We start from the raw sequence: 53,673 nt of genomic DNA, 5'->3' as shown, positions 1-53,673 counted from the left end.
AGTTGTCATATGAACTAGTCAGGGGATGGGCTAGGAGGTCGGGGTGGATTTGGCATTATAAGGGCTCTGCCTGTTTCATTCTCTTTCCGCTCCCATTAGTACAAGAATAAGTGGTCCAGACTGGGTTGTGTTACGCTAAGGGTGCAGGTGAGGCGTGGCGCTTGTGTTGTATTTACAAGATATAACGCGCTGATTACCAATCACTTGCATTTCTGTCAATTTTTTTTTAAAAACATACGCAATCGGCGTGAGGTCTGTCCCCAGGGTGCTTGCTTTGCATTTGTAAACACAACACAAGCGACACATGTGACCGTACCCTCACGGGTGTATGAGGAAGGATGCCAAACCAGTTGGTATTTTAACAAGGTGAACCTGTATCCCACTACTCCCTGTTGTATAGGCAAATCTGCCCCTGTTTCAATAGAACTGCTGAACTTAAAGGTTTGCCCAAAAACCGTTATTCCCACAGGGACGCAAATCGCACTTTCGTCGGACTTTCCATCTTTTTCGGGGATTGTATGGTTTGACAGGTATAATAATAGTTGTCTGAGCTAGGATTTTGGCGCACGTGTTGCTTCCATGCGAAACAAATTGGGGGGCGTGCAGTCGGACGATCCGACTGATTCGGACTGAGTTTAACTTTCAAATTGTGTCGCAATCCAAATCACCAATGTGCATGCATGCACACACGGCACGGGAGCAGAGTAAAGCTACAGACAGATAAGATCTTTATCCAGGGGAGCCACTGTAGATCTGACAGTATGTGTTACAGGTGAGATATAGCAGTGCTGTGTATGTTATGCCTGTAATATCAGAGCTGAGAATGTCATGTGTAATATGCATCTCATCATCTCATCTCCTTTTCCATGTATAAGATACAAGCACAATGTTCATAAGCAAAATGAAAGTGTATATAAATCTGTACCCTGATAATCTAACTGCATTTTCAGCACACAGCACTAGAGGGATCATGAAGTGTCCGCTTAGAGAGTCCCTGCTCACAGCCTATGATCTCACACTGACCATCACTGAGTGACAGCAGCTAAAACAGCAATAAGATTGTACAGTAAGGGGTTAAAAATGATCTTTATTGTGTAAACATCACTAGTGGGGAGAAATTTGAGAATTTTATTTTATGGGCAATCTCTTTTAGGACTGTATTCACATATTGTTTAAATGCCAAACAATGGGCGCTCATTACCGATTGTATGCGTTTCTATGAAAACGAAGAAACGATCAGGCTGAGCACTGCCTCCTGGGGTTTTACTTGTGTTTTTAAATGCAAGGCAAACGCCAGGTGTGAATGCAGCCTAATCCTTCCCACCATATAGGTTCTGGGCTTATTTTACAAATAGTAATCATTATTATAAAAGAGTCACAACTTTTTTTTTTTTTTTTTTTTTTAGTAAACATAAGTTCCAAACATAAGCTCCAGCATTATTTTTCAGCCAAGTGAAGTTGAAAATAAAAGATCCAGTTGCTTCTGAACATGGTCACCTAGAAACCCAGTTCTGGTGTCATTTTAAATCTCCCCTTTAATTTCACACCAGGATTGTGTTTCTAGGTGCCACCAGAAATATCCACTGTCAAATTTACAGTCGGGAGTATAACTGTAACAGGCTAGTATAGATGGCAGACTTGTCGCACATATTCCTGAATGATACCAATGAAACTACAGCTCATCACACAAAAAAAACAAGCCAGTGCCATTGGTGGAAAAATACATAAGTTACAAGCAGGTGAAGTGGAATTGCAACATCCCACAAAATAAAAGTTATACCATATGGAAAATGTCAGAAAATGTAAGATTTTTACATCCTTTCCAGAAAAAGTGAGAGCAGTTGCCCACAAACCATGTGCCAAATCAAACTTTTTTTGTCATGGAACATCATCTGATTTTGATGGAATTTTGGTCCTAGTTCTATCCTACCATCCATTTTCGTGGTCCCAGTTTTAACCGAATTGTGTCGGGACGTGCACTAGGATGTTGTTTATTGTTTTTTTACACACTCATACTTAAATGGGCGAGTATCATGCATGACTCAGAGTAGGCTATGCCACAATTTTCACACATCAGAACAATAGATTTGTTGGCCATTAAGTTTAACCAAACATTAGACGTGTGCATAGCTCAATAAGCGATCAAAGAGTCGAAGTTATGTCCAAATGATGTATAATACAGACTAGGACTGAACTTATGCGAAAAAGACATGCTTTTGATCAAGGGAGCTTGAAGGAAATCTACCATTTGCTTTCATGCAGTATGAAGCAAACATACCTTAAGAATGCTGTAGCTACACTGACACAGAAGTATATCTTGTTTAATCCCTAAATTGAGTGGTTTTGCTGAAAAAAACTAAGAACATTCTGACTTTTAGACAGCTTGATAAATCTGCCCCAAAGTGTTTATGTACGTCAGCCAGCCTGCACCCAGCTTTCCCAAGGCCCGCTATCAGCGTTCATAGGTGTTACTGGTGGGTGAGAATTTTCATATGCTCATCACTTATAGGCACCCAAAATGGACACCACCAAGAAAAAAAGAAAGACCTCAAACAACAACATACAGTGGGTAAGTAAAGTATTCAGACCCTTTCAAATTTTTCACTCTTTGTTCCATCGCAGCCAAATAATAAGATCCAAAATGTTATTTTTTTTGCTCAATACACTCTGCACCCCATCCCAAACGAACAAAAAGATCCAGCTCTCTTGCTTCAAACATTATTGGTCTTTATACATATTGCATAAAGTACATCAAGTGAGTTACAACTAAGCAATGTGTTTCTGACACCTTCAGGTCTTTCTTCACGGCTGACACTCTGCACCCCATCTTGTTTTCATCCAGGATATGTCTGTACTTATCTGCATTCATCTTTTCTTCCATTACAACCAGTGCCCTGTCCCCATTGTTTTGAATGTACACTCACCGGCCACTTTATTAGGTACACCTGTCCAACTGCTCGTTAACACTTAATTTCTAATCAGCCAATCACATGGCGGCAACTGAGTGCATTTAGGCATGTAGACATGGTCAAGACAACCTCCTGCAGTTCAAACCGAGCATCAGTATGGGGAAGAAAGGTGATTTGTGGCCTTTGAACGTGGCATGGTTGTTGGTGCCAGAAGGGCTGGTCTGAGTATTTCAGAAACTGCTGATCTACTGGGATTTTCACGCACAACCATCTCTAGGGTTTACAGAGAATGGTCCGAAAAAGAAAAAACATCCAGTGAGCGGCAGTTCTGTGGGTTGATGCCAGAGGTCAGAGGAGAATGGGCAGACTGGTTCGAGCTGATAGAAAGGCAACAGTGACTCAAATCGCCACCCGTTACAACCAAGGTAGGCAGAAGAGCATCTCTGAACGCAGAGTACGTCGAACTTTGAGGCAGATGGGCTACAGCAGCAGAACACCACACCGGGTGCCACTCTTTTCAGCTAAGTACAGGAAACAGGCTACAATTTGCACAAGCTCATCGAAATTGGACAGTAGAAGATTGGAAAAACGTTGCCTGGTCAGATGAGTCTCGATTTCTGCTGCGACATTCGGATGGTAGAGTCAGAATTTGTCAACAACATGAAAGCATGGATCCATCCTGCCTTGTATCAACGGTTCAGGCTGGTGGTGGTGGTGTCATGGTGTGGGGAATATTTTCTTGGCACTCTTTGGGCCCCTTGGTACAACGCCACAGCCTACCTGAGTATTGTTGCTGACCATGTCCATCCCTTTATGAGCACAATGTACCCTGTAACATCTGATGGCTACTTTCAGCAGGATAATGCGCCATGTCATCTCAGACTGGTTTCTTGAACATGACAATGAGGTCACTGGACTCAAATGGCCTCCACAGTCACCAGATCTCATTCCAATAGAGCATCTTTGGGATGTGGTGGAACGGGAGATTCGCATCATGGATGTGCAGCCAACAAATCTGCGGCAACTGTGTGATGCCATCATGTCAATATGGACCAAAATCTCTGAGGAGCTTCCAGCACCTTGTTGAATCTATGCCACGAAGAATTGAGGCAGTTCTGAAGGCAAAAGGGGGTCCAACCAGTTACTAGCATGGTGTACCTAATAAAGTGGCCGTTGAGTGTATGAACAAAAAATTAAAGGTCAAAAGCTCAACTAGCCCCCCCACATTAACCAAATCAAACAAAACTGGTGTCAAACATTAGTGCTACGTTTGTGCTGGTTTGAGCAGCAAAAATTTACGTTTGTGCCAATATCATTTTTAATATATTTATATTTTTTCCAAAGGTCATCAGAGTTAATTTCTTCCAAAGTACAATGTGTTTGCTAGCTCCCCCTGGTGATCAAACCAGGGAAGTGTCACCAAGGTTTGTGTTTTACCAGTTCATCCTAAAAACCTTAACCTATGTAAACACCTGAACATACCTTAAAAATTATAGCGGCACAAATGGAAATTTTTGCTGCACAAACGTAGCACTAACTTTTGACACCAGTTTGGTTTGATTTGGTTAATGTGGGGGGCTGGTTGAACTTTTGACCTTTAATTTTTTGTTCATATATTCAAAACAAAAGCAGCACAAACAAAAACTTGAGCAGCACAAACCAGCAAAAATGTAGCAGAATTGTTCGGCACCTGTTTTGTTTTCTTTGGGTAATGTGGGGGGGCTGTTTGACCTCTGGAAACTTTCATTAATATCTTAAAAACGAAAGCGGCACAAACAAAAATTTCTGCTGCACAAACCGGCAAACGCTTGCCACCAATTTTGTTTGATTTGAACAAAGTGGGGGGGCAACTTCACTCAGGTCAGGATTGAGGATGTGTGGAACCACTGGACCACTGCGGGAGGTGGTACTAGCTGACACCTGAGACCGGAGTCTAAGTGCCACCTGGTCTTCACCAGAGCCAGTCGCAAAGCCAGATGGACTTGCTGCGACAGGGTACCACCAGGTTGTTCCACAGGTGTGACTAGTCCGCGGTGGCAGCCAAGGTTGAGGTACTTTAGCAGAAGACAGTCTTGTGGTCAAGTCCAACCACAAGGTTAGGGCAGGCAGCAGAGATGCAATGTCAAGTCTAATCTGGGGTCAGCAACGGGAGGTCCAGGCAGATGGGAACAGGAACACAAGCACATGGGACACAGGAACACAGCAATGCAGGTACACAGCAACACGAGGAACTCTGGTAACACAGGAACATGGAGGGACTCTGGTAACACGGGAACACAGCAACACTGGACTCAGGAGCAGGAACACAGGATACACAGGAATGCAGGATGATCGCTCGGGAGCTTTTTCTAAGGCTGTGAGGCACAAAGATCCGGCAAGGCAGGAAGGGAGGTGCCAGATTATGAGGTGTAGTATTCAGCCAGCCCTTTAAATTTGCCACAGCTGGCTCACATGACAGTCGGTTCGCGAGCAGGACCCGGGACAGGCGAGACCGGGGAAGCAGGAACGCACGGAGGGACATGGGCGCGCCCATGATCCGAGACAGGGATCGCAGGAGCACCGGTGACAGTCAAGGAAGAGTTGTGCTCATGCCAAACTACTTCCATTTGAGGATTATGGAGGCCACTGTGTTTTTCGTAACCTTGAGCACTGCAGAAATTCTTTTGTAACCATGGCCAGATGCCTTGCCACAATTCTCTTTCTGAGCTCCTTGGGCAGTTCCTGAGATCTCATGATTCTCATGTGCTCCTACATGCACTGTGAGATCTTATATAGACAGTTTGCTTATCAAGCCACAACAATTTAATTAGACATTGCTGGACTCCAATGAAGGGATAGAACCATCTCAAGAAGGATCAGATGAAAATGGACAGCATGCAAGTTAAATGAGTGTCACAGCAAAGGGGTTGAATATTTATAACCATGTGATATTTACATTTTTTCTTGTTTAATAAATTAGCAAAAATATCTACATTTCAGTTTTTTTCTATCGAGATGGGGACAGAGTGTACATAAATGAGCAAAAAAATTTGTCATTTTTTTTTAATCTTACAAAATGGCTGCAATTAAACAAAAAGGGGAAGAGTTACAATGGTCTGAATACTTTCTGTACTCATTGTACCGGGAAAAATATAGAATTTGCAATTTTTAGAACTAGAAGGGGAAAAAGTGGCCCAATGTACTTGCTGCATATTTTACATTTTTAGTTCAAGTTTGGCTGCAAACATGACATTATATTTCTTTTCCATTGAGCAACTATTTCTGCATGGAAAACAAAAAAAACTAATTGGGGCAGATTTACTTACCCTGTCCTGTCGCGATCCAGCGGCGCATTCTCTGGGGAGGATTCGGGTCTTCCGGCGATTCACTAAAGTAGTGCGTACGATATCCACCAGGTGTCGCTGCTGCGCTGAAGTCCGTCGAAGTTCACGATCCATTGCTCGGTGCAGGTAGTACGTGTCAAGCGCCACTTTTTTTTTTTTTTTTTTAAAATACGGCTACTTTTCCGAATCCATCGCGTTTTCTGACGGCCACACCCCCCAATCTCCGTCGCGTGCATGCCGGCGCCAATGCGCCACAATCCGATCGCGTGCACCAAAAACCCGGGGCAATTCAGGGGAAAAAAAATTTAAAAAAATCGGCGCAAATCGGTAATATTCGGGGAAACCCAACGGAAAAACGCGATTTGGGCCCTTAGTAAATGACCCCCATTGTCTCCATAAAATTTTCCAAGTCCCATTCTCTTTAAAGTTTCTTTACGCTGCAGATTTTCCACAATGTGTGCAGACTCCATAAAAGGGGCACAGCCTATATACAAGGTATAGCGCTATTTTTAATAATGCTTAAAGGGAACCTATCACCAGTATTAACCCAACAAAAATCTGATAATTTGAGGTTCCCATTAAAATGATGGGTCCTTAATGTGGACATATTGTAATTTGAATTTATGAGCCGTTTAAGGTCTCTTACAGATGCCATAATCTCAACACTAAAACTAGACACTTTCATGTGGCGAGTAAGGAAAAAGAATTGGTCAATTTCACTTATCTTAACCCCTTAACCTAACTGCCGTAGGGCTATATATATATCCTATTTGCACATTCCCCATTAGCGTGTATATATACTCACATTTATTCTTAGATGCTTGAATTCTTTGATTGTCTGCTTAGCATAAGATTCTGCTACGTATGATATTCTGACAAATATGCTACTACAGTTATACATTGCAGTTAGACAGGGCAGGAGACAGCTAAGATGGCAGAGGAAAATGAACATTTATGTTTGTAACATTTTTTTCAATTTTCTCTCTGGTTGTTTTACTTGCCTACCATCCTTCTATTCCACCAGTACCAACTATCCACATCCATGCCTCACTTCTCCACTCACCTTTGTGTACCACTCACACTTTACACTCACCGGCCACTTTATTAGGTACACCATGCTAGTAACGGGTTGGACCCCCTTTTGCCTTCAGAACTGCCTCAATTCTTCGTGGCATAGATTCAACAAGGTGCTGGAAGCTCCTCAGAGATTTTGGTCCATATTGACATGATGGCATCACACAGTTGCCGCAGATTTGTCGGCTGCACATCCATGATGCGAATCTCCCGTTCCACCACATCCCAAAGATGCTCTATTGGATTGAGATCTGGTGACTGTGGAGGCCATTTGAGTCCAGTGACCTCATTGTCATGTTCAAGAAACCAGTCTGAGATGATTCCAGCTTTATGACATGGCGCATTATCCTGCTGAAAGTAGCCATCAGATGTTACAGCGCGCCTACATTGGAAATGCCGCAGGCGTTGCGCGCGCACGGTCGCGCGCAGCGCCGAAGCAGTTTCTACTATAAAGTTTAAAAAGTGTTAAACACTAACGAGACTAAGCACCGGCACCAGCTCACCCTGAGCTGGTGCCCGGTGTTTGCATCTCATACCTACCTTCAGAAGTGGTAGGTTTCCTTTAAACAAGGATCCAGCAGGAGGACTCTGCCTCCCTTGCCGCTTGGTTTTATGGTGGCTTACATTTTTCTCACTGCTCCACACCGGAGAATAGGCAGGGAGGAGGAGGGGTAGACATACTAGTCTCTCCAAGTTGCACTTTCCAGGTCATTCCTCCTGTACCCTCTCTTACTTTCCCATCTTTTGAGGTCCACACTCTTAGACTTTTCCACCCATTTCCTGTTCACGTGGCTGTAGTATACCGTCCTCCTGGCTCACCTTATCAGTTCCTTGACCACTTTGCCTCTTGGCTCTCTCACTTTCTATTCTTTGACATTCCAACCATCATCATGGGAGACTTTAACATCCCTCTTAACACTCCTATTTCCCCTCCTGCCTCTCAGCACAAATTACTTCTCTGGGTCTTTCACAAATCTGTGATTCCCCCACTCATAGTGAGGGAAACAAACTCGATTTGATCTTCTCCCAACTTTCTTCAATATCTGATTTTACCAATTCTTCCTTTCCATTTTCAGACCATGACCTTCTTTCTTTTACTTTCAATAAATCTTCTCTTTCTACCCATTGCTCGTACTGGAACCCACGTGCAATTGTTACTCACCAACTCACAGAAACCTTACAGACTGCACTGTCCCCCATCTCCTCTTTCACCTGTCCAAACCCAGCTAACCACTAGAATCACCCTAAGCGCCCTAGATGAGATGGCACCACTCACTATCCAAAATTTCAACACAGACACAAGCAAAACAGAAGCGCACAAAAAAAAAAAAAAAAAAACTTGTTTCCTTCAGTGCTCCAGGATTGACAAACTTCTGTGGAGAAAATCAGGAACTTCTGCTGACTTTATACACTTCAAATTTATGCTAAAAACCTCTGTCCTTTACCTTGCTAAAGAGGTCTATTTTACTAATCTCATATCTCTTTCTAACACCCTCAAAAGGCTGTTTGATACTCTTCACTCCTTACTAACAGCAATGGTAAAGCCACCGGTCACAGACCTTGGGGCTGAAGATCCGGCACCTACTTTAAGGATAAAATTGATTGCATTTGTCAGGAAATAATTGCTAAATCCACTCCCCCGACTAATCCCATTCCATGTGGTACCTTTATCTTGTTCACTCTCTTCCTTTGAACCAGTCACAGAAGAAGAAGTGTCCAGGCTCCTTTCCTCTGCTCGCCCCACTACCTGCATCAGTGACCCCATCCCCTCACATCTGGTACAGTCTCTCTCCCCAGCAGTCACTTCTCACCTCACTATAATCTTCAATCGCTCGCTCTCTTCTGGTGTTGTCCCCTCTTTCAAGCATAATGTTGTTACCCCTTCACTAAAGACCCATCCAATGCTACTAACTACAGACCAGTCTCTAATCTCCCTTTCATCTCCAAACTACTGGAACGCCTGGTCTATTCTCTATAACCCACCATCTCTCAGCTAACTCCCTCCTTGACTTTTTTGCCATTAAAAAAAAAATACTAAATTCTATAAAAAGTGATCAAAAGTTCGTAAAGTCCTAAAAATAATATAATTGAAAACATCATCAAAAGTCGCAAAAAATGACACCACCCACAGCTCCGTACACCAAAGTATGAAAAAGTTATTAGCGCAAGAAGACGTCAAAATTTAAAAAAAACCATTTGTACAGGAGGTTTTAATTTTTGTAAATGTATGAAAACATTATAAAACCTACCTTACTTTTCGGACTATAAGGCGCACTTCTCAGAAATCAAAGGTGCGCCTTATATATGAACCTAGACATTTTAGCAGGCATTTATTGATGGTGCGCCTTATAGGCCGAAAAATACTGTATACAAATTTGTTATCTGCGTAATCATATTGACCCAAAGAATAAAGTAGACCTGTCATTTGGGGCGTGAAAACGGCGAAAATGTCTTTTTCCCCCCATTTTCACTGCATTTGGAATTTTTTCCCCACTTCCCAGTACATGGCAGGGAATATTCAATGCCACCATTATGAAGTCCACTTTGTTACGCAGAAAACAAACCCTCACACAGCTCTTTACGTGTAAAAAAAAAAGTTATATAAAAAAACAGGAAAAGGCCCGGTCCTTAACCGGTTAAGTACAAACTTTTTTTTTTTTTTTACAGGGGCATGTTTAGGAAGGAACACATGTATTAAGATCAGAAGTACCAGTGACAAAATGGTAACAGCCGTTGCATGATTGTTATCAGTGATTTGTATGCAGAGGGTGCACATCGCTTCCTCCCTGCATACCTCTCACTGTATACAGGGACTGCTAATATCGGCCCCCTGTCACAGTACAGGATCTGATGTCTGTGTGCACAATGAGCTTGGAAGGGGCAGATCAGACGTGAGGCTGCAGCCTGTGACGAAAGTAACTGAAGGCTGGGGGGGGGGGGGGGGGGGTAGACATCACTCGAATACTGAGGAGCCCAGCACCGGCAACAGGACCACAGTCCCAGCTGCCAGTCTACACCTCAGAGAATAAATCCTGCCCCAAATCTCCTGTCCCACCCGTCGCACGGTGTACAGAGAACCACCTGAGAGAGAGGGGACAGTCAGCCTGAGATCCATCCCTACTCTGCTTCCAGATCCCGCAAAGGATAATTTCCTCTTTTGCAGGATCACAGCGAGGACCGCTCGACACTGTACACTTACAACAAATTTTTGGAAAGGATTTATACAATTTTACTGTTTATTGAAGGAAAAAAAAAAAAAAAAAAAAAAAAGGGAAAAATTACAATAAAAGTTAATTGTCTATAATTCTATGAAAAAATAGGTTCTCTGTGACAATTGGATTTTAAAAATGTTGGGTTGTCATAAGAACCAGGATAACAATAAAGCTTCATTACAGGCACCTGTGATAACTGTTACAGCTGATTATTGTAGCCTAAGGCAAAAGTACAGTAAATTACCAAATACCAAAGGTCCGTATGTAACTAGGGGTCGTATGTAAGTCGGGTGTTCTTAAGTAGGGGACGGCCTGTAAAATTATTTTATCAAGTCTCACATGTCAGGAGAGTAAAAATGTCTCAGAGTAAAGTGGTTACAATGATATCTTAGTTTAAAGAAGAACAGAACTGCAAAAATTGACCTGGTCATGTAGGCCTCAACGGCCCTCAGCCAGCAAGTGGTTAAAACGCTTATTTCCGATCCACAGGAAAGGTGATAACTAGCGGATCAGTGAGGGTCTAACTTCTGGGCCCCCACTGGTTACAAGAACAGTACCCCCACAATAAGGTGCACAGAGTGGAGTGTAGGTATGAGCATAAAAGTTTCTTTTATTTTGTGTGTTTGAACTCTTGAAGGTCTTTATTGCATTATATTGTGAATATACCATTTAGCTATTACACCCTGCCTTAAGCAGACTGTAGAGGATATGGCTAATTGACAGGGCTGGGAGAGGAAAATATAGGCATCAAAACTTGGCTAACAGCAGCAGGTGTTAATACAGCAGCCCTCTGCCCTGTATGGAGAGGGTGTGAGCTTTCTCCATACAGCCTGAAGCGTACCACCACCACGGGCCAGTTACGCCATGTGGAGTGCTTGTAGATTTTGTGCAAAAAGTTTGGTGAATTTTTGCCCAATGTGCGATTTGTGCACGGGGTGCGTCTACACTTGAATACTCAGACCAAATCCACCATTTAGTGCACATTTAGACAGAATCAGTTGTGTCAACTTTCGGACAGAGAAATGGTGCAGATTTGAATTCATTTTGGAGCAAATACTTGGTGATATGTCTTGCGTTATTGCAAAGAACTGTTATTTGACCAAAATTTTTAAAAACTTAGATTCTTCTACTTTTCCTGAAACCAAAATAACTTGATAACTACCACTTACTGACTGTTTTCTTTATGTTGGAATGGTTAAAAGGCTTCGAACTTTAGGATCATTAAAAAAAAAAAAAAAATAATAAATTGCAAAATCATGGAGGTTTAAAATAACAGTAAAACCCCATAATTACCCAATTTTAGAAACTACACCTCAAACTTTTAAAAAGTTTTTTTTTTTAACCCTCTGTTTCACAGGGGTTAAAACAAAATCAAGTGCAATTTTTACATTTTTATTTTTTGCCTTACATTTTTATTTTTTGCCTTACAATTTTATTTTTTGTGGGTTGAAACAAGCCACAAAGGGATCCTGTAACATGCTGATAGTAGTTCTGGCTCGTTAGCAGAATTAAAATAGTAGATTTTAGAAGGGAGGCGGATAACAAACATATGAGAAGAATACCACAGTCACGTGTCCCTGGTTTATTAGGATGGATTTTGATGGTGGATTTCCTTTAAGTGTATTTGTCCATTTTATAAGCAGTACAACCCTCATCATAGTTGTTTGGAATAGATTTAGAGGTTTAAAAGCAACACAAACCAAATGCAGTTTCCCCTCTAATCTGGTTGGTCTGTGAGCCCTTAGCAAAGCTGTAACCAGTTTCACGAGCTGACCACAGGACTCCCTGCATCAGATAGATCTATGATGCAAGGAGTCCCAGCTAAACAGTGCCAGGTGTCAAAACACAGTGAAAAATTGTAAGACAAACTGCTCACCCGACGTAGCCTCTGGCTCACGCACGTCATGGATTCCACATGGACCAGGTGCACTTATACTGTATAGTAGGAAGAAATTAATCCCGCGTACAAATCCAGAGATCATTAGAACTGACTGGGCTATACCTACTGCCCTGTAGCAAGCTATTGACATGACAAAAGAGGTTTTTTATGGAATGGACTATGTACACAAAGACAAAGCTTTAATCATCTCTGGATTTGGACGCTGGATTCATTTCCTTCTACTGTCAAAAAAACCCACACCTCCGATCAAGTGATCAGGTCCTAACTGGTTAACTATTTAAGGGTAGTTTAAGGGTTTCTACCACCAGGAGCTTCTAGCTCCATTAACTTCTATTTAACCTGGAGCCCCTAAGGCTCATTAGCATACAGTCCATCCTGGTGGTAGATGCCCTTTAAGGAGGTTTTCCAGGACTCAACTATTTAGGATAGATCATCAATATCAGATACCTACTACCATCACCAATAGACTAATATGCTGTTGAAACCATCAGTGTAATGATCCAGGAGAAATTAGCTCCATACACCGTGTAGTGGCCAAGAACTGCCCTCGAAATTAAAGATTGAAACTCTGTAGTCTAATAGGTAAACAATAAAATATATATTACAATATACATATACACACACACACGTGAAGGCTCATATAGGAACTATGAGAAAAGCAGCAAAAACAATGAAATTGGTTTTGTCTTTTGTGTTTAATCATCTTTGCATAAAAGACAAGATGTTACTCTCAGCAATGCAAATAAGGTGTCGCTTTACAAAACAAAAGGAAAAAAAAAAAAATACAAGCCTTACCTTCGTTACAGTTTGAAAGTTAGTATTACTGTGAAGACACAAGCGATGGATGGCATCTGTGGTTAATAAAACCTGTATACACCTTCCAAGTTTCCTGGGATCATGAGAGACTACAGTGTCAACTTGTAAAGTGTAAACTAAATGGGAGCTCCCCCTGGTGGCTGCTGCAGGCAGCGAGAATTTATATCATTTTAACTCTATGGCTGTGTAAAAGGGAGGAATAGGATTTAGAAGCTGGATTTCCTACCTGTGTGCAGGACTGTAAAAAGAAACAAAAATAGACCATAACTCTTGATTATCACACCATGCTGCCCTATGCTATTTGGTTTAGGTTTAGGGTCCAGAATCCACAGCAATAAATGATATGCTGCAGGTTTAAAGCCCACAAATACAAGTCAATTTCTGCTGTGAATTTTTCATTGTGTTAATCCCATTACCTGCGCTGCTAATCGGTGGCTTTGGTTCAGAGAACGACAGATGGTCCCGACCCATATGTCAAAATTACAGCGGAAAATCTGGTTCTGGCCATGACCCTGAACTAATTGCATGCAGTCAGTTCAGGTCATTAGACCAATGGACTGCATGAGATTTGTGGCTGCAGCCCAAGTTACATAGTCCCATAGCCATGCCCAAGCTACACAGCCACATAGCAATGCCAGGTCATACAACGGGTACAGTGCATGGGTGCCAAGATACAATAATAGAACCACCCCATGGAAGTAGCTACATAAAACAAGGCATCATCCATTCAAAAGAACTCTACAGCATTTTTGTTTTCAGAAAACGTTGACCTTCACCCATTGAACCGATGTCATATAATCTTTCAGGTACTAGCGGAGTCTCACACAGAAGGGAACCTGTCTGCAGCAGAATTAGAAGGAAACTGTATATTTCGGGAATCCAGAAGTCGCGGTTGTAAATCGGCTTGTGTCATAGTCCAATGGCGGGGATAGCGGAACGCACCACAGCAGTGTAAGGAAAATCTAATATTGTCCACAGTCCAGAGGTTCCCACCGCTTCTTTTTTGGAAGTACAACCTTGGTAAAACTAATTGTGACATAAAAAACCCAAATGATGCTCAGTCTGCAGTTTCCAAAACTGATTGACTCAGTGCCAGGTCCCAGTACTGCTCGGTGCCGTGCTTCTTAAAATGTTCCCGAGCCATGTTTTCTGTGGGGCACTGTTTGAATTTGATGTCCCCGAAACTGCGTTCTTTGGCCGTTCCCTGGAAATGACCGAGTGGTATTAATCAGCGTAAGACGTTACAAGAGAAGCAGATCACATCTAGCCTTGCTGAATACTACATGATCAATCCTAATCTACCCATCAATATACACTGAATGATGCCTAAAAAGCATCCTTTAATGTATTGTAAGAGGCGCCTATTCATTAAAAATGCACAAGACCGGAGCTCCTGCTCAAAGGCTGTCGTCAGGGAACCTTTCAGAGGAATTTTTATTTTAAAAGTATTACCAAAGCGCATAAAGTCAACGATCAGAGACTCACCTCCCACACTAAAGAGCACTTGTTGGACTTTTTTACAGTTTCCTCATCCGATTCGTCATCATCTGTAAGAGAAGACAGGTCATTGTACATCACAGCATTGACAAAGCTCAGCCATATACAGTACACATCCCAGATTATTTCACATTGTTACATAGAAAGGCCCTTTTACTTCATCTTTCTGTCATCTATATACACCAAAACGCACTCCCCATGTACACTTACCATCTGCTTTGTGATTTGACGTCTGCTCGTCCCATTTTATCCGGCTCAGCATCAGACGCTTAAATTTCTTCTGTGCTTTAGGTCCTTCAAAGAAGCAATGACAAATTGTTCAGACAAAACGTCAAGAGTTTAGTGCACAACCTCCCCGTACACAGTAATGGATGAAGTCATACATGTTGTAAAATGTGCATTCACGTGCTGCAGCGACCCCTGTATATCCACTAACACGTGAGCACGTCCATTCAAATTAAGCAGCGACATAATTTGCTAATTTTAAACTAATACCATTGCTTGGTATGGGCCACAAGATCGTGATGAGTGGCCTCAACAAAGATAAGTGACCTAAACAATATCGTCTGGTGGGACCTCGGGCTGTGGATCACTATTCCACAAATGAGGGTCATTAGATTGTGGCCCACCCCTTGTAACTATACAAAGCTCAGCACAGGATTTGAGGTGTTTAGGGCAGCTCTTACCTCCTTCTACTACGACCACATTAACATCTCTGTGTAATACAACTACTCCTGTCAGGTACAACTGGTTGGCATTGGCTTCAATCTTGAACTTTTTAGAAGGATTGGTTAAATTGCGAATACTGAAACATGAACATAGCAAAAGGAGACAAATTCAAACAATGTTTTATCAGCAGTTTCCTAATCCAATCCACGGTGATAACCAGACATCTTGGTGAAGACCCCTCCTATGCAACAATGTAAAACAAAGCTACTGCGAGGCCAGGAGCCCAGTGATGACTATGCAGACACTTTCACTTTAGATTCTTAAGGGGGACTTCTCCTATATTTTACTACAATATAGATATATTATCCCTTCTAGAACACCAAATACACTTCTAATATCTTCAAAACGACCTCAGGAGTCTAGAAACAAACATAACATTACCTGTATACGGCTACATGAACACCTTGTGTGATATCTTCCTTTAACTTTTTTACTTTCTTCTCCTTCCTCTGCTCTGCTGTAAGTTTCCTAGCGGCATTGGCCTCCTCGTGAGCCCTGTAGAAGATACAATACATCCATATGAGATACACAACATCCATCAACCGGTGTAATGTAGTCACGCAGTATATCTGCTCTTTCCAAACCCACGTGACTAATGCAAACAGCTCCAGGCTATCAAACTAAAGGATCCAATGTGTGTATAATTTAGCAACTTTGGCCAATCCCACTTTTTTTTCGGGAGGACTGGTCAAGCAAATAATGTGTATGTCTGTGTCGTGGAAAATGGCGATGGGAAAGCACAATGAGGCATGTAGGATTGTAAAGGGGTTGTGTGATTAGCCCCCATCTTGTGGATAGTAGATGACCATCAGATCGCAGGAGATCTTGCCTATTGGATCCCCACAATTGGAAGAGTGGGGCTCCCCTTACCTTCTCAGGAGCACACGAACTACCGGCATTCAGCTGCGCTGTATGCTGCTCCGGAAGTCCCATAGACTTTAACATAGATCAGGATAGAGCTACGTCCTGTGCGCCTTTGAGTTTTATTGCGCTACTTATAACTAGCTGAAATTGCAAGTCAAATGAGGAGAATTTTTGATCTCTGTTCTACTAATGGTGAGGGGAGGGTCCAACACCTGATACCAGCCACCAATCTGATATTTAACCCCTATCCCATGCGCAAGAGATAAATATCATTAATAACACAACCCCTTTAACATGGGAGATCACATACCACTTAGTGTGTCTGGCAAAGTGTACCATCTGGGAACAAATGAAATCTCAGCCAGGGTTGGGGGAGTGGGGGGTATTGTGAGCTTTGGGCTAAATTAGTCTACACTGCTGGAAAATGGACAAGCTTAGTTTTTCACTGCTTGTTTGCCTGTTAATTGCAAACTATAATCCACTCCGAGTAAATATATACCAGAGCGTCCACCTATCTGCCAACTTTCTCTCCTGACTCCCTCATGCATATATGATGGGCTCATCTGAAAGTATATGTGTAGTGAATGGAGAAAGATTCTGGGGAATTCTAGGAAGAGTCAGGAGGAGATTTCAAAGGTTCCCTCAATATTGGATGGTCTGCTGAATTTTCCATCTAAGATGCATGGTATTGCTAGTGGCTTCCTGTACTATAATTCAGCTGTGTACTTACTTCTGGCGTTTAGCCATCTGCGCCCGGACATGGGCCTCTACTTTTGTGGGGTCCTGTATTGCCTCCGTCCCCAAAACACGCATCAAGTTGGATATTCGCACTAAGTAAAGGTAAACAGGAAGACAACAATTAGAGACAATATGGAAGTGAACAATGAAGCACAGACCACACTACCTGTACAGCCACACCCGGAGAGAAGCTGCAGGATCACTACAGCGTTCACACATAGACCTACCTTTGGGTTCTGGTGGAGGCATTAGTCCTAATCGTACCTTCTCCTGCAATTCCTTCTGGCCCTCCCTTCTTGTCTGGCGCCGGAGTTTCTTCTGTTCTTTTTTAGTGAGATAGATCCCCAGCGTCACTGGTGCATCTCTGTCAACTGAATGAACAAAACATTATGATGGAGAAGTGGTGCGCTTACCATAGAAGAAGGGCGTAGGATCTGTATGTCCGTCCTCACTCCTTTACAGAAGCTGAGACGATAGAGGGGTGAGCATTCCTAATGTCAGTGCAAGGGATCAGCTGCATCTTCACTTATCCAGAACACACAGAGATGCATCAATAGAGGTCTGGTGAACACTCATGAGTGACATAAAGCCTCATGGGAAGGGAACTATCAGTGTAACGCTGTCAGAGCTTCCATGCCACCAAAGTCACAAGAGGAGTTCAAAGAGCTGCACAGGTTATTCTTAATTTAAAAATGGGAAATTACATCAATTCTGAAAGGGGTTGTGCAAGATACACATAACCAAACTGTTATAACCCCTTAAAGAGAGCACTGCACTTCATCTAGCACCTTATACCATGTAGTGCTTAGCAAGCACAGCTCCATACATTTAGTACTTTCTGTGCCTAGTTTCACAACTTTGTCTTATTTCACGCCAGCTAAACAAACCACTAAAAATATGGTGCCATACCCAATACAAGCTGAAGCTTGGCAGTTCCTCATATCTATGATATCCATACAGGCAGGAGGGGGGAATCTCCTTATGGATTAACCCTTTAAAAGCCACTAATAAGCCAGTCATTTTGCATGGAAATGTCAGGTCTATAGACAGTAGAAAACTGGATATCTACCTCGGCCAAGAAGCTTGTTTCTTATAGCACACAATCACAATTCGGTTTTCATTTTCCTTATTGAGCAGGAAAACATGTGATATAGGCATCATAAAATTCTCGTCAGTTGTACAATACACATACCTGGAGGGCTGAGCTGCGCTGGATGCTCTACAAGATTAGTGATTCCATGAAAGTCTTTCCGTACTGCTAAAGCTTCAGGTCTCCTGGAGGCAGAAGGATAATAAGTTGTTCTGATCATGGCTGTGAAGGTCACGTCGCAGTAATTTTACATATTATTAATATAAAAATATGATATGTAATATGTGTATGTAAGTATCGTTGTTTCTGTTTTGTATATTATTTTTTTTTTAAAAAAAGGTCACGTTAGAGGACACAGTGTGTCTGATTGAAGCACTCACAGGTCGGCTCCATGGGGGAGAATGAAGGAGTCCCACCACTCATTATCTGGTATTTCTCCTTCCTTGATCTCTTTCTTGGGGGCGATCAGTGCCAGTCTGGTGGTTGTCTGGATTCCAGTTTTCTTGGCTGCCTGAGATATTTCAGCTTGCAGTTTCTCTAGCTGAGCCTGTTTGTGGACAAAAGTAACTAAATTAGTAAAAGAAATCACCACCAGATCCCGACTGACCCCTCCACAGAGAAAGAAATTGAAGCAAGAACCTTCGTCCTTAATCTCTGGGCAATTTTCTCAAATTTTCCTCTCTCATGGAATTTGAAGGAACGTTTTGTCCTTTGTGAGGGGGTGATGGTGACGCGAGGGTCAAAGAAAGTGTTAGACTCCAAGTCATCAGAAGGCTTCTCCTTAAGCTGTTGCTTGAACTGCTCCCTCTTCACAGCTCTGATGTTGGCTTTCAGCGTGGGCATGCGATGGGTCAGCTCGATCTCTTTTCCTGTGGCATCCACAGTGCGGCCCTGGTCATCCAGAATCAGTGGAGTGGGCTTTGTCTGGTCCTTCAGCTCCACTTTCCTAAAAGATCATCACAAGCAAAAACCCCTTTCAATACATCAATTTCAGCAAAATGGCATCATCCACTCGCATAACAGTTAGTGCTCACTAATAGACCAAGGGCCTAAACAAGCTAATTTCAGAAGGGTTCACTATGTCTCCCAGAGAAGGAGGTCATATTTGCATACTCACGGAGGGGCGATTCCCATGGCGTGAAGGTTGGCCAAGCCAACCATATTTGTATTTCCAATGAGACCAGGCTTGAGAGAAAGTTGTGCTTGGATCCTTGCTTGAAGTTCAGCCGCTTTTCTGGCTTTTTCTATGGCATCGTTCATGAAAGTGGCAGCTTGGGAAGGCTGGATAGTGTTTCCAAAGTTAGAATGGTCGTCTTGTGTGGAAGAAACCTTAGACTGGGTGAAGAGGGATACATGGTGAGAAACTTGTAAGGACTTGCAGACTGGGCTGGCGCCAGCACTGGGCATACCTAGGCAAATGTCGGGCCCAGAGCTGCTGGAGGGGAAGAGGGGGCCCCATTTAAGGCTGAACATAAGGAATCCATGGGGTGAGGTGGCTGTATCTAATTAATATAATGAGTGGAGTTGTGTATAAAATAATCATGAGGGGGGCTGTTTGGTTTGATAAATTAGGGAATATTTTAGGGAACAGGAGACTGTTTTAGTATCTGAATTTTTAATGCTGCCACATGAGTTCACTGCAAAGGAGCCTACTGAAACCTGGAGCCGTCCCTGCTTGCAGAATATGTATAAGCCTGCATGTCAATATATATGTATTAATTACAGTACACTTCTACTACAATGTACCTTAAACATATCCATTTACATCAGCTGGGCATGCATGCAATGTGTTTATGTTTAGACTGTATGAGGGAATGGGTTGTCACTGCTGGAGTCAAACGCCATCTGGAGGGGACCAGAAAGGGACTGACTGCAGTGTCCAAAGAGGCCCTAAAAATTTCACTTTTTTATGTAGTAGAACATCACATATTCCAAAAGTTACCGCAAACCTATTTTTCATAGCATAGTCTTAATTTTTTGCAGCCAAAGAAACCAATTTCATCAACATGAAGAGCTGATGAAGGAGTAGTATGAACACAAACTACAAACACAATAATACTGAGCAGATGGACAATATATAAGGTCAGTGATATGGCAAGACTAGACAATGCTCCCACAGCTAAAGTAAGGAATAGATGCTGCATGTACTGTACCATCGCAGGAGGACTGACGAAGCTCAGCTGCTTTTTCCTCTCCTCTATCTGCCGGGTGGCTGCTTCCATCATCTGCTTAATCTACAACACAGACGTAACATATTATTTATGTTCTACAAACCATTCGTAAATACTCGTAAGTCACATCCTTTGTATGCAAGACCAAAATTATCATCCTAAAGATTATACAGATCGCCCAAAAAGTTTCGGATTAGCTGTTACTACATGCTACAAGATAAGTTGAGATGGTGACCATTAGATCACATAATGAGTCCAGACTACCTACCTGCAGCTTGGTCAGCATGCCTGGGCTCTCAGAGGGTGGACCAGGGATTACTTCCGGTTCTTCCACTTCTTCAAAGCGGGGGACTCGTTTTTTCTTTGAATTTGAAGAATCTTTTGCAAGATCTGGGTCGTCCCCAAAGACTTCCTAACGAAGAGAAAAAGCACATGCATCAAGTACAGAAGACACAGAATTTATGCAAAAAGATTGTTCTCTGGAAACACATGACTGGACATATCTCGCCAGGAAAAAAAAATATATATTTGCTGATCATTGTGGTTCTGTTCAGCCTTTGAAAGCAGAATATGAAGTTACAGTACAGTAAATTAAATGGATGACAATTTATCCAACACATGGACAGCTCACGTCCACCAGTAGAGAGGTGCCTCATTCAGCATATCCATAGATTCTGGTTCAAAAAGGGAAATCTAAAACGGTACTTTCCCCTCCATTAAATCCATATATGCTCCAAGGTCATATGGACAGGTCTCAAAGACAATTCCATTGCATATAGACATTACAAAAGGCCACAATTCTGCTGAGGGGACACAGGCTCCTGCAGCAAAACATGAAATAATGTAGCGGTCAGTGGTAAAATTGTTTATGTACTTCCAAAAGAATGGAACAAATTACCTTTATTTCCCGCTTCCTGCTTTTGTCGCTGCTGGACCTGGAGTGCCGGGAACCCCGACTTTCCCTGACAGCATCGTAGAGCTTATCAACAAACCTCGGCGTGGAGTCATCTAGAAACGGCTTCAGATGATCTAAGGGAGAACAGTCATTATTATCTGACCCCATAATAACATCAACAGATATTTGATTATCAGAAAAAAAATGATCCCTTCAAGATATAATTTCTTATTCGTTACCATTTTCAACGTCTCTGCCATGTCCACTTCCAGCCTGTTACCCACTATGCAGGGAATAAAACACTTAAAGAAGTCCTGTCACCAGAATTTTAGCACCCTGACTAACAATGCCTGCTGGTAAAGGGTTACAAGTCCTCCCCATATCACCTAAAATTAGCTGCCAGTGAGGCCCTGTACCTTAAAGGATATTACCACCAGGATGAAGGATTGTAAACCAAGTACACTGACATACTGGTGTGTGTCCCCTCTGGCAGGATCCACTCTTCTTAAAGCTTCCTATACCCTTGATTTTAAGATAATAAGCTTCAAAAATTATGCAAATTGACCTTGCTTACAACACCTGATCGTGGTGTTAGATGTCCTTTAACTCCTTAGTGACGCGGCCTGAAAAGGCTCTAGTGACCAGCATTTTAGTGAATTTTCGTTTGCGCCAGTTTAAGGGCATAACTTTTTTTTTACCGTATTTTTTTTGTGGTGTTCTTTTCAGAACACAGAGCTAGTTAAAAAGGTAATACAAGTTTAGACTTTTTTTTAATTTTTATTTCGGGTTAAAAGTGGGGAAAAAAAGGCTTTTTTGTGATTTTCAAATTAACTGAAAATTTGTTATTAACCCCTTAGCGCTCCGCGCCGTAGCTGTACTGCGCAGCTTCCCACTATTGGCGCTCAGCGCAGTACAGCTACTGCGCGAGCGCATACTATTTTAGAATTGTCACCACGTCGCGAGACGTGGTGACATCGGGCTGAAATTTGGGTGACAGAGGCAGGAGGAGTTCCTGTCTCCGTCACCCGACCAATCAAATTGGTCCCGCCCGCCGATCGCCGTGATTGGCCAGTCAAACCTGACTGGCCAATTACAGCGATTTTAGGCAAAAAAACGTGCTTTTAGCACTTTCCTCTTCCTCCAGCGGCACCATTTTGGTTTGGTATCGCTGGAGAGAGGAAAGAGCGTTACTGTGTGCACCAAAATACACTTTTACACTATAAATAGTGTTCTGATCCTTATCTGATCCCTATTGTTCCCTACAAATTCCCATCCTATCTGTTTTTTCCTGTGTCCTGTGTGTTCCCTGTGTGATCGCCTTGTGTGATCCCACGTGTCTTCCGTTTTTCCCTGTCTGTCCCTTCTGAACCCAAACGCACTTTTCAGTGCGCTGTGTTAGCGTTGTTCTGCACTGGACGCACTTTTCAGTGCGCCGTGTGAATAGCGCTGCACAGAATCTTTAGCAATCTTAGCGGTAGTTAGTTTGTCTTAGGGCAAGCTAGGTGCATTTGTAGCGCCTTTTTGCGCGGTGCACATAGGTTTTTTTTCGGTGCCTGGTAATATTTTTTTCCAGAACGCCGTAGGTGTACCCGTACATAGCTACTTTTTGTGTGTGCCATCTGTGCGGCTGGTCCGTGTGGCTTGGTGTGCATTATCTTTTTTTTTTGTGTGCTATCTGTGCGGCTTGTCCGTGTAGTTTAGTGCGCATTATTTTTTTTGTGTGCTATCTGTGCGGCTTGTCCGTGTAGTTTTGTGCGCATTATTTTTTGTGTGTGCCATCTGTGCGGCTTATCCGTGTAGTTTGGTGTGCATTACCTTTTTTTTTGTGTGCTATCTGTGCGGCTTGTCCGTGTAGTTTAGTGCGCATTATTTTTTTTGTGTGCTATCTGTGCGGCTTGTCCGTGTAGTTTAGTGCGCATTATTTTTTTTGTGTGCTATCTGTGCGGCTTGTCCGTGTAGTTTAGTGCGCATTATTTTTTGTGTGCCATCTGTGCGGCTGGTCCGTGTGGCTTGGTGTGCATCTTTTTTTTTTGTGTGCTATCTGTGCGGCTTGTCCGTGTAGTTTAGTGCACATTATTTTTTGTGTGTGCCATCTGTGCGGCTTGTCCGTGTAGTTTGGTGCGCATTATCTTTTTTTTTTTGTGTGCTATCTGTGCGGCTTGTCCGTGTAGTTTAGTGCACATTATTTTTTGTGTGTGCCATCTGTGCGGCTTGTCCGTGTAGTTTGGTGCGCATTATCTTTTTTTTTTTGTGTGCTATCTGTGCGGCTTGTCCGTGTAGTTTAGTGCACATTATTTTTTGTGTGTGCCATCTGTGCGGCTTGTCCGTGTAGTTTGGTGCGCATTATCTTTTTTTTTTTGTGTGCTATCTGTGCGGCTTGTCCGTGTAGTTTAGTGCACATTATTTTTTGTGTGTGCCATCTGTGCGGCTTGTCCGTGTAGTTTGGTGCGCATTATCTTTTTTTTTTTGTGTGCTATCTGTGCGGCTTGTCCGTGTAGTTTAGTGCACATTATTTTTTGTGTGTGCCATCTGTGCGGCTTGTCCGTGTAGTTTGGTGTGCATTATATTTTTTTTTTGTGTGCCTGCTAGACGGTTTATCCGTGTAGTTTGGTGCACATTATCTAATTTTTCCAGTTCTCTATTTTTTTTGTGTGCAATGTCTCAGAAGACGTACACCGTGTTGGAGGCATATAACATGCTTGCCTCTGACACCGAGTCAGCTAGTGGGGATGATGGTCCCTTTTACCTATCATCATCCTCCTGCTCATCTTCCAGTGACCTGGAAGGACCCCCAAGAAGGCGCCGTAGGGTTCCAGGGACTTCTGCAATTGAAGTGCCTGGGACTTCTGCAGGAGAAGTGCCTGGGACTTCTGCAGGAGAAGTGCCTGGGACTTCTGCAGGAGAAGTTTCTGGGACTTCTGCAGGAGAAGCGTCTGGGGCTTCCACTGACCCCACATGGGTAGCCCCAGATAATTATACCCCTCAGGTCCCTGACTTTTTGGGCCATCCTGGCATTAACTTTGACACGACAGGGCTCAGAGCTGTAGACTTTTTTAAGTTTTTTTTTGATGAGGAGCTGCTAAATATTATTATATTTCAGACAAATCTCTACGCTGCACAACATATTGCCCAAAACCCCACGTCCTTTTATGCACAACCCTACAGGTGGACCCCTGTCACTGCAGCAGAGATGTACAAGTATTGGGGCATAATACTCCTTATGGGGATAGTAAAGAAGCCTTCAATCAGGGACTACTGGAGCACAGATATACTGTACCACACCCCCATGTTCCGCATGGCAATGAGCAGGATGCGCTTTGAAGCCATCCATAAGTTTTTGCACTACACTGACAACACACAGTGCCCACCCAGAGGTGACCCCAGTTATGATCGGTTATTTAAGGTCAGGCCCATATTAGATCATTTTAGTGCCAAGTTTGCCCAGGCATATACTCCCGCCAAACATGTGAGCATAGACGAGTCCCTGGTACAATTCAAAGGGAGACTTCAATTCCGCCAGTACCTGCCCAATAAGAGGGCAAGATATGGTGTGAAAATGTATAAGCTGTGCGAAAGTTCATCAGGGTACACATACAAGTTCAGGGTATATGAAGGGAAGGACTCCTCTATAGTGCCCCCAGAATGCCCCCCCTTCCTGGGTGTTACAGGGAAGATAGTGTGGGATTTAGTGCACCCACTGCTGGACCAGGGCTACCACCTATACCTGGACAATTTCTACACCAGCACCACCCTGTTCAAGTGCCTCACTTCCAGAAATACTGCGGCATGCGGCACTGTACGCAGAAATCAGAGAGGTCTCCCTAAGTCGCTGCTTGGGCAAAAACTTAAAAGGCACGAAAGCAGGGCACTATGCAGCGACTCTGTATTGTGTGTTAAGTACAAGGACAAGAGAGAGGTCCTTGTATTAACCACAATACATGAGCACACCACCACCCCTGTCCCAGTACGAGGTGCCAGTACAGAAACCCCCAAGCCAGACTGTATTTTAGATTATAACAAATACATGGGAGGGGTGGACTTGTCTGACCAGGTGCTTCAGCCGTACAATGCCATGCGGAAGTCGAGGGTGTGGTACAAGAAGCTGGCCGTGCACATCATGCAGATGGCATTGTATAATGCTTATGTGCTGCATCGATATGCCGGCCAGAGGGGAACTTTCCTGGAATTTCAAGAGATGGTAATAAAGTACTTTCTTTTTGGAGACCAGGAAGGGGGGAGTGCTAGCACATCTGGAAGTGAGGCCACATCACGTATTGTACCAGGGCAGCACTTTCCAGGAGTAGTTCCCCAAACAGCCAGCAAGGGAAGGTCACAAAAGAGGTGCAGGGTGTGCTCCAAAAATGGCATTCGGAAGGACACCATTCATCACTGTGAGACATGCCCAGAAAAACCAGGGTTATGTATGAAAGATTGCTTCCGAATTTATCATACATCCCTGGATTTTTAGAGTACCCTGTTGTTACCCTGACGCACAGCTTATACATCATGCCGCACCTTCCCTTCTAAGCCCTGCCATGTGCCCAGCCTCTAGATTACTGTCCCGTATGCTTTACCCGGGAAAACATGCATCATGATTTTTAGGGTGTTTGTCTCCCATGGCAGCAGCTGGGCACAAAATGACATAATAGATATTTTTTACTATGCACTATCCATTTTGCACTTTTTCAGGGGTCCACCTGTGGGGTTAAAATGCTAACTATACCCCTAGATTAATTCATGGAGGGGTGTAGTTTCCAAAATAGGGTCAGTTCTTAGGGGTTTCTACTGTACTGGCCCCTATTGGCATCTACAAATCTTTCATGATGCCAAAAAGAAAAAAAAAAGTACAATGTCTGTGCTCCAACAAGTTAATCCCTTTTGAGCCCTGCCGTGTCACCATCCTACAGATTATTGCCTCCTATGGGGTATTGCCCTAACCGGGGTAACCCGCAGAATGATCTTTGATGTGTTTTTCCCCAGTGGCATGAGTTGGGCATAATACTTTTGTCACTTCAATGGCATATTTGATAAATTGCAATACAACTGTTTCTCTGCACTACTCACTTTGTATTACATTTGAGCCAGCACCTTAGGGGTTAAAATACTCATACAAGCCTACATACATTCTTTGAGGGGTGCCCTTTCCAAAATGGGTTCACTACTTGGGCTTTCTATTGTACTGGTACCTCGGGGGTACCCCCCATTACCAATCTAGTGAAAACGAAGCTTGAAAACCTAAATTGTGCTTCTTTCTTCCTGACCCCTGCCGTGTGCCCAGCCTGTAAATTATTGGCACATGTGTGGTATTGCCGTACTCAGGACAACCCCCAGAATGATTTTTGGGGTGTTTGTCTAAAGTGGCATGGGTTGGGCACAGTATATGAGGCACAAAAATGACTTTTTTGAGATAAAAACACAATTTTTACTCTGCACCATTTACTTTGCATTCAATTTTGACCAGCGTGTTGGGGGTTAAAATGATCATACAAGCCTACATACATTCTTTGAGGGGTGCCCTTTCCAAAATGGGTTCACTACTTGGGAGTTTCTATTGTACTGGTACCTCGGGGGTACCCCCCATTACCAATCTAGTGAAAACGAAGCTTGAAAACCTAAATTGTGCTTCTTTCTTCCTGACCCCTGCCGTGTGCCCAGCCTGTAAATTATTGGCACATGTGTGGTATTGCCGTACTCAGGACAACCCCCAGAATGATTTTTGGGGTGTTTGTCTAAAGTGGCATGGGTTGGGCACAGTATATGAGGCACAAAAATGACTTTTTTGAGATAAAAACACAATTTTTACTCTGCACCATTTACTTTGCATTCAATTTTGACCAGCGTGTTGGGGGTTAAAATGATCATACAAGCCTACATACATTCTTTGAGGGGTGCCCTTTCCAAAATGGGTTCACTACTTGGGAGTTTCTATTGTACTGGTACCTCGGGGGTACCCCCCATTACCAATCTAGTGAAAACGAAGCTTGAAAACCTAAATTGTGCTTCTTTCTTCCTGACCCCTGCCGTGTGCCCAGCCTGTAAATTATTGGCACATGTGTGGTATTGCCGTACTCAGGACAACCCCCAGAATGATTTTTGGGGTGTTTGTCTAAAGTGGTATGGGTTGGGCACAGTATATGAGGCACAAAAATGACTTTTTTGAGATAAAAACACAATTTTTACTCTGCACCATTTACTTTGCATTTAATTTTGACCAGCGTGTCGGGGGTTAAAATGCTCACCACAACCACCGATAAATTCTTTGAGGGGTCTAGTTTCCGTAATGGTATCATTTATTGGGGGTTTCTATTGCACTGGCACCTCACGGGCACTGCCAACATGACATGGCACTCCAAATCCAAACATGTGGAAACGGAGCTGGAAAATCAAAATTTCACTCCTTCCGTTTTCATCCCTTCTGTGTGCCCAGTCTGTAAATTATTGGCACATGTGTGGTATTGCTGTACTCAGGACAACCCGCAGAATGATTTTTGGGGTGTTTGTCTAAAGTGGCATGGGTTGGGCACAGTATATGAGGCACTAAAATGACATTTTTGAGATAAAAACGCAATTTTTACTCTGCACCATTTACTTTGCATTTAATTTTGACCAGCGTGTCGGGGGTTAAAATGCTCACCACAACCACCGATAAATTCTTTGAGGGGTCTAGTTTCCGTAATGGTATCATTTATTGGGGGTTTCTATTGCACTGGCACCTCACGGGCACTGCCAACATGACATGGCACTCCAAATCCAAACATGTGGAAACGGAGCTGGAAAATCAAAATTTCACTCCTTCCGTTTTCATCCCTTCTGTGTGCCCAGTCTGTAAATTATTGGCACATGTGTGGTATTGCTGTACTCAGGACAACCCGCAGAATGATTTTTGGGGTGTTTGTCTAAAGTGGCATGGGTTGGGCACAGTATATGAGGCACTAAAATGACATTTTTGAGATAAAAACGCAATTTTTACTCTGCACCATTTACTTTGCATTTAATTTTGACCAGCGTGTCGGGGGTTAAAATGCTCACCACAACCACCGATAAATTCTTTGAGGGGTCTAGTTTCCGTAATGGTATCATTTATTGGGGGTTTCTATTGCACTGGCACCTCACGGGCACTGCCAACATGACATGGCACTCCAAATCCAAACATGTGGAAACGGAGCTGGAAAATCAAAATTTCACTCCTTCCGTTTTCATCCCTTCTGTGTGCCCAGTCTGTAAATTATTGGCACATGTGTGGTATTGCTGTACTCAGGACAACCCGCAGAATGATTTTTGGGGTGTTTGTCTAAAGTGGCATGGGTTGGGCACAGTATATGAGGCACTAAAATGACATTTTTGAGATAAAAACGCAATTTTTACTCTGCACCATTTACTTTGCATTTAATTTTGACCAGCGTGTCGGGGGTTAAAATGCTCACCACAACCACCGATAAATTCTTTGAGGGGTCTAGTTTCCGTAATGGTATCATTTATTGGGGGTTTCTATTGCACTGGCACCTCACGGGCCCTGCCAACATGACATGGCACTCCAAATCCAAACATGTGAAAACGGAGCTGGAAAATCAAAATTTCATTCCTTCCGTTCTCATCCCTTCTGTGTGCCCAGTCTGTAAATTATTGGCACATGTGTGGTATTGCTGTACTCGGGACAACCTGCAGAATGATTTTTGGGGTGTTTGTCTAAAGTGGCACGGGTTGGGCACAGTATATGAGGCACTAAAATGACATTTTTGAGATAAAAACGCAATTTTTACTCTGCACCATTTGCTTTGCATTTAATTTTGACCAGCGTGTCGGGGGTTAAAATGCTCACCACAACCACCGATAAATTCTTTGAGGGGTCTAGTTTCCGTAATGGTATCATTTATTGGGGGTTTCTATTGCACTGGCACCTCACGGGCCCTGCCAACATGACATGGCACTCCAAATCCAAACATGTGAAAACGGAGCTGGAAAATCAAAGTTTCACTCCTTCCGTTTTCATCCCTTCTGTGTGCCCAGTCTGTAAATTATTGGCACATGTGTGGTATTGCTGTACTCAGGACAACCCGCAGAATGATTTTTGGGGTGTTTGTCTAAAGTGGCATGGGTTGGGCACAGTATATGAGGCACTAAAATGACATTTTTGAGATAAAAACGCAATTTTTACTCTGCACCATTTACTTTGCATTTAATTTTGACCAGCGTGTCGGGGGTTAAAATGCTCACCACAACCACCGATAAATTCTTTGAGGGGTCTAGTTTCCGTAATGGTATCATTTATTGGGGGTTTCTATTGCACTGGCACCTCACGGGCACTGCCAACATGACATGGCACTCCAAATCCAAACATGTGAAAACGGAGCTGGAAAATCAAAATTTCACTCCTTCCGTTTTCATCCCTTCTGTGTGCCCAGTCTGTAAATTATTGGCACATGTGTGGTATTGCTGTACTCAGGACAACCCGCAGAATGATTTTTGGGGTGTTTGTCTAAAGTGGCATGGGTTGGGCACAGTATATGAGGCACTAAAATGACATTTTTGAGATAAAAACGCAATTTTTACTCTGCACCATTTACTTTGCATTTAATTTTGACCAGCGTGTCGGGGGTTAAAATGCTCACCACAACCACCGATAAATTCTTTGAGGGGTCTAGTTTCCGTAATGGTATCATTTATTGGGGGTTTCTATTGCACTGGCACCTCACGGGCACTGCCAACATGACATGGCACTCCAAACATGTGAAAACGGAGCTGGAAAATCAAAATTTCATTCCTTCCGTTCTCATCCCTTCTGTGTGCCCAGTCTGTAAATTATTGGCACATGTGTGGTATTGCTGTACTCGGGACAACCTGCAGAATGATTTTTGGGGTGTTTGTCTAAAGTGGCACGGGTTGGGCACAGTATATGAGGCACTAAAATGACATTTTTGAGATAAAAACGCAATTTTTACTCTGCACCATTTGCTTTGCATTTAATTTTGACCAGCGTGTCGGGGGTTAAAATGCTCACCACAACCACCGATAAATTCTTTGAGGGGTCTAGTTTCCGAAATGGTGACATTTTGGGGGGTTTTCTATTGTACTTTTACTTCAGGGGCTCTTCAATTACACTGTGGCACCACAAAATATTTGCAGCCAAATTGGCCTTCCAAATTCCCGGTATCGCTAACTCTGTTCTGGACATCGATGTGCGGGGAAACAGCAGCTGACATCCACATGTCTGGTATTGCCGTACTCGGAAGAAGCAGGGCAAGAAATTAGGAATATATATTTACCTCAAATTCCTTCTGAATGTATCCGTTTTAGGGCTAAATTGGAAAGATTGAAATCAAAAATTGAAATTTCAAAATTTCCACTCCATTTTCATATGCTTCCGGAAAAATAATTAAAGGGTTAACAGACTTCTTAAATGCTGATTTGAATAGGTTGAGATGTTAGGTTCATAAAATGGTGTTACTTGTGGGGGTATATAGTACATAAGTCTTTATAGAGCACTTCCAAACTGAATTGATCACCAAAAAGTTCGCATTTTTCAAATTTCAAGAAAATCTGAGAAGTTGCTACTAAAACTTCAAACCTTCTCACATCCATAAAAATAATGGAAACGTAAAACAAATTATGGATATAAAAAGAAGACCAATGGCAAAAGGTTTCTATCAAAAAAAATTTGTGGTATCACTTTTTGTCTAAAAATTATAACATTTGAAACTTTGAAAATAGTCATTTTTTTCAAATTTTTCCTAAATTTTTGAATTTTTACCCCCCAAAAAAGGAACGGATCACCGAAATGACACTACTAACATAAACTACAATGTCTCACGAGAAAACAATCTCAAAATCACAGAGATATCTTAAAGCGTTGAAAAGTTATTACCACAGGAAGAGACACTGGTCAAATTTCCAAAAAAAGTTGCGAGCCTTAACCTGCAAACAGGCTGCGTCCTTAAGGGGTTAATGAATTCCCTATTTTGTTTTGGTTGGTTTGATATATAATATTTATAGTCTCGGGCAAACAGGGGGAGTATGGCGATGCTTTTTGTAGTGTAGAGGGGTTTGTTTGTTTTTATTATATGGGGAAATGTCATTGTAATTTTATGAATATTTAGTAATTTTTTTTTGTGTGCTTGTTAATGTTATATGTCCCCCATGAGGTCATAAAAGACCCCTGGGAGACATTTTCACTTTTTTTATTTTACAAGGCATCTAAGAGCCTCTGTCACTGGGGTTTCTGATCAGACCTGAACTGGGTCTGTTCAACCCCTTTTGACCTGGCGGTCACATAATGCTGTGAGGAGCAAAGAAGGGAGATGCGGTAACGAAATGCATCTCCCTTCTCCCTAGCATCTCCAAAACCCGGAGAACAGGTCCTGCTCCCGCGTGAGCAGCAGAAAACTGCAGTGACGTGTAAAGACTTGGCTGCAGATTTCCGGACCTGCGTCAGCTGACGTTTAAAGCAAGCAGGCGTTCGGAAAGAGTTAAAGGACACCTGTCATCAGGTCTCTGTCACTAGTCCTGTCACCTCTACCTGTTGGAGCAGCTCACAAGGATCCCATCCCAGCCTTTATCTAGTTATTTCATACATTAATCATTATAAAATCATCTATTCTTTATTATGTAAATGAGGCTGGTCACATGGTCAGAGGCAGTGATGTCACCCCTGTTCCCCCTCCCCTCTCCTCCCCCTGCTCATGTCTGTGTGTAATGTATAGTAAAGCATTGCTGGTGTGTGTGCTGCATCTGCTGACATGCTGCATCCTCCTAATATACAGGTGAGAGACACAGACATCAGCTACACATGAATCTGACATGTTCTGCAATAACATGGCTGCCTGGAGCTGCTGTATCTCTCCTATACACACACACATGCACACACAGGCTGCAGGGGGCGTGGCCACCAGCACCAGGAAGCACATCATTATACAGCCTCACATCATTATACAGGCTGTCAGTCAAGCACCGGGGGTGTGGCTGTGCCTCCCACTCATGAATAGAGTGGACAGCTTGAATATGCTAATGCTTCATTGGACATTTCACAGGTCATTTGCATACAGCTTTAGGACCTCATTGCTTAGGTTTACAGGCATGTAGAGGGACAATGAAGGGATAGAGGCAATGCTCTCTAATGGCAGTTTATGAAAATATATTTAGTTTAGGGGGGTTATTTTGCATGACGGGTTCTCTTTAAATACAGTAGACCACGCTCCCTTATTTTGACTGACAGCTCTGCCTGGTGTTACGTTCATGGCATGTGACCAGAGCAACATTATCTCAGGTCCTTAACCTCTCAACATTAGCAAACTGTATGGTATCTGATAACCCAAAAATTCAGGAACCTCCTTGGAGGATGGAAAGGAGTAGAAGTCCGTAGAAGCTGCTGTGATTTCATGTAATTAAATACATACGTGGGGTACATTTTGCAAATGTAAGGTAATATAACAAAGTTGATTTATGGGGATGTGAAAAAATTATTTTTAGCTAAAAAGTAGGGTATCCGTTAGTTAATAGGGTTCTATAGGAACCTGTCACTAGCTGTATGTGTGAAAAATGTGGTGACAGGTTCCCTTTAAGCACCAAGACAGTACCTTCCTTCTGAGGACTGGTGAGACACCGATCCCAGGAAGGTAGTAACATAACGTCCATCATTTTATAAGATGGGACAGCAGATTACATGAGAACTATCATAACGAAGAGCCCTTACCCGCAGCCTTCTTCTTGTCCATCCCTTTGCCAACACAGTTTAGGGCAGCAGTGACCACGGTGGGCTCAGAGAAGCCCAGGACTCCTTTTACAGTTTTTTCTATCCATGGCTTCAGGTCATCAAGTTCCCTCCTTGATAGAGACATGTTTATACAGTAGAGGACGCTCCAATCCCACAGCTGAAACAGAAGCAAAAAGAAGAAATTCACATGACTTATGTGCACATTCCAGTAGTTCGATTGCTATTTGGGGGTTTAGACATATCCACAGCATATCCCATAGATGCCCAATAGTTGGCGACACAGGGTAGGGCGTTATTCTTCCTTGTTCATTGAGAAGCAGTCACCTGGCACTTTCCAGTGAAGTTTAGAGGAGCTGCCTTTTCTGTGGCAAACTCCATGTCCTGATATTTGTCATGACGGTCAGGAGTAGAGCATGCACCCCGCAGCTCCATTCAATAGTATGGAAGTATTGGAAATTCCAAAGCAATACCCCAGCGTTGATCTCTGAAATTCCCAATCACACACATAGAAACGGATGAAGCAGAATGGCGTATGCTCCACCCATAAGAGATGGGGATTCGGGCAGTTGGACCCTCACCGATAGGAGATAAAGGGGTTGCACCAATTGAGGAAGTTAAGATGATTTTCCATGATTAAAGGGGCTGTCAAAACAAGACAGCAGCTATACTTACCTCCCTCCAGGGATGACACCACAACCATAGTGACCCCCACTGCACCCTCTATTACAGTCCATAGTCAGGACCTGGAGAACACACCCACCATGTCTGTGGAATCATTGTTATTACAGCCCCCACAACACTCTAGGACCTCCAGTGATCACAACCATGAGGGTCCCACATATGCAGAATGTGAAAGTCACTGACAAACGGGTCTTCTCTGTCAGTTCTATAGAGATGAGCAGAGAACGGATGCACCTGTGACTACAGTCATACGGGGGACCCTCAGTTCTTAGGATCAGTACAGGCTCCTAGAACTGAAGCCCAAATACTATGGCGGAGCGTGTGACCAGGAAACATCTATGGCAGTGATGGTGAACCTTTTGGAGACAGAGTGCCCAAGCTACAACAAAAACCCAATTATATGTCACAAAGTGCCAACATGACAATGTAAGCAGTAACTTATTGATCCCTGCTGTATCACAGGTTTTAATCGTATTGCTGTCCTGAGTTCACCAAAACAATAGAAATATGGAGAAATTTGGATTTTAGCTTCCCTCCAGGGTCCCCTGAAGAGGAAGAATCAGGGGAGCCAGAACAGGAGCTCTAATGACAATCCATCTCTATCCACACCTTCTCGCTCCTCCTGTAGTCCTGGCACCCAAGGATGTCACTTTAAAATAGCGCTGAGCATGCCGCGTCCTGGGCTGTATTGTACCACAGGAGAAAGCCTTGAGTCTTGTCTGGCTAACTCTGTGTTGGGGTGAAGGCTGGGTGCCCACAGAAAGGGCTCAGAGTGCCACCTCTGGCACCAGTGCCATAGGCTTGCCACCACTGATCTATGGGGTGGACTAGTGTGCAGAACACATAACACACATGCTGTGTAACACATGCCTGGTATGGCGACAGCAGTAACAGGACTGCGGTTACTACAAGATCCCCGGCCCCACCACCAAAATATAACCCTGCTGCCAAGGGATACCTGTGCCCGCACATAGACCCGTCTCCCGGGGAAACGCAACTCAAGCCCGGGGATTCTGCGGCCTAAACATAGGTTACAGAGAAGCTCCCCCTAGAGGCCGACACCGCTCAGTCACTCACCCACTCGTCCTGTGTCACTTCCTCCCTCGTTTGCTACGATTACAACACCGGGTCTAACGGAGACCAAACGTCAAACCGGAACCGGAAGTCGAGTGAGCATGCAGCCTGGCGCACTCGCAGTGACCCGCATCACGTGTTGGGCGGCGCAAAGCATCTTGGGTGGCGGGTTTCAATGCGCGCGTTTCAACAACTTTATCAATAGCTGAGGCTGGTGACATGACGGAGAATGTTCTAATTCTATTCTATATACATTAAAAAATTATAAATTAAAACATTATATAAATTCATAAACTCAGAAGAGTTTCACATAACAGTAGGTTTATCAAAAGTTTCCGAGAACAAAACGAATCTAATTTTCCCATAGCAGTTTATATGAAATCTGAGCTCTGATTGGTTGTCATGAGCAGTTAGATCAGTTTTGATTGGCTCCTAAATTTTTATCAATATATCACTCACTGTATGAACCTCATATGCAGTTTAATGTATTCAATACCTCCCAACATTTTGTGAATATTTTCTTTTTTGTGAGTTGTTTTATCTATAAATAAAATATTAAATTATACCATTATTTAGAAGTTCAAATATTATTTGAATTAACTACACGTGGTGCTTGTGTATGTATGAACAACTTTAGCAATTTTTACCCTTGTATCCAGGGTTATTACATCTTGTAGTTCTTCATATTCAACTATGAAGCATCTTGCTGCTTAATTTTGTTATATTTTGATAGGCTTGGGATTCTGGGACATCAACATACATGTTTATTATTTTATTAGATGATTTATACAGGAGTGTGTGTGTGGGGGGGGGGGGGGAATAATTCTACGGGGAGCAGCAATCCGTCGCCATGACAGCCTCGGGTCTTCCGAAAATCCCCTCAGACTGTAGTATGGCAGTATATGATAAGATCAATCAGACAACCTAGGGTCAAAGTACCCTAGGGAGTCTGAAAAATTGTAAAAATAAAAACAAAACAGTTAAGAAAAATTATAATTAAAAAAACTAAAATTAAAATCACCTCCCTTTCCCTAGAACTGATATAAATCTAAACAGTAAAAATCATAAACACATTAGGTATTGCCAAGTCCGAAAATGCCCTATCAAAATATAATAACAGTTTTTCACTGTGTTTAACCCTGTAATGGAAAATAGCGCCCAAACTCAAAAATGGCACTTTGCCATTTTGAAAAATATTTAAAAAAACAACAAAAAAAGCAATAAAAAGTGATCCAAAGGTCGTCCTAAAAATGATAGCAAAGAAAACGTCATCAAAAGTCGCAAAAAATGACACCAGCCACAACTCTGTAAACCGAAGTATGAAAAAGTTATTGGCACCAGAAGAAAAAAAAATTGTACAGGTTTTAATTTTTGTAAATGTATAAAAACATAAAACCTATACAAATTTGTTATCCCCATAATCGTACCGACCCAAAGAATAAAGTAGACATGTCTTTTGGGGCTCACAGTAAAAGCTGTAAAATCCAAGCCCACAAGAAAGCGGCGCAAATGCATTTTTTCACCATTTTCACTGCATTTGGAATTTTTTTTTCCCGCTTCCCAGTAAACGGCATGGCATATTCAATACCGCCACTATGAAGTGTAATTTGTTACGCAGAAAATAAGCATCACACATCTCTTTATGTCTATCAATAAAAAAAGTTAAAGATTTATGAAGGTGGGGAGTGAAAAATAGAAATGAAAAAACAAAAAAAAGGCCAGGTCCTTAAGGGGTTAAAGAACTGGAGACTACCCCCTATGACACTGCTGGCGAACCTATAGCACGGGTGGCAAAGGTGGCACTCGGAGCCCTCTCTGTGGGCACACAGGCCATTATCCAGCCTTTCAGGACTCAAGACTGTAGTCGAAGGGAGCCCAGGACGAGCCACGTTCAGTGCTATTTTAAAGTGACTTGAAGTGGAAGAGGAGCAAGGAGGTGTGAACAGAACCGGATTATCATTGGAGCCCGTTCTCTGGGCCTTTGATTCATGCTGTTAAGTGGACCTTAAAGGGAAGATACAACGATAATCCAAATATCTCCTTTCTACTGTATTGGTGTACTCAGGACGCCAATACGTTTGAAACCTGTAACAGAGCAGGGAGCAATAAGCCATTTTAAATTGGCATTTTGTGAAAAATATTTGGCTTTTGGTTGTAGTTTGGGCACTCAATCTCTAAAAGGTTCGCCATCACTGCCCTATGACAAGTAATTGCACTGCACATCTGAGACTGACCACAAAGCTTTCTGGAGTGTTGTTGAAATCCACTGCGCCTTTGATTATTATATGGCTCAGAATTAAATCTTTCAGGAGTAATCAGAGAATCAGACACGCCGAGAGCAGTAGTGTCAGAGACGGACTCCAATTTATTAATATGAAGTTTGAGATTAGAACATGATTGTCTTTCTTCTCTAGAGTGAGATATAAACACTTGTGGAGTGAGGATTCTTTATACCTCACCGAGAACAACCAAAAGTCTCGGAAGTAGTAACGGAAGTATAAAATATTAAAAGTCTAGCAGTTCTAATGGATATATCTTATGTAATTCTAGTAGTGTATGCAGTCAATGTACAATGTAGTTCAGAATTTTGAAATAATTCCCCAACAGGAGTAAGCAGGGTTTTCCATAACATAATGGGTGAAGTCTCACTGCAAATAAAAAAAAAAACAAAAAAACACGTGGGAAAAAAAAAAAAAAAAAAAGTTTATTAATTATACATCTCTTCCGCACAGTCATAGAGGGGTCCTAGAATCCTGTGAGATAACAAATATGATCGGGAAACATGACAGCAGCAGGAGCGCCAATAAGAGACTGTCCCCAGGTTACAGTCCTGCACCTCAATAATGGGTATGACACCTAACACCCTGGCCAGGGGTCCATGCGCGACTTCCGGCTTAGGAATGCAATTTTGCGCGCCATCTCCGAGTTATAGATACGCTGGCAGTTCTCATATTTTATCCTCCTCCTCTTGTCACAAGGCTTCTCATAGTAACGTCTCCGCTTTACCTCCTCAACTATTCCTTCTGTGGTGAGGATCCTGCAGGAGGGGAAAAGGCCACATGGAAGATTAATCCGACAATTAATACACTGCTCAAAAAAATAAAGGGAACACTCAACATATACTAGAGCCGAATGAATGAAATATTCTCATTGAATATTTTATTCTGTACAAAAAAATAAAAATCAATGGAAATCAAATTTATTAACCAATGGAGACCTGGATTTGGAGTCCCCTACAAAATAAGACGAAAAACACACTACAGGCCAATTCAACTTTGATGTAATGTCCTGATGAGGCTCAGTATAATGTGTGACCTCCATGTGCCTGTATGACCTCCCTACAACACCTAGGTATGCTCCTGATTAGGCTCAGTAATGTGTGTGGCCTCCACGTGCCTGTATGACCTCCCTACAACACCTCGGCATGCTCCTGATGAGGCTCAGTAGTGTGTGTGGCCTCCACGTGCCTGTATGACCTCCCTATAACACCTTGGCATGCTCCTGATGAGGCTCAGTAGTGTGTGTGGCCTCCACGTGCTTGTATGACCTTCCTACAAAACCTTGGCATGCTGCTGATGAGGTTGTGGATAGTCTCCTGAGGGATCTCTTCCCAGACCTGGACTAAAGCATCTGACAACTACTGGACAGTCTGTGGTGCATCGTGACAGTGGATGGAGCGAGACACGATGTCCCAGATGTGCTAAATCAGATTCAGGTCCGGGGAATGAGCGGCCAGTCCATAGCTTCAATGCCTTCATCCTGCAGGGACTGCTGACACACGAAGTCTAGCATTGTCCTGCATTAGGAAGAACCCAGGGCCAACTGCAGCAGCACATGTTCTCACAAGGGGTCTGAAGATCTCATCTCAGTACCTATTGGCAGTCAGGCGACCTCTGGGGAGCACATGGAGGGCTGTGCGGCCCCCACACCATTACTGACCCACTGCCAAACTAGTCATGCTGAAGGATGTTGCAGGCAGTAGATTGCTCTTCACGGTGCCTCACAAATGTGCTCAGTGTGAACCTGCTTTCGTCTGTGACACACTTTGATGTCAGACACAGGAAACCTTCTGGCCTCAGCTCGCATTGATGTGGCATCCTGGATGTGCTGCACTAACTGAGCCACTTGTCTGGGTTGCCGAGGTGTTGTAGGGAGGTAATACAGGCACGTGGAGGCCACACACATTACTGAGCCTCATCAGGTGCATGCAGAGGTGTTGTAGGAAGGTGATACAGGCACGTGGAGGCCACACACATTACTAAGCCTCATCAGGAGCATACCGAGGTGTTGTAGGAAGGTCATACAGGCAGGTGGAGGCCACACACATTACCGAGCCTCATCAGGTGCATGCAGAGGTGTTGTAGGAAGGTCATACAGGCACGTGGAGGCCACACACATTACTGAGCCTCATCAGGTGCATGCCAAGGTGTTGTAGGAAGGTCATACAGGGACGTGGAGGCCACACACATTACTGAGCCTCATCAGGTGCATGCAGAGGTGTTGTAGGAAGGTCATACAGGCAGGTGCAGGCCACACACATTACTGAGCCTCATCAGCAGCATGCAGAGGTGTTGTAGGAAGGTCATACAGGCACGTGGAGGCCACACACATTACTGAGCCTGATCAGGAGCATGCAGAGGTGTTGTAGGAAGGTCATACAGGCACGTGGAGGCCACACACATTACTGAGCCTGATCAGGAGCATGCAGAGGTGTTGTAGGAAGGTCATACAGGCACGTGGAGGCCACACACATTACTGAGCCTGATCAGGAGCATGCAGAGGTGTTGTAGGAAGGTCATACAGGCACGTGGAGGCCACACACATTACTGAGCCTCATCAGCAGCATGCCGAGGTGTTGTAGGCAGGTCATACAGGCAAATGGAGGCCACACACACTATACTGAGCCTCATCAGGAGCATGCCGAGGTGTTGTAGGCAGGTCATACAGGGACGTGGAGGCCACACACACTACTGAGCCTCGGCTTGACTTATTTTATGGACATAAGTCGGATCAGCCTGTAGAGCTTTTTTTCACTTTAATTTCGAGGGCAACTCCAGATCCAAGCCTCCATTGGTTAATACATTTGATTTCCATTGTGCATAGCCTCGTCCCGCTCACCATCTTATTCTGGATGACCCTTTAACCCCCTCCTATTCCTCACCTGTTCAGCGTCTTATAAGCCGCATCCACATTTCCATTCTGTACCATCACTGTACGGGCGATAAACTTCAGGTGATTTGCCATCTTACACCCCTGCAATACAGAATATATGATATTATCCATATAATACAGGAAACTAGCAGTGCACTACAACTCCCAGCATACACTGCCAACTGAGGGGATCAATAAATATTGCATTGTGGAGCTTGTGGTCCTTAAAAAACTATGGCGCTACACTAGTGCACTCGTTCTATTCTGGGACATGTAGTCCGTTGCATGCTGGGACTTGTAGTTCTACTCTTGTATACCGCGTATATAGATAAAAAACCGCTTACTGATGCGTCTCCCCAAGGTTATAGTGAACATCCAGGCATCCCGCACACGCCGCCAGGCCCGCAGTGACAGCACAGCATGCCGGAAGTTGACGCCAGAGCGCCAAGCATCTCGGGAGTTGTAGTTTCCTTACGTTAGGTCTGCATACACGAGGCCCCGCCCCCTAAACAGACTTTACCGCCCTGATTCATTTAAATATCCACGCCTACTTTTTTTAATCTTGAAACTGTCTAATAGCGGCTGCTCCATTTAACCCCGCCCCCACTGGCTCATTTGTATAGCCCCGCCTGTTTGTATGTATCACAGGTAATTATTATTCTGTACTGGAAAGTTACTGCAGCGCTGGGATTGGTTGCTATGGGCAACATGCATCTATAGAAATATACAAATTATACATAATTTATGTTTTCGTTCCCCCCGCCTGAAAGGTGTATCCTGTTTTCTGTAGGTCCTAGGACAGTCATGATGCTAATAGGAAAGAATGGCAGGAAAGAAGAAAAGATCAAACACAAGTAAGATACAGTCACCCTGTGAGACCCCTCTAAAAATACAGACCCAAAACCTCTAAAATAAGTGCAGTACAGATTCCTGACCAGAATCAGGCTATGTAACCACAGAACCTAAACCGGACCCCTGAAATGAATACAGACCCCCAACCAGTGCCCCTATATACAGGAGGTCCCCTACTTAAGAACACTCGACTTACATACGACCCATAGTTACAAACGGACCTCTGGATGTTGGTAATTTATTGTGCTTTAGTCCTAGGCTACAATAATCAGCTGTAACAGTTATCACAGGCGTCTGTAATGAAGCTTTATTGTTAATATTGATTCTTATGACAACCCAACATTTTTAAAATCCAATTGTCACAGAGACCAAAAAAGTTCTGGCTGGGATTACAATGATAAAATATACAGTTCCGACTTACATACAAACTCAACTTAAGAACAAACCTGCAGACCCTATCTGGTATGTAACCCGGGGACTGCCTGTAAATACAGATCCCCAACCGGTGCCCCTATATAATAATAATTCCTTTATTTATATAGCGCCTGCAGATTACACAGCGCTGCACAGAACTTGCTAAATCAGTCCCTGTCCCCAATGGGGCTCACAATCTAATCAACCTACAAGTATGTTTTGGAGTGTGGGAGGAAATCAAAGGACCCGGAGGAAACCCACGCAAATAGGAGAATACAGATCCCCAACCGATGCCCCTATACAAATATAGATCCACTCCTGCAGGTTATCATCCTCTTTGCTTCCAGGATTAGTCACAGATATGATCCTATATTGTCCCAGAAATGATTTACCTGCAGACCTGTGCATCCCATATACTGGCCCCATATATAGGCCCCATATACTGTATATCCCTTTATTCTTGTTCAGAGGCCCTTTGCTATCCACATTTTTATTAATCAGCATTGGGGATTGAGAAGAATAGCACGCATTAGGACAGGTTCATATTAAGAGAAGACTAAGGATTGTTTCTTCTAGGTGCCCAGAAGTTATCTACTTTTTCCATGTGTATCCTACGGTGTACATCTGGGGACATCCCCCTACTGGCTCATATGTATATGTGCGCATAGATAGAGGGGTCATGTGTACATTGTGTCATAGATGGAGGGGATATACATAGTTGTAGTTATAAATGGAGGGCTCATATGTAGATAAGGATAATGTGGTAAATGACCTCTGCCCCTGACCTTGGGCTCCTTCTCTCTTCCAGCTCTAAAGTGGATCTGTGTGTCCATTTTCCCTAATGTGTGTTTCCGCTTCCTGTTCAGCTCGGATAATGAGTTCAGGTTCTCAAAGTTCTTCCTAGGAGTCGCGTTCGGATCCGTCCTGGGACTTGGTAATGATAGAGATGTCTGATGATGAGCTAGGAGGAGAATACGTGGCTGGTGATCACGTTACCTATCTGTGTGTCTTATAATTTACTATTCCTATATTATATTTGCCTGCAGGTGTTTACTTCTTGTTTGTACATCCAATGACACTGCATGAGGAGCAGAAGATAAGCATCATGTATGGGCTATCTGGTAAATTCTCCGTGTAACCAGTCATTGTATGTTGCATCACCTCATCCGAATCTGCAAAACCTTCTAGTTCACCTCCATGTTACATATATTACATGTGCCATGTAATATGAGATGAGAAAACCCTCATACGGTATGTCATACTAGGATATATGGCAAAGCAGGACATATACAGTAGGTGGAACCGCACCTGGTACCATAGAAGAACCAAAGGCTCTACTGGCACATAATAAGGCACCGGTATTATGAATAGTACATGGTCAGTGAAGGGCCATGATATATGAGGACCCAAAAAATTAAGGTTTCGCCTATTGGATACAGGATGCCCTGAAGGCCAACCTTTGTCCAAGATTTAGCATTTTAGTTTTGTCTATCCATACATGTTCTTCTGACGATTTGGAGCTTCTTTCTCATTTCTCAGGGACCTTTGCTTTGGGCTGGGCGACCTCTCCCTACTTTCGTTGCTCCATGCTTGTTCTTGTTCCTAACATTCTGGGAAAGGAGGGTCGGACATACGTCACCATTGCTGTGATGGCTTCACTCTATGCAGGTACATAGCTAATCTCTGTTCACTTTCACTCATCTGAGTTTATTATTCTCTGATCAGTGACGTGGCCATTTGGTGCATTTCTCCAGGGCCGATTGGAAACCTACAGCACAACATTAAGGAAGTTGCGAGATCCGTGAGCTGTACTGTGGACCTACAGATTAACCACACGAAACGCATCTGGAAGGAGATGACAAGGCCCATGAGGAAGATTGTCCAAGATTTGGCGGTGAGTGAATAGATGTTCTGGGATGGAAGTAACCTCAGAATGCATCTGGAAGGCACCAAAGCACCCCTCAAATACAGCTTTATGTCTAGCATCTAATAAGAACGTACAGTCTTACAAGACACATATGAATGGCCCCACCACATCCACTTAATGGTGCCAACGATGGCTCCCACCATTAAGTTATTAAGTTGTATCGTTTACATTCTAGGACTCTTCAAAGAAGCTTAAAAACCGAACCCGTAAAATCGTATCACTGTTTAAAGACCTGGAGGATGAGGTGGACAGCACAGAGGGCTACAGCAAACAGAAGGAGAAAGAGGTGAAAGCTCAACAAAAGGTCAAGTCTACTCAGAAGAAGGTGGAACTGAAGACCATGCTGCGTTGTGAATGTGAGTATAGGAAGCCTGCTGGCCATCTGTTTGGAACAGATGTGGTAAGTGGTAAATGGTTCAGCCATGATTGTACTGAATCAAAGAATATACTGAGAGGGGGAGCATTTGCATTATTTGTGGAGGAAGCCAGAGCCCACCATCCACTCTATTCTCTCTCCTGATAGATGTTGTTGAACTTGGCATCCAAAAATGTAAGGACTGGTTCGCTCAAAAGCATGAGGAGTGTATGCGAATTATCTGGCTGCCCCTCCTCAACACTCTGCTCTGCCTTCCCATGAAATTCTCCTTCGTCTGTAACGTCATTTACCGTGAGTAGCTACAGGATTTGCAGATTTTCCGTATTTCCGTTTGCTCTGGAGACTAAAGCTTGGCTTTCTGGAGAACATTTTTTCCGCACCTTATGGGAATAAAATTTTTGCCAGTAGGTTCTGTTGATCCATCCTGACTGCCATATTAGGGGTTGGGAAGAAATGTTTCCCTACTTTGGGCCAAATAGCATCAGCCTTGCAGGTTTTTTTGCCTTCGTCTGGATCAACATTATATAATCTAATAGGTTGGTCTTGATGGACTGATGTCTTTTCTAACAATTTTTACATTTACTAAGGACCTTGCTCCAGATTTCTTTTGGACTTTGCACATTCTTTTATGTGCACGCAGCTTGCACAGGTATTTAAGAAGTGTCCGTACCACATATGTTTCACACTTGACTCATTTGTGTCGCGGCTGCACTATACCCAACGCAACACAAAATTCTGGGCCTGGTACACAAATCTATGGGACTTCCAGGCGGCTGAAAGTCCATCTATTGGCAGACTTTTGGTGCCCCCTTTTGTGGAACACAAATGTTAAAATACAACCCATTTCACTCTCGTGAGGTAATGTAGAAAGTAGGGGGCCCCTGCATTTCTTGGAGTAGTGTTGGTAAAGGCCTGACCTGAGTGGAACAGGGATGGACAGTGTTTGACTCTGGAGGAACAGACAAAGAAGGTGACAAGAGAACAGGACTGGACTGGTAATACAGATACACAGTATAAAAAAGAGATCCAGGAACAGTCAGAAACCAGAGCAGGCACAAAAAAGATCAGAGAAACAGACAGAGGGATATAGATACAGAGGTAAAAAGCACAAATCAGGATCAATGGCAAACATACAATGAAAACCGTCCATGCACAGGTTAGGGCAGAACAAAAGTACAATGGGGCTTATTTACTAAAGGTCCCGCGGCTGCATTTCTGTCGGGCTTTCTGACTTTTCGGGGATCACGGACAGGGATTTAAAAGGGGATTGTGTAGCACGTGATCAGATTTCGTTATTTCACTATCATATTTGTTATTTTTGATATTGACAGACCAGGTGGGCTTCTTCTTGTATTGATAACATCTCTCTTCTAGTGGTGACCAAGTGGTGTAAGAACAGAGTTCCTCTGGAAGGAAACTTCGGTAACTCCTTTGATCTCGTCAATGAGACAGTGCACTCGTTGGATAAAGGCTTCTCCAGCACCCTAGTCGTGAGGGTCAGTGTCAAATGCCACCCTAAGCCTGACCCTACTGACTGACATCTAATAGCACAGTCCTTTGCAGCATCATTATCTCCTTCCTCTCTTTTTTCCTCCTTTTCCCTGATTTTATATCTTACTCTCCCGTTTCCCTCCCAAGAACAGAAAGAAGAGCGGGACATGTTGGTCGGGATCAACATCACCCGACTCAGTTTTACTGAAGAAGCTATGGAAACCTTAAAAAGGAAGGAAGTGTGGGTGCTGAGGAAGATGCCCTTCATTAACGCCATCATGTCCTGCATGTTCATCTTCCTCTTTACCTCGTGAGCATGCACTTATATATTACCAGATTCTCATGGCTTCATATGACATATTTTGGTTGATTGATGTCTAAGATTTACAGTATCTTTAGAAAGCTGCTGCTAGACACCTCCTAGGACGCTGGGTGTCGGGGCAGAGCCAAGAGTTAGTGCCCTATACACATTACATGGTTTGCTGGTCAATAATCTAATGATTAAGGACCAAAAGTAGGCTGAGGCTCCATTTTCTCTTTCTACTGCTGCATATCACTAGATATATGAAGTACACCTTCTGCTCTCTTACATCACTGCTAGTGGAGAGTTGTCCATTTGTGAATGGATCTGTCTGACTACTTGGTTATTTTCATAACTTCAATAGAAGTGAATTAGAAGATCTCAACTGCACATCACATCACAAGACAAGGTTTCCCAACCACCATTAATATAATATGATGATGATGCTATGGAAATAATAATAGATTTTCTTGGTCTTGATCGGAATGTCCCTTTAACTCTGCTTTTCTTCACTCAGTGCTTTCAACTATACCGTCAATTATAACACCAATATCCTCCATGACAACTTCTATGTTACCACCTACTTCCGGCAGATTGACGCTCACAGGAGAAGACTGGTGAGTCTCATTGAGCTGTGTGATGATCCACTGTGTAGATCCTTGTGGAATGGAGTTATTTTTTGAAACAAAAACTCCCTTATCCAGACTTTATTTTCGATTTATCCAAATGTTATACATCCTCGCTTTGTAATGTTGGGTTCCCTACTTCTTTTTTTGCAGAAAAAGAAGTATTTACTGCCCATGCGGGACCTGGAGAAGATGAAATTTGTGTTTCCATTCAGTCTCAAAGTGCAGAAACCTGAGATGAAGACCATGGTGAGTAAGTTGTGGTAGGTGGTTGTCTGGAGGACTTGGTGGTCACCAGATGCTTCTCCTCTCCTGCAGATGATGGAGATACTACAGTGCTTGCCCTTCTTCATTTTTTTCATCTTGACAATTAGCATAGACCGATTCCTTATCGCCGCCTTCCAGATTATCCACAAACATTTCCAGGTCTCCTATGTTTTCTCCAGTGAGTACTAATACTGTTTGGAAAGGTTGCCCTATTAGAAGATTACAGGCTAGATGCAGTCTTTCATGAATCTCCTCTCTCTATAGTTGACCACAAGCTGCAGATATTAGTGGGAGGTGACAGCTTTCTCTCCGAGATACTGCAAGATACGGTTGGCGCATTCAACAGCTCATCCAACACTAACGAAATTGGTGACAATACCGGTAAGTGAGAGTGCAAGTCTAGATGAGAGTAAATTGTATTTGTGGGACAACCCCTATGGGGGCTACAGTAGATGGCTCCATTACAAGACTTTGGGTTACATCTTAGGAGTTATCCATTTCTAAATAATCTACAACTATTTGTCATTATAGCTATGGAAGCTTTAAAAATTTCATATTCTGAATCTGTCATATTTCAGGATTTTGCAGTGCGTCTGTGGGAATTTTTCCCTGTTCATCCAATTTGTAAGGTTCAAAGCTGATGTTGGTCAAGAGGGCTTGGCTTACATTCATGTTCAAGTATTTTGATGGGGTTGGACTTGACCTGCAGATTGCTTGATAGAGAATGTGATCTGTAGATCAGGTTTCCACTCCTCCAGAGTCTGGTGATGATACCATACAATTTTATTGATGGCATTGCTTAGCATTGTGCTTGGTCAAACACTATGCGCCTCACTACTTAGCGACCTGAGATCAATAATGAAGCAGTACAGATGGTACTTTTCTCCATATAGTGATTTCTCCATAGAGAAATTTCTTCAGAATGTCTATAATATTATAGTATAGTATGGAGCACTGATTTATGGCTCTCATCTTCCACAGTCTGTCTTCCAAACCCAACCATCATGAGCTTCACCCAATACGTGTTTTGCAGTTTGCCTACAGTTGGACTCCTGTCATTGTGCATCGTCCAGGTTTATAGTAATCGTCTCCGCAGAGTGATTGCTTCTTTCTTTTTCCCAAAAGTAAGTTACATCCGTACATGGGATATTCCCGTCTTCAGTTCTTATGCATCATTGCATATCCCCAATGAGAAAACATGCATGCTCTGCCGAACCAAGGATACCTGTGCATGGAGGGGTCAGGGGGATTATTAATCAGCTTAGCAGATCTCTCATACATTCCCGATAAGAACATAAAAATAGCGCACACATTTTACAGACATTTCTGGAACATTACGTTTCATACTTTGTGTCTTTGTCCCGCAGAGAGAGAAGCGCCGGGTGATCTTCCTCTACAATGATTGTCTGACAAAGAAAAGGTTTTATCTTAAGCGGATTCCCTATAAAGTGATGAGAAAATGCAAAGACAGACAATTATGGGTGAGATGTTATACATTTTTACTGTACTGACCCCAACCCATATACCAAAAATCACCAACTCCTGCTGAACTGTGTTTCCAGTAATTTCCTATGCATTGGATAAGAAATCAAATAACAGTAATATATATCTGATTATTAATATTATACATTATAGTAGCTTTCAGTCACAGACCTGACCACCATAGTACCAGAAGATCCTCTGGTGGGTGAAATTCACTACTAGACCCCAGAGGTTGTCATAATTTGGGATCAGTGGATCCTCTGGACTACCGGGTGAGGTGGTACTAGCCGACACCTGGGACCGGGGTCTAAGTGGATCCAGGCAGATGGGAACGGGAACACAGCAACGTAGGAACACAGGAACACGGGAACTCGGGAGCAGGAACACACAGGAATATCGCAGGGGAGCTTTCTCTAAGGCGTAGGCACAAAGATCCGGCAGGGGACACAGGAAGGGGCTGGAATTTAACAGGGAAGGCAGCTGGCCAGGCGCCAATTATCAGCGCGCTGGCCCTTTAAATTTTACAGAGCTGGTGCCCTAGGAGATGGAAAAGCGCCTGCGTCCCGGGATATGGGTAGCAGGAGGTAGCAGGGGCACTCGTGGCCGTGATAAAGGTCCTGCAAAAAGACAAACTCATTTGGGCTTAGTAAGGGTCAATGCAGGGTGGGCCCCCCATAATAATTTTATATGGTGGGGCTAAGAAACCCTAGTCCAACACTGGACTAGATATACTCCCTTTGCTTATCCTTGTATCCAGGGGCATAACTAGGAGAGGCAGGGCCTCATAGCAGACTTCTAAATGGGGCCCTCCTTCACGATTAAAAATATACATATTACACTCATATATAGACATTTATATACCTATATACGTAAGCATAGAGTTCTCTATGCATATATGGTGCACATCCTCCATTCTTTAGTGTTAGATCAGATGACGGGGCCCCCTGACACTGTGGGCCCCATAGCGACTGCTATGGTTGTTACCACTGTAGGGACACCTCTACTTGTATCCTTCTTTCGTCTCTCCACTCCATCTTGAGAGCTAACACGTCCCCTTGAGGATTCATACCTGACTTGTGTGGTTTTATTTCCTTGGCCAGGAGAAGAGCTTTTTGGGGAAACGCCTTAAAAACATCCGCTGGACAAAGAACATTCTGGCTCGGCGCTGTCTTGTATGTGAGGCCAAGAGAACTAAAGACTCCTATGAGTGCAAGACCCCAGGATGCTTCACTGTGTATTGTAGCCATTGCTGGCTGGACATGAGCGAGACCTGCTGGGCCTGCGTCCCATATCAACATCACACTAAAGACACCAGCCTTGAATATATGGATGACTCTCCGTGATGTGGGGAGATTATAGCTCAGTTTTTATCTTGGATATCATGGGGACTTTTTACTTGTCTTGGTTTTGATGTATTTGTGTTTAGAAAGTTATTATCCTATTAAATAAAAAACGTTTGGAGTGGGTCTTGACTTAATGACCCCCATTTATCCACTTCTGCACTTGTGTAATAGGTCTGCCACCTATGCCACCGATATAGAGGGTCTGGTATAGTGGGAGCTGAGTCTGATTTGCTGCTGTTATAGCTTCTGCACCCATGGGTCTTCTTCACACATGACTATATATATTCTTATTCTGATGGAATTGTCTTTCTTGGCAACATTCAAACAAAAAAATCATTAGAAGACCCTCACGTTTGTGCCATATAAGATGAGACATGTCCTAATAACCTTGTATTCCAGTGAGGGTCACAATACTTCAAATGATCAAAAGCCACAAAAAGAACAGAGGCATGAAAAATAGATCAAGCAAATAATATCTTTATTAATAGAAAAATACACCACAAAACATGCTTAAAAAACCTTTAAAAATTGTGAACGACGTCACAAATAAATGACATCCTCGGGAAAGTGCTGGACACATGATAATGTGCACTGTACCCGGAACTCCAGCTCCCCCTACTGGCCACAATATAGTATGCAACAATGTACAGAAATAAATATTATAAATGGTGAGCTAATCAAATCTTTTGACAAGTCCATACAAATGCAGGATAACAACAAAAAGAGGGGTGAAACACAATAATGGATGGACACACAATTCAAGGATCAGCACAAACCATGTACAAATAAGAAAGTTGTATACCTAAATGCTCAGGCCATGAGAGCGGGGTGCTGGGGATAGATGCCCCATGCTTATCGCTACCTCGTGGTACATTGTACAAGGAGAAACATTCAAAAAGTCATGGGATAACACATGTCTAAAGATTTTACGAAACTTGAGATCTGAATATGTCAAGTATTTCTCTACAATATGCCAGTGCTATCCCATCAGTAGGGGTCTGACCGACGGCCCCTTTAGTGGTGGGTACAGAGAGTATGGGGACCTTGTGAAGGACCAGTATAGGGACCCCCCCTTAGAGAACAACAATTCTTATGTCCCCCTAGCAATGTATCAGCAATTGTTTACCATGAAGTTCATTGCCTGAAAACCTGCTGGGCCCCGAGACAGCTGCTTAGTTGCCCCAATGGTATGTCCACCCCTGACATCATCAGATTTGTTTTAGGTTTGCAGTAGAAGAACTTCTGTCCTTTTGCTTTTGGAATTGGCCCTGGTCACAGAGGTCAGACCCTCAAATCCTGGCTTAATAAAAACATAAACCATATTATTGTAGATCACATGATGGGCTAAGACTATATTTAATCCCTACCTAAATTGGCTGTACCAATCTCAAAATGATCAGAACTCATGTGATCCCTCATATCCCAATGATTATATAGGATTTCTGATCACAAGTCAATGATACCAGACACATATCTTCTCTATATGTATTTGCCTTGCACAAGCAAGTGAATCATGTGAGCCGCTTCCTCTATGGGTCAGGTATGACCGTGCATGGTCCAAAAATATTGTTGCTGGTTTGCAGTTTCATATCCTTTAAAATAAAAATATTTGCTGAATCATGGTGATGAGACTTGTATAATATGGTATTATTGTTAGATTACATTATGTACATTAGGTCACTGTATATGGTGACCTGGTATATGCTTTGTACTTGTCCTGACATTTAGGAATTGTGGGCCATACAGTCCTCCTGACTGATGTAGCTCCATCAGAAAGACTTTGAGGCCCAAAGGATGGGAGTGTAATTCCAGGATCAGACTACACATGGTTTGTTTGTAGTCTGTTACCATGGAGATGCAAATACATTTAGTAATGTCCTTCTTCTGATTGATCAGGAGCAAGTACAAAGACACAGTTGTACTGGAGTATCATCAAAAGGTTATCTGTACACAGAATCGTAAATTAGTAGTTTTGGAAGTAGATAATCTGGTGGTGCACTGCTGAAACTGTACACATCCAAACGCAGTGTAATACAGAATAAAGAACTAGCATCACTCACCACAGGTAGACGCCGATCACAACAAAGCCACGTTCCTTCTAGCGTTTACTCAAACCAGTGACCAAGCTATAGATGGCGCTCCTCCACTGGCCTCTTCGATTAGATTTCATTTATAATACTAGTATCTTCTTATGTGGTAGAAAGGCCATTGGACCCCCTCAGGCTTCAGGGTTTGGTACTGACTACCTCTGTGTCCTATATAGATCTGCCTTTACCTGTTCTTATTGGCTTTAAGAAGACATCTGCAACACCCCTGCCAACGCAAGGTGGTAGTTGCGAATAACTCCCTGTCCTTGTCAGGATCTATCTGGTGAACCTGCACAACTCATCCAGAGGCTACTGCTAGGAAAACTTAGTGATTGCAGCTGTAGGCACTGCCTGGTAAGGCACGAGTTAACACTGTGAGATGTCAAAGTCCAATTATGTTCTTGTAAAGTAAGCTGGAAGCTTATTGGAGGAGTGCTACCACCTGAACAAGGGAGTAGATAATCCCCTGCTGGGTGGAAGCACATGGTCTTTCAAGAGTGTTGAAAGAGAACCAGACCTCATGGTCTGCCTGCGATAGCAAGTGTCCTAATACCAGGAACCACAGGTGCCTCAGGCCACTGCTTAGCACCCAGGACAAGTCTGGAGATTTAAGCCCAGAGTTGAGATCCATCACCCGGACTCAGCTCCATCCCTACCAGCCCAGCCTGAAGCTACTATCAGGCTGCGTGTAACCTTTCTGTGGACCTCCTCTCCATGACTGTTCCAGCTTGCGAATCTGCTGTTAATTGTTTGGCCATTGCCTGCTGTTGAATAAAGAACCGTAAGTTGATTTGCACAACTTTGCCTCCGTCTGATCCCGGGATACGGCTGTTTACCACCATGGGCTTCCCCATCCATCACCCAGGGACTCATCCTACAGACAACTCAAATGTTGCCCCAGAGAGAACCAGTGCATCAGCCTCTCCCTCATCATATTTCTTGCATACACCACCTGCTGGAGACCTGCCAGGCTGTAGGACAGCCCTCCGCTCCCCATACCAAGTACTGTGATATCAGCGCGCCCAAGTTTCAACCGCCAGCCACTCTGGTATTCTGGGCCCCGGCTGCCTCCAGGCCCCAATAAAAGGCTAGGCCCCGGTGGGAGATGTTGCACATCCTTTAAATATATTGAAACGTGTTGCCTTGTTCTTTCTATTGTATAGACGCCTGTTCATGTTGTGTTTGTTCTTTTCAATGGGGGCAGTTATTCTGTGAAAATCCAACCTTCCCAGATCCCTCTAAAACATATTTATCTACCCCTAAATGGGACTATGAAGCTTGGGGGAACAGGACCCATAACACAGATCCCCTGTGAGGATGGTTAGATTGCACCCATAGAAATAAGTGCTTAAAATAATCAAACCACATAGCCATATACTCTGTTCTGAAAGTGGACAGAGAACTGAGACATCGCTATCCTGCTGACTTGACCCATTTTTGGCTCCTGCTGCAGCCAGTCCTCTTACAGCGAGGCTCAGGCCATTGCGGATCAGATAGCAGGAGGGGGCGGCTGAGTTCCTGGAACGCACAGAGATGATTTTGCTCCATGTTTCTAAGCATCAGTTGTAATATTTGACAAAACAGGATCAGTGGTGAGGAAGTGATGAAGAGGAAGAGCAGGTGAAAGCGATAACAGCAGTAAACGTGACAGTCCGATTGTCCTCGTAACATCCATATAGCCCTCTGTTCTGCCAGTCCACAATGAATCGTGAATGATATTGGCCTGCCGAGGAGGAAGTACTGTGCACATGATAACCATGTACATTATTATTCACAATGAGACTGAGCTTTATCACTATTGACACACACAGTACTGAGATAAAACTCACCCTTCTCCATCTCTCTATTCGTCACATTCGTCTCATGTGTCTTTCTCCACTTACTTCCTTTTACACCTTTATAAAGTTGTGGGAACTTACCTGAAGGCGAAAAGTATCAACTGTCCTGACATTCTAGATCGTCATATTTTATGTTGTCCTTTATATTTGGGGAAATTTTGTATTTTGTGTTCCATTCTACTTAATATTCCTCTAGTATGTACTAATTCTGCTAAATACCCAACTATAGTATGCAGATAAGACTTTGCCAATTAAGGTCACCTTGCAGGCCTGTGAAGGCTTATAGCCATTGGTGCTGCACTAGGGGATTCTGGGAAATATACACATACATTTTCCGGAATGGGATAAGAAAAACATTGCCTCTTTTGGTTTCCTTGTTAGGCAGCCCCATTACCAGGGGTATTAATAGGTGAAAAGATCTAGGGCCAGTGTCCCAGATCTTTTGGCCAGAGCCCCGAATGTGCTGGGTCGGCAGGACACTCGTCCCGCTGTCGGGCATCTCTCCCCACTCTCATTAGTATCTGTGTCCTCAGGGAAAAGATAATGATGATTTCTGTAGCAGACACTGACGCCATCACCCAGCATCCCCTGCTTCGGGCAGATGACTACAGGGCCAGAAGCTGGAGACACGAAATCAGGGGCGTAACTAGGAGAGGCAGGACCCCATAGGAGACTTCTGAATGGGGCCCCCTTCCTGCTTAAAAAATGTAGATATTTGTATACTCACACATGACTTACAATGACACATTTACACACATATATTTATATATACTTATATACATACGCATAAAGTTCTTCAGTCATACACACATTTATACACTCATGTGCAGTGCCATAT

General features: G+C 43.3%; 3 protein-coding genes across 6 annotated transcripts; 1 reads left to right on the top strand and 2 right to left on the bottom strand.

Annotated features, from left to right (window-relative positions):
- Positions 1-14,230: 14,230 nt before the first annotated feature.
- PRPF3 (pre-mRNA processing factor 3) lies at positions 14,231-34,844 on the bottom strand. The gene is made up of 16 exons (XM_072115098.1): positions 34,684-34,844; positions 32,905-33,082; positions 21,222-21,352; positions 20,592-20,735; positions 20,306-20,386; positions 19,270-19,487; positions 18,792-19,098; positions 18,533-18,699; positions 18,255-18,337; positions 17,290-17,433; positions 17,055-17,154; positions 15,842-15,955; positions 15,418-15,536; positions 14,942-15,025; positions 14,720-14,781; positions 14,231-14,438 (listed from the first exon to the last, which is right to left on the bottom strand). Exons 2-16 carry the CDS (start codon positions 33,047-33,049, stop codon positions 14,292-14,294), a joined length of 2,046 nt encoding a protein of 681 aa, XP_071971199.1. The 5' UTR covers positions 33,050-33,082; positions 34,684-34,844; the 3' UTR covers positions 14,231-14,291.
- A 2,173-nt stretch (positions 34,845-37,017) lies between these two features.
- On the bottom strand, positions 37,018-40,331 carry MRPS21 (mitochondrial ribosomal protein S21). Its single transcript, XM_072115097.1, has 3 exons — positions 40,176-40,331; positions 39,842-39,933; positions 37,018-37,717 (listed from the first exon to the last, which is right to left on the bottom strand). The coding sequence occupies exons 2-3, from the start codon at positions 39,922-39,924 to the stop codon at positions 37,537-37,539; spliced, it is 264 nt and encodes an 87-aa protein (XP_071971198.1). The 5' UTR covers positions 39,925-39,933; positions 40,176-40,331; the 3' UTR covers positions 37,018-37,536.
- DCST1 (DC-STAMP domain containing 1) lies at positions 40,294-49,028 on the top strand. 4 transcript variants are annotated; one of them, XM_072115093.1, is made up of 17 exons: positions 40,294-40,479; positions 40,622-40,685; positions 41,906-42,031; positions 42,144-42,218; positions 42,637-42,765; positions 42,852-42,991; positions 43,200-43,380; positions 43,548-43,691; positions 44,775-44,896; positions 45,044-45,201; positions 45,710-45,809; positions 45,972-46,067; positions 46,137-46,263; positions 46,350-46,466; positions 47,067-47,209; positions 47,453-47,566; positions 48,668-49,028. In XM_072115093.1, exons 2-17 carry the CDS (start codon positions 40,655-40,657, stop codon positions 48,908-48,910), a joined length of 2,046 nt encoding a protein of 681 aa, XP_071971194.1. In that variant the 5' UTR covers positions 40,294-40,479; positions 40,622-40,654; the 3' UTR covers positions 48,911-49,028. The 4 variants fall into 4 exon arrangements, with proteins under 4 accessions (XP_071971194.1, XP_071971193.1, XP_071971195.1 ...); XM_072115092.1 differs by having other exon boundaries at positions 40,602-40,685; XM_072115094.1 differs by lacking the exon at positions 40,622-40,685 and having other exon boundaries at positions 40,296-40,479.
- Positions 49,029-53,673: the final 4,645 nt, after the last annotated feature.

Source organism: Engystomops pustulosus, chromosome 7 (assembly GCF_040894005.1).
Source record: "Engystomops pustulosus chromosome 7, aEngPut4.maternal, whole genome shotgun sequence".
In the NCBI taxonomy this organism is placed as follows: Eukaryota; Metazoa; Chordata; class Amphibia; order Anura; family Leptodactylidae; genus Engystomops; species Engystomops pustulosus.
The sequence above is the reverse complement of the archived record's forward strand: the minus strand, read 5'-3'. Positions and strand labels throughout refer to the sequence as shown.

Bases quoted from the DNA above. Each gene is read 5' to 3' on its own strand.
- PRPF3 (XM_072115098.1), bottom strand. From the start codon at position 33,049: ATGTCTCTATCAAGGAGGGAACTTGATGACCTGAAGCCATGGATAGAA. The intron at 20,387-20,591 runs GTAGGTAGTCTG...TCTGTGTTGTAG, and splicing joins GCATGCTGACCAAGCTGCAG to ATTAAGCAGATGATGGAAGC. The intron at 18,338-18,532 runs GTGAGTGCTTCA...TTCTGCCTCCAG, and splicing joins CTCCCCCATGGAGCCGACCT to GAGACCTGAAGCTTTAGCAG.
- MRPS21 (XM_072115097.1), bottom strand. From the start codon at position 39,924: ATGGCAAATCACCTGAAGTTTATCGCCCGTACAGTGATGGTACAGAAT. The intron at 37,718-39,841 runs GTGAGGAATAGG...CCCCTCCTGCAG, and splicing joins GCTTATAAGACGCTGAACAG to GATCCTCACCACAGAAGGAA.
- DCST1 (XM_072115093.1), top strand. From the start codon at position 40,655: ATGGCAGGAAAGAAGAAAAGATCAAACACAA. The intron at 45,810-45,971 runs GTGAGTCTCATT...CTTTTTTTGCAG, and splicing joins ACGCTCACAGGAGAAGACTG to AAAAAGAAGTATTTACTGCC. The intron at 46,467-47,066 runs GTAAGTGAGAGT...CATCTTCCACAG, and splicing joins CGAAATTGGTGACAATACCG to TCTGTCTTCCAAACCCAACC.